Raw genomic sequence first — 54,882 nt, 5'->3', positions numbered from 1 at the left:
ATAAAAACTGCATTAACTAAAAAACAATCAGAAATTAAATAAAAAAAACAAGTTTTTAAAACTGAAAGTAAGGAGCGACATTAAAACTTAAAACGAACAGAAACTATTCCGTATATGAAAGGGGCTGTCCCCTCCTCAACGCCCCGCTCTTTACGCTAAAGTTTGACTGTCTCACAACTTTATTTTTTAAAACAATAAAAAACTTTAGCGTAAAGAGCGAGGCGTTGAGGAGAGGACAGCCCCTTTCATATACGGAATAATTTCTGTTCGTTTTAAGTTTTAATGTCACTCCTTACTTTCAGTTTAAAAACTTGTCTTTTTATTTAATCCAAAGCAAGCAAGGGTGGAACTTTCAAGGCAAAAACTTGCCCGTGGTCTGCTGAGACACCACCTGTATCTTTTCCTTAGCAATTTACAGTAGGGACTCCCACGGCCGTATCCAGTATTTTTTTTTAGGGGTGGGGGAGTACGAAAGGATTCTTTTCGGAGGGGTTTACACAAAAAAATAAAAACACGCATAATTTTTCTTTCTTATTCGTTTTTGTTATGTTTTTCGAGTCGGACAAACACTTCGGGGGGGGGGGGGGGTCAAACCCCCGACCCCCCCCCGTGATTTGGCTTTGGGGACTCCTCATTTTCATTATAGCTAATGAATGTACTTTTCTTCCAGCTGATTCAGCACAAAATACAATCCTAGCGTTTTTTGGGTAGTAACCTGATGTTTTTTTTGTTTTTTTTTAGAAAAAAATATTCACAAGAAAAATATTTATTCAATTAGAAAAATAACCTAAAAACAAAACGTAGTCAGTCTGGACTTGTCCCAGTTAAAGATAGGAAAAGTACCTCGTTTCGTGACAAGAAAGTGTTAGAGATGGACAGAACATTCTGAGAATGTGTTAAATCATGACAAATACGTAGGAAACAATGTCAGAAAAGACAAAGAAAATTTTGAAACAAATTTCAACAGTCTGGAAGCGAAGGAAGATTTATTTTGCAAGAAGTTTGAGACAGTAGGAAAGGGATAAAAAAAATAATAAGATTCTCTAGTACTGATTAAGCAGTAAATGATCTTTTGAATATGGTGGCTGGGAAATTAGAAATAAACTATTATAAATTATGAATATGACTTTGAAAATAGGAAAAAAGCTAATGATTTTAAGAAAACATCAATTAAACCTCTTTCATGGTTATAGCGATAGCTGCAAGCTTAGCCCATAGCAACAAAAATTCAAAAACGCGTTAAAAAACACCTTGAAATGAGGGAGAATCACCATTTGAACCTGACTGAGAAATGGCAACTAGTATTTCGATTACTCGTAATGATAAAATGCTGTAGTGAAACAAATTTACGGGATCTCCGAAAAATAGCCTAAAGACCCACAAAAATGGTTTCGGGTTGAAACAGAAACAGCACCAATGGAATCGCCATAGTAAAAGCCCCATCTAGAATACTTACAGTCACGACAGGCCATCTTTTTCCTGTCACCGCTACCGGAGCGCTAAAGCACCACAGAGCTGTTTAAGGGCTTTTTCAAAAGGAAAGGCTATGTCTATCGCCTTTTATAAATACTTAAAACATTTCATCAAAATAGGATGTAATTTCTGACAAAACCCGCACCCTCGCATACAAGATGGCGCAACGCACTGGAGTGTGATGTGAAGTTTGAGAATCTCAGGCGATTGTATTGGTGGCATTAACCTCGTAAAGAACTAATTTTGTTAATAGAACAACTAAGGTTTAGAATAAACAAGAAAACGTGATTAGGCTGAGTGGAGGCAATCGCAGAGGCATTAACATGATTTCTTTCTAGAAACAAATTTTTAGGCATGGCGACACTTATTAGACCAAGAGACACAGTAGATAAAGTTTTAAGAGAAGATCAAATTGTTTTTAGAGAGATTAAATAAAAAAAACAAGTTTTTTTAACTGAAAGTAAGGAACGACGTTAAAACTTAAAACGAACAGAAATTATTCCGTATATGAAAGGGGCAGTCCCCTCCTCAACGCCTCGCTCTTTACGCTAAAGTGTTTCATTGTTTAAAAAAATAGAGTTGCGAGAAATCCAAACTTTAGCGTAAAGAGCGAGGCGTTGAGGAGGGGACAGCCCCTTTCATATACGGAATAATTTCTGTTCGTTTTAAGTTTTAATGTCGTTCCTTACTTTCAGTTAAAAAAAAGCTTGTTTTTTTTATTTAATTTTGAACGTTTTTGAATTAATGCAGGTTTTGATTTTGGCTCACCGTACATGAATAATTAAAAAAAATGAATATTAATTTTACTTTTATTTGGTTAAATGGCTTTCTCGAAACCTGTTTAATTTTATTTACGAACGTTTTATTAGTAATAAATATACGTAACTTACGAATTAACTTACGTAACAAATCTATATTCTTATATTTTTAAAATAAAAACACAACACTTGGAAAAAACACTTAAATGAAACATTACATTTACTTTATACTGTTTTTTTTTTTTTTAGTTAACAAAATTTCCAGATACCTCGCTATTCTTCTGTAATTGGCCATACCTAGAAAGAATTGTTTTCTGACTTAAAATATCCAAATACTTTACCCCCTCCCCCCCCCTATAATAAAATATATAGCCAAAATTATATATTTTACATTTATTATGTAACTTGTCTTTGTATTGTATCGCGCTAAGCTGAAAAAAAAACTAACGAAGAAACCGGTTTGTTCACGAGTTTTACACAGCGTAAACTTGAGTGAGTTGACCATAATTAAGTTCCAAAACTCTTTTCCCCTACGGAAATTTAAAAAATAAAACTCAAATAAAATTCTCAAATTTGAAGAGCCTTCTTGGGAGGGGGACTATTTACCGGGGGAGTATAAGTATTTGGACAGTTTTGTTAAAATTATATATTTCCCATATATTATTTCACTTGTCTTAGGGCCGTTTTTTAGCACTAAGATCTTTCATCTTTCTGCAAATATTATCTTTTTTTTCAACTCATCTTTGTTCTAAGATCTTACAGCTCACTGATGTTAGCAAAAAGTATGAAAGACACCATCTTTCTACCATATAGAACAATGATGAGAGAACTTTGATGATATACTTATCATTGTTCTCAGACCGCTGATCAGAGCAGAATGATGAAAGATGTTTGCATAAAAACGACAAAAGATGTAAGATCTTAGTTCAAAGATTTCACTTTTAATCGTTTTCTGATCAAGGAGGCACACTTGTGCCTCTATAAAGAGGCGACCCACCACAATGTTAAGCGATTTCCGGTCCTAGCGGTCGCAGAGAGACAGCGGTAATCGCATTTTGTAGCCCAAGCTCAAACTAAGAAATGTGCAAAATTTCACCCCCTCCGACTTTATCTTCATGGGTAGAAGTGGGCCGGAAGTTTCAACCCTCCGACCACAGCCCCCCTTTAACGTTGTCCGATTGGGTTGAAATTTAGAGGTTAAGCTTTCCTAGGGTCCGGGAGCTTATCCTCGAAATTTCAGCTCAATCCAAATATAGCCACTTAAGTTCAAATTTATTTTTTTTAGCCACGCCTACAGGCCACAGTTGGCAACTGATCCGGGTGAATGAGGACTCATTCGAAGCAGAATTCGACCTGTTAGGGACTTTTGATATTTTCAGACCGAAAAAATTATCCCCCGAATTTACATTTACGAAAAACCTCGTTTTCCTATAAGAGCCCATGTTAATTTTTCCAACCACAGCCCCCTTAAACATTGTTTGATCGGACTGAAATTTAGAGGATGAGTTTTCATGGGGCCTGGGAGCTTATCCTCGAAATTTCAGCTCAATCTGATTACTCCTTCCCTGTTTTCCAAAAACCAAATATCAAGTTTTGTGGGATTTGCTTGCGTCAAAAATAGATTCCACTTACTAAAAAATAATTACAATTGTGTCTCTTTAGTACAGCGGTCGATACTCCAGACTGTCAGGCGGAAGACCCGGGTTCGTTTCCCCGACAGAAGAAATTTTTTATATACTGAATTTAAAGTTTAAAAAAGAAACTCAGTTTCTTTTTTAAATCAAGGAGGCACACTTGTGCCTCTATAAAGAGGCGACCCACCACAATGTTAAGCGATTTCCGGTCCTAGCGGTCGCAGAGAGACAGTGGTAATTGCATTTTGTAGCCCAAGCTCAAACTAAGAAACGTGCAAAATTTCACCCCCCTCCGACTTTATCTTCATGGGTAAAAGTGGGCCGGAAGTTTCGACCCTCCGACCACAGCCCCCCTTTAACGTTGTCCGATTGGGTTTAAATTTAGAGGTTAAGCTTTCCTAGGGCCCAGGAGCTTATCCTCGAAATTTCAGCTCCATCCGATCACTCCTTCCCTGTTTTCCAAAAACCAAATATAGCCACTTAAAGTTCAATTTTTTTTTTTTTTAGCCACGCCTACAGGCCACAGTTGGTAACTGATCCGAGTGAATGAGGACTCATTCGAAGCAGAATTCGACCTGTTAGGGCCTTTTGATATTTTCAGACCGAAAAAATTATCCCCCGAATTTACATTTACAAAAACCTCATTTTCCTATAAGAGCCAGCTATAAGCGGGCTCTTATCGTTTTCCTATAAGAGCCTGCGAAAACACGGGCTCGTTTTCCTATAAGAGCCCACAAGCCCGCAAGCTGTCAAATCAGCTAACAGTTAGTCAAGCAATAATAAGTAATAAACTGTACAAAAACGTGCAGAAATTATTTGAAAAAAACTACGTTTTCTAAAGAGTTAAAGAGGCTGAGTTATAAGGTCGAACCTTAAAACGTACAGGGATTAGGAGGCACAGTTGAGGGGCTGCCGCCCCCAAACCCCGCTTTCGCAGCCTTTAAATAAAAAAAAAGTTTTTTAAACTGAAAGTAAGGAGCGACATCAAATCTTAAAACGAACAGAAGTTATTCCGTATATGAAAGGGGCTGTGCCCTCCTCAACGCCTTGCTCTTTACGCTAAAGTTTGACTTTCTCACAACTCTTTTTTTTAAACAATAAAACTTTAGCGTAAAGAGCGAGGCGTTGAGGAGGGCACAGCCTCTTTCATATACGGAATAATTTCTGTTCGTTTTAAGATTTAATGTCGCTCCTTACTTTCAGTTTAAAAAACTTTTTTTTTTTATTTAAAGGCTGTGAAAGCGGGGGGTTTGGGGGGCGGCAGCCCCCCAACTGTGCCTCCTAATCCCTGTACGTTTTAAGGTTCGACCTTGTAACTCAGCCTCTTTAACTCTTTAGAAAACGTAGTTTCTTTCAAATAATAAAAGATTAAGATCTTTGCACATTGAGAGAGAAGTGACGAGTGAAAAAACGGCCCTTTTGTCTTGTCTCAAGCTAAGCTAAAAAAAAAAACTAACAAAGAAACCGGTTTGTTCTCGAGTTTTAAAAAGCTTAAAATTGAGTGAGTTACCCATAATACACAAGTACCAAAACTCCTTTCCCCTACGGAAATAAAAAAATTAAACTCAAATACGATTCTCAAATTTGGAAAGCCTTCTTTTCCACGGGGGAGTAAAGTATTTGGACCGTTTGAAGTCAGAAAATAATTCTTTCTAGGTATATAGCCACTAAATTATGTTATTTTACTATGTTCTTGGCCGTATATTTGGCTTTAAAATACAATTCTATCTATATCTATCTAATATACAAAATAATTGTAACAAAAATATTTTGCATGCAGACCAGCTAAACTTTACCCCCCCCCCCTTAATATGATAATCTATAGCCCAAATTTATTTATAACGCAAAGAAGAAAATAACGAAGAACTGGGGAGTTCTCGAATTTTAAACACCGACAGCGTCAGTAAGTGGCGCATAATACACAATTACCAAAATCCCTTCCCCGCTACGGAAATAAAAAAAAAAAATTCAAATAAAATTCTCAAGTTTGGAAAACCATAATATGAATATGATAGGCCAGAGCAGGAATATCAGACAAATTTAATGTAGTATCAACACGGTCGAAGGATGTCGCGGCTGCAGCTCAGTTCCGAGATGCCTGGCAACGGGGGCCATGTCCGGGAGGGGGGGGGGTATTTACCGCGGGGGGACACGCCGGCAACCACAACAGGACACCCATCGAGAAAGTAGTTCAGACTTAAGTCCAGCAAGCACAGGGAAAGTGGATGATTTGAATCTGATCCATAGTATGAATATGATAGGCCAGAGCAGGAATATCAGACAAATTCAATGTAGTATCAACACGGTCGAAGGATGTCACGACTGCAGCTCAGTTCCGAGATGCCTGGCAAGGCTTCGTAGACGCCCTATGCGCCATTCTTGGCTTTGGAGGATCTAAGGATAAGGTTAATCAACTATGAAACATTTCTAGTCAGGCTTGTGCCACTTCAAAATTCTGCACATAAGAGAATGAAAGTTTTGGAAAGTAAAGACAAAGAAAGATAAAATAGTAATTAAATAAATAAAAAGGCTCTTTTTATGTCCAGCAAAAGGATTTTAGATTACCATTTCAGCTTTTGGTTGGAATTCCCAGCCATTAATTCTCTTCCTTCTTGGCATAAATTCTCTTTCTTGAAGTAGTTGAAGGCCTTTGAAAAACATAATGTCTTACCTCAGGGTGCCAAACGTTTCTTTTTGGTGTAAAGCCTATCATTATTGATAATAATTTTATGGTGATTTTGGTGAATTGCTGGTGATTTTTGGTGACTTTTATGGTTTAAAGTTAGTGATTTTTATTTTGTTGTGGTGGCAACCCTTTCAGTCAAATTTAATTTATTTTTAGCTTGTTTTGAGTTATTCTAGTTCTTCTGCGTAACTTCGCAATGTCAGTGGTGCTAGTATTGTTAGTTCCTATTACACAGTGGTAAACCACGGGATTCTCGCTTCTTTTCAAATTCCTAAATTCTTTCTTGTGAAAGAAACTAAATTCTATCTGAACACGGTATAGTGAAACCACCCTGAAAAGGATTTAGTGAAGCTCTGACAAAACTCGGTAATTTTCAAAGGGAAAACAACCCAGTGACTCCAAGATTCGAACACTAATTTGTATGTCTTATTGAAAGCAAAATTCTCCATGATCTTCAAATAAACTTTCTAGAAATTAATGCCCATCTAAACAGAATACTGTTAGCAAATTCTATTTATTCTGCATACCCTACGAACAGGGACTCACTATTTATTTTTATCAAAATATTGTCCAGAAAAAAACAACAAAGAACTTCTTCGACCGGAAACCGAAAATACGATGGCCGAAGTGAAACTCGTCTCCTCTGAGAACCTGGCATGAGTGTAAACATAATAATAACTTATCATTTATTTTGTAGATATTTTACTATCATTTTGGATTAAAACTATAAAGCTTTGGTATTGTGGTTTAATTACACTAATAAGCTTATCGTGATTTGGATATGATGGAATCAATGAGTAATGATAGAGTGAAGCAGGAGTATAGTAATAGTAAGGATTACCAAATACTAGGTCAAGTAGAATAATAACGTCAAACGAAATGAGTGCGCAAAAATGTACGCTTTATTAAAAACTATAGTACTAAATTCGTCATCATGAATAAAATCCAAATGTAAAAATATAAAAGTGATAACACAAAAAAAAAAAAAATTATCACATCACTATTGGAACAGGTCGCATTTTGCAAATTCCAATCATGCAAGCCGAACAAGTTTCTTTGACGTGTGGGGCCACAGGTCGCCCTGACTTTCTTGATTTTAGCATCAAATTTGGAAGAGGTCCAGAGTACAGTTTGTGATTAATCACCATGAACAAATTGTTAATAACCTATAAATAAATGAAAAGTTATTTATGGTCAAAGGCATTTGAAAAATTTAAAGCCTTATATAACCAAAAAAGAACTCAGGAAAAAAGGAATTGTAAAAAAAGAAGAAACAGAAACTAGGTTCTTGTTTAACGCGGGTCAATGGTGTGACTGTAAGCTCAACCAGAGTCAACCCAGCTCTAAATGGGTACCCGGAGAAATCTGAGGGGAAAACACAGGAAGCGTCAGATAATTTGCTCCTAACCACGCATTGCACTCCCGGTCAAAGACATCGAATCACGAGATCGGTACCTGCGCAACGCAGACCATTGGTCTGGTCAGCATGCAAAAAAGTTTTTTTTTTAAGTTTTAATGCACCCATGCTCTGCTGGATGCTGCCCATGGAATCCAGATTGATATTGGCGAAAGAAATAGTAAGTATCAAAATGACACAAAAGATGCTCTGGAATTGCCTTTTCGGAAGTTATGCCTTCAACAGAAGAGAAATCGGCCTATGGTTCCCTAGATCCTCACGATCCCCTCCTCTTAAATTCCTAGATAGCGCTACTGATCAACCAAAAGACATGATGATTTTAAAATCGACAGAAAAATATGTCCGATAATTTTAGCAGGGATTTAGTCGAAAGAGGCAAACAAGATGAGATTAAAGGATAAAACTGTTCCCGTCTATCACTGCTTCATCACTGGATAAGTAGTCATTTATTTAGAAGACGGAGGTCCCGGGAATTGCTTCCATGAATAAGCAATAGAAGGAGGTTTGCCACCGTTGTATTATTGTACCACCTAAGCAAAAATTTGGTCAGCTGATGCCAAACGAGGTCTTTCTTCGATATCAACTTATCACCCGTTTCAGGAGCATTGAGAATAGTTACAGGTTTTACCAACGATCGTGTCCCCTCTTAAACACATCTCCATGTCTTCTTAACATTTTTTTGCAGTCAAATAAAATGCATTGGTAAAAATGTAACGTTAACTGTACGCATCAGTAATTTCAGTTAGATTTTTTTCCTCTTGCGTTAGTATGTTTATAGCTTGTAAATATCGTGGTAAAATGTGCCGTTGTAAAAATATAACGTTAACTTTACGCATCAGCAATTTCATTTAGATTTTTTTCTTCTTGTGTTATGAGGTTTTTTTCTTCTTGCGTTACGAAGACACATTTTTGTTTATACCTGCACAACATTCACAACATATTTTTCTTCTTTGACTTTCAATGGTCCAGTTATATTTTCTTATTCCTTGATTTAGATCAGTGGGTTCCATTGTAACTGAACCCCCGTGCAACTGAACCCCCGTATAACCAAACCCCCGTAAAACTGAAACCCCGTGCATCTGAACCCTCGTGCTACTGAACCCTCATGCTACTGAAACCTCGTGCAACTCAACCCCGTGCAACTCAACCCCATTTAAATAAACCCCCGTGTAACTGAACCCCCATGTAACTGTAACTGTGTGTAACCATGTGACTGTGTGTTAACAGAACACAACTGATGAGCGAAAAGTAATGAAGAGACGGGTAATACCGAACTCTCAGCTACCATTCTTGGGAGACATCTGACACTTTATAAGTGACCATGGAATTCCTGTGTTGTTTTAAAGTCACTTTTCTTTGAATAGGCAGCGTGGCGGCAGAGTGTACCTGGCGACGATAAATCACATCAGTCCTGTTTTTGTCAGGAAAAAATTACTCAGTGATAATTTATAGCTCCCGCTAGCATTATGTGCTTCTAGGTCCGGGCCTAGGGACCTATTGGTAAATCCAGGCCTGAGCGTGCACAGATTTCCTTTTGGTGAATTGACTTTCCCTTTAAGCACTCTCTGAAAGTTTCAACTTAATACACAAATCCATTTTTGAGACATGCCATTTTGAAAATCTGCATGCACATACGTGTCTTTTGATTTAGTTCAAGTTCCACCTCAAATACCTCATTCTGTCAAATTTTCAATTTGATATGCGTAGCCTTAATAGTGCTAGTTTAATAGTAGCACAGGTCGTAGTAGGAACAGTAGAAGTAATAAGTGTTGAATTAGTAGTAGTAGTAGCAGTATTAATAGCAGCAGTAGCAGGTAGATGCCCCAGAAGTTTCATTTTGATACGCTAAGCTGTTCCAAAAAATTTGCTGATACACCTGTATCAGCAATCTGTATGTTATTGCAAGTTACGAATTGTTAAAATTTAAGGTTTTTATAGAAGGGATGATCGTAAAAACTTTGAAGGAGGCTCATTCGATTGGAAATTGAAAGTTCAATTTCAATTTCGAAGAATCAAAGGTAATCACAGGACAATCAGCCTTTCCCTCTTAACCGACACCCCCCCCCCCCCCAAAAAAATCCGATCAAAAGAAAAATAAAAATTTTGTTAAAAATAGTCTGAAAATCAAAAAACCATGCCTTTGGGGTTAAAAACCCCACCAGCAGCATCTGGGGCAAGGGCTGTAAGTTAAGCTAGTTGCTCATTGCTAACAAATAAGGTTTTTGTAGAAAAAATTTTGTATGAACTTTGGGGGGGGGGCTCATTCGATTGGAAATCATAATTTCCAGTGCACTTTTTCAGATTTAAAAGTGATCGAAGGGCCACGTGTGACAGATGATGTCATGATTGATTGATTTGTCACGAAAGGGGAATTAATTTGTTGTTTCTAAGGGGAATTATTGATTCACGAAAGGGGAATTAATTTATTGTTTCCAAGGAGAATAGTGTCCTGGACGAAGTTTAATAATATCTTTGGAGTTCAACCAGAATTGTTTCCGGGGCAAAGCTTATAAATAACTGACAGGTGATGGCAAGGTTAATTGTAACTCCGGCGAATGTTTTGATCTTAGAGTTTAACGCGGGAAAAGATTTCTTAGTGATTTCAAATGTGACAGCGCAGAGATGCCAAAAACAAAGGGAACACGATGAAACTACGTTTAGAGATTATTTGGGCGAAACCGTTTTAGACATTTTAGGGAATTATTTCGGCGAAACACTTAGAGACATTTTAAAAGATGATTTTAGAAGATGTTTTAGAAGAGGTTTTGAGTTTGGCCGTTATACTACACAAGTTCTATTTAAAAAGTGCCGTGAGGTCCCCTACCCCAACCCCAAAGAGCCCCGATCCCCATACCCCGACCCAAAGGGTTCCGATCCCCCTAACCCAACCCCGAACGAAGCCCCCCGCCCACAAAGGTTCCCCCAAGCTTCCAAAGGGTCCCCCGGGCCCCTGAGCCCTCATTTTTTAATACTTTTTTAAGGCTTTACTATATCTTTTCAGAACAGTTTCCTTTCTTAATGTCCCTCCTAAACCTATTTTACAAGTTGAAGTACTTATCTTTTTCACTCACAACTATACTTTACAGCTTTTTGGTTACCTCATCACCAAGAAATAATTTTCAAAAACCATTTCAGAGCAAGTTACTTTCTTAATGTCCATCCTGAACCCATTTTCCAACATGAAGTACTTATCTTTTTCACCCACAACTATACTTTACAGCTTTTTGGATACCTCAACACCAAGAAATACTTTTCAAAGACCATTGCAGAGCAAGTTACTTTCTTAATATCCCTCCTAAACCCATTTTTCAACATGAAGTACTTATCTTTTTCATCCACAACTATTCTGTACAGCTTTTAGGATACCTCAACACCAAGAAATACTTTTCAAAGATCATTTCAGAGCAAGTTACTTTCTTAATGTCCCTCCTAAACCTATTTTACAAGTTAAAGTACTTATCTTTTTAATCCACAACTATACTATAAGGCTTTTTTGGATACCTCAATACCAAGAAATACTTTTCAAAGACCATTTCAGAGCAAGTTACTTTCTTAATGTCCCTCCTAAACCCATTTTCCAACTTGAAGTACTTATATTTTTCACCCACAAATATACTATACAGCTTTTTGGATAACTCAACAGCAATAAATACTATTCAAAGACCATTTCAGAGCACGTTAATTTCTTAATGTCTCTACTAAACCAATTTTCCAACTTGAAGTTATTATCATTTTCATCCACAACTATACCTTACAGCTTTTTGGTTACCTCAACACCAAGAAATACTTTTCAAAGACCATTTCAGAGCAAGTTACTTTCTTAATGTCCCTCCTAAACCCATTGTTCCACATGAAGTACTTATCTTTTTAACCCACAACTATACTATACAGCTTTTTGGATACCAAAACACCAAGAAAAACTTTTCAACGACCATTTCAGAGCAAGTTACTTTCTTAATGCTCCTTCTAAACCTATTTTACAAGTTGAAGTACTTACCTTTTTCACCCACAACTATACTTTACAGCATTTTGGATACCTCAAAACAAAGACATACCTTTTTAAGACCATTTCAGAGCAAGTAACATTCTTTATGTCTCTACTAAACTCATATTCAGAATTGTAGTACTTATCTAAATCAAAAACGACAAAACATTAAAGCTTTATGTAACCCAAACCAACCATAAGAACATAACAAAGAAAATAAAAGAGAACGAAAATATATTAATGTCCCAAATAAACAAATTTTACAACTTGAAGTACTTATCTTTTTCATCCACAACTATACTTTACAGCTTTTTGGTTACCTCAACACCAAGAAATACTTTTCAAAGACCATTTCAGAGCAACTTACTTTCTTAATGCCCCTCCTACACCCATCGTACAACATGAAGTACTTATCTTTTTCACCCACAACTATACTTTACAGCTTTTTGGATACCTCAACACCAAGAAATACTTTTCAAAGACCATTTCAGAGCAAGTTACTTTCTTAATGTCCCTTCAAAACCTATTTTACAAGTTGAAGTACTTATCTTTTTCACCCACAACTATACTTTACAGCTTTTTGGTTACCTCAAAACCTCGTGATTCCTTTCGAGGACCATTCCTTAGCAATTACCTTTAACACTGTCTATTTTACGACCAGTGCCCGAAATGACGTACTTATTTTTGTCACCCACTAAAAATATCTTAAGCTTTTTTGACACCTAAACACCATTTTCTACCTTTTAATGACAATTTCAGTGAAAACTATATTCTTAAAGTCACTACTAAACTCCATTTTCCAACTTGAAGTACTTATCTTTTTCATTCACAACTATACTTTACAGCTTTTTGGATACCTCAACACCAAGAAATACTTTCAAAGACCATTTCAGAGCATGTTACTTTCTTAAAGGCCCTCCACAACCAATTTGCCATCGTGAATTACTTATCTTTTTCACCACAACTATACTTTACAGCTTTTTGGATACCTCAACACCAAGAAATACTTTTCAAAGACCATTTCAGAGCAAGTTCCTTTCTTAATGTCCCTCCTAAACCCATTTTCCAACTTGAAGTACTTTCTCAAAGACAATTTCAGAGCAAGTTCCTTTCTCAATGTCCCTTCTAAACCCATTTTCCAACTTGAAGTACTTATCTTTTTCACCCACAACTATACTTTACAGCTTTTTGTATAGTTCAAAACGAATAAAAACTTTAAAAAGACAATTTCTGAGTAAGTTAATTTCTTTATGTCAATCCTAAACCCATTTTACAACTTGAAGTACTTATATCTTTCACCCACAACTCTACTTTACATCTTTTTGAATACCTCAACTCCAATAAATATTTGTCGTTGACCTGGTCCGAGAAAGCACCAGCCAGTACGTCCCTTATCCATCCATTCATCTACATAAAGAACTTCACTTGTACATTCACCCCTATACTTAACAACTAGCCGGACCACAACTCACCTGGTACATATACTCAGATCCAATATCATATCACGTACCAATCTGAATAACCATTCACAACCCTTTATAAACCATGAAGAACTTACCCTTTTAAACCACAACAATACTTTACAGCTTTTTTGATACCTTAACACCAAGAAATACATTTCAACTACCATTTCAGAGAAATTTACTTTCTTAATGTCAATCCTAATCATATTTTACAAATTTAATTCATTATCTTTTTAACCAAAAAGATAATTTACAGCTTTTTTGATATCTCAACACAAAAAAATACTTTTCAAAGACCATTTCAGAGCAAGTTACTTTCTTAATGTCTCTTCAAAACCCATTTTCCAACTCGAAGTAATTATCTTCTTCACCCACACCTATACTTTGGAACTTTTTGGATACCTCAACACAAAGAAATACTTTTCAAACACCATTTCAGAGCAAGATACTTTCTTAATTTCCCTCCTGAACCCATGTACAAACTTGAAGTACTTATCTATTTCACACACAACTATACTTTACAGCTTTTTGGATAACTCAACACCAAGAAATACTTTTCAAAGACCATTTCAGAGCAAGTTCCTTTCTTAATGTCCCTCCTAAACCAATTATACATCTACAAGTACTTACATTTTTCACCAACAACTATACTCTACAGCTTTTTTGATACTTCAGCACCAAGAAATACTTTTCAAAGACAATGTCAGAGCACGTTCCTATATTTTTGTCCCTTCAAGACCCATTTTCAAAATTTAAGTAACTATATTTATCTAAATAAACAAGCCATGACAGCATATTTTTTTAATAAAAAACAATAAATACTTTTAAAAGACAATTTCAGAGCAAGTTACTTTATTAATTTACCTACTAAACACATTTTAAAACTTGAAGTACATATCTTTTACACCCTCAACTATACTTTACAGCTTTTTGGATACCTCAACACCAAGAAATACTTTTCAAAGACCCTTTCAGAGCAAGTTACTTTTAATGTCCCTTCTAAACCCATTTTCCAACTTGAAGTACTTAGCTTTTTCATCCACAACTATACTTTACAGCTTTTTGGTTACCTCAACACCAAGAAATACTTTTCAATGACCATTTCAGAGCAAATTACTTTCTTAATGTCCCTCCTAAACCCATTTTACAAGTTGAAGTACTTATCCTTTTCACCCACAACTATACTTTACAGCTTTTTGGATACCACAACACCAAGACATACTTTTCAAAGACAATTTCAGACCTAGTTACTTTCTTAATATCTCTTCTCAACCCATTTTCCAACTTGAAGTACTTATTTTTTTCACCCACAACTATACTTTACAGCTTTTTGGTTACCTCAACACCAAGAAATACTTTTCCCGGAAGAAGAAAAGGCCCAAGACATAAAAAATTTAAAGTTTACTTCTAAATTTTTACGTAGAAGATAGGAAGTTATACCATGATTGTGATTATTTTCTATGAAGATAAAAAGTTTCACTTTAATTCTAAATTTTCTTAAATTCAGTTCCAAACTTTCTCAAAGAGTTGAAAAAATTTAAAGTTCTGTTCCAAATATTTCCCTGGAAGAAGAAAAGTTAAACTTCAATTCTGAATTTTCTCAATGAAAATGAAGTTATTCATCAATTCTATTTTCTCAAAATATTACAAAATTTTCCACTTCAATTCAGATTTTTCTCAAAGAGATGAAAAAATTTAAAATATTGTTCCAAATTTTTCTTAGAAGATAGAAAAGTTCAAGTTCTAATCTGAATTTTACCAAATAACATAATTAAATTATAATTTCTCCAGAGAAAATAAAAAGCTTCCACTTCAGTTTTAAGTTCACCAAGACATAAAAAATTTAAAGTTCTGTTATACATTTTTACATAGAAGATAGGAAAAGTTATACTATGATTATGATTATTTTCCATGAAGATAAAAAGTTTCACTTTAATTCTCAATTTTCTTATATTCAGTTCCGACTTTTCACATAGAGATGAAAAAATTTAAAGTTCTGTTCCAAATTTTTCTTAGAAGATAGAAAAGTTCAAGTTCTCTTCTGAATTTTACCAAAGAACACAATTCAATTCTAATTTCACCAGAGAAAATAAAGCTTCCACTTCAGTCTTAAGTTTACAACTCCATAAAACATTTAAAGTTCGGTTCTAAATTGTTCTATAGTAGACGGAAAAAGCTTTAACTTGATTATGGTTATTTTATATGAAGATAAAAAGTTTCAGTTTAATTCTAAATTTTGTTAAATTCAGTTCTGACCTTTCTCAGAAATGAAAAAATTTAGTTCTGTTCCAAATATTTTCCCGGAAGAAGAAAAGTTCAACTTCGATTCTGAATTTTCTTAATGAAAATGAAATAAGTTATTGATCATTTCTATTTTTCAAAAATAATATAAAAATTTTCCACTTCAGTTCAGATTTTTCTCAAAGAGATGAAAAATTTAAAATACTTCCAAATTTTTCATAGAAGATAGAAAAGTCCAAGTTCTCTTCTGAATTTTACCAACAAACACAATTTAATTCTAATTTCTCCAGAGAAAATAAAAATCTTCCACTTCAGTTTTAAGTTCACCAACACATAAAAAATTTAAAGTTCAGTTCTAAATTTTTCCGTAGAAGATAGGAAAAGTTATACCATGATTATGATTATTTTCTATGAAGATAAAAAGTTTCACCTTAATTCTAAATTTTCTTAAATTCAGTTCCGACCTTTCTCAAAGAGATGAAAAAATTTAAAGTTCTGTTCCAACTTTTCTTCTTCCGGGAAAATATTTGGAACATAACTTTAAATTTTTTCATCTCTTTGAGAAAGATCGGAACTGAATTTAAGAAAATTTAGAATTAAGGTGAAACTTTTTATCTTCATAGAAAATAACCACAATAATGGTATAACTTTTCCTATCTTCTACGGAAAAATTTAGAACTGAACTTTAATTTTTTTATGTCTTGGTGAACTTAAAACTGAAGTGGAAGCTTTTTATTTTCTCTGGTGAAATTAGAATTGAATTGTGTTCTTTGGTAAAATTCAGAAGAGAACTTGAACTTTTCTATCTTCTACGAAAAATTTGGAACAGTATTTTAAATTTTTTCATCTCTGAGAAAAATCTGAATTGAAGTGGAAACTTTTTATATTATTTGGAAAAATAGAAATGATCAATAACTTATTTCATTTTTATTAAGAAAATGAAGAATCGAAGTTGAACTTTTCTTCTTCCGGGAAAATATTTGGAACAGAACTTTAATTTTTTTCATCTCTTTGAGAAAAGCCAGAATTGAATTTAAGAAAATTTAGAATTAAAGTGAAACTTTTTTATCTTCATAGAAAATAATCACAATCATGGTATAACTTTTCCTATCTTCTACGGAAAAATTTAGAACTGAACTTTAAATTTTTTATATCTTGGTGAACTTAAAGCTGAAGTGGAAGCTTTTTATTTTCTCTGGTGAAATTAGAATTGAATTGTGTTCTTTGGTAAAATTCAGAAGATAACTTGAACTCCTCTATCTTCTAAGAAAAATTTGGAACAATATTTTAAATTTTTTCATCTCTGAGAAAAATCTGAATTGAAGTGGAAAATTTTATAACATTTTGAGAAAATAGAATTGATCAATAACTTATTTCATTTTCATTGAGAAAATTCAGAATCGAAGTTGAACTTTTCTTCTTCCGGGGAAATATTTGGAACTGAACTTTAAATTTTTTCATCTCTTTGAGAAAGGTTGGAACTGAATTTAAGAAAATTAAGAATTAAAGTGAAACTTTTTATCTTCATAGAAAATAATCACAATCATGGTATATCTTTTCCTATCTTCTACGGAAAAATTTAGAAGTGAACTTTAAATTTTTTATGTCTTGGGCCTTTTCTTCTTCCGGGAAAAGTATTTCTTGGTGTTGAGGTAACCAAAAAGCTGTAAAGTATAGTGGCTGGTGAAAAAGACAAGTACTTAAACTTGGAAAATGGGTTTAGAAGGGTCATTAAGAAAGTGACTTGCTCTTAAATGGTCTTTGAAAAGTATTTCTTGGTGTTGAGGTATCACAAATCTGTAAAGTATAGTTGTGGGTGAAAAAGATAAGTACTTCAACTTGTAAAATGGGTTTAGGAGGGACATTATGAAAGTAACTTGCTCTGAAATGGTCTTTGAAAAGTATTTATTGGTGTTGAGGTAACCAAAAAGCTGTAAAGTATAGTTGTGGGTGAAAAAGATAAGTACTTCAAGTTGGAAAACGGGTTTAGAAGGGAAATTAAGAAAATAACTTGCTTTGAAATGGTCATTGGAAAGTATTTCTTGGTGTTGAAGTATCCAAAAAGCTGTAACATATAGTTGTGAATGAAAAACATAAGTACTTCAAGTAGGAAAATGGGTATAAGAGGGACATATAAGAAAGTATCTTGCTCTTAATATGGTCTTTGAAAAGTATTTCTTGGTGTTGAGGTAACCAAAAAGCTGTAAAGTATAGTTTTAGTTGAAAAATTTAAGTACTTCATGTTTTAAAATGGGTTCAATATGGGCATACATAATGTAACTTCCTATTACATTTTCTTTGAAAAGAATTTCTTTGGGGATATTTATCAAACAATATTTAATGACATTTTTATGGTGAAAAACATAAGTACTTAAAGATAGAAAATGGGTTTAGGAGGGACATTAAGAAAGGAAATGGCTCTGAAATGGTCATTCAAAAGTAATTCTTGGTGTTGAGGTAACCAAAAAGCTGTAAAGTATAGTTGTGGGTGAAAAGTTAAGTACTTCAAGTTGTAAAATAGGTTTAGGAGGGACATTAAGAAACGAACTTGCTCTGAAATGGTCTTTGAAAAGTATTTCTTGGTGTTGAGGTATCCAAAATGCTTTAAAGTATAGTTGTGGATGAAAAAGATAAGTAATTCAAGTTGGAAAATGGGTTTCGTAGGGAAATTAAGAAAGTAACTTGCTCTGAAATGGTCTTTGAATAGTATTTGTGGGTGTTGAGTTAACCAAACGTCTGTAAATTATGGTGCTGGTGAAAAAGATAAGTTCTTCAAGTTGAAAAAAGGGTTTAGGAGAGATATTAAGAAACGAAAGGGCTCTGAAACTGGCGTTGAAAGTTTTTTCTAGGTGTGGAGGTAAACAAAAAGCTGTAAAGTATAGTTGTGGGTGAAAAAGATAAGTACTTCAAGTGGAAAAATGGGTTTAGAAGGTACATTAAGAAAGTAACTTGCTCTGGAATGGTCTTGGAAAAGTAGTTATTGGTGTTGAGGTATCCAACAAGTTGTAAAATATAGTTTTGAGAGCAAAAGATAAGTACTTCAACTTGTAAAATGGGTTTAGGATGGATATTAAGAAAGTAACTTGCTCTGAAATGGTCTTTGAAAAGTATTTCTTGGTGTTGAGGTATCCAAAAAGCTGTATAGTTGTGGGTGAAAAATATAAGTACTTCAAGTTGAAAAATGGGTTTAGATGGGACATTAAGAAAGTAACTTGCTCTGAAATGGTCTTTGAAAAGTATTTCTTGGTGTTGAGGTATCCAAAAAGCTGCAAACTATAGTTGTGGGTGAAAAAGATAAGTACTTCAAGTTGGAAAATGGGTTTAGGATAAATGGTCTTTGAAAAGTATTTCTTGGTGTTGAGGTATCCAAAAAGCTGTAAAGTATAGTTTTGGGTGAAAAAAATAAGTACTTCAAGTTGTAAAATGGGTTTAGAAGGGACATTAAGAAAGTAACTTGCTCTGAAATGGTCTTTGAATAGTATTTCTTGGTGTTGAGGTATCCAAAAAGCTGTAAAGTATAGTTGTGGTGAAAAAGATAAGTTCTTCAAGTTGAAAAAAGGGTTTAGGAGGGATATTAAGAAAGTAAATTGCTCTGAAATGGTCTTTGAAAAGTATTTCTTGGTGTTGATGTATCAAAAATGATGTAAAGTATAGTTGTGGTAAAAAATAGATTTACATAAAGTTTGAAATTTGGTTTAAGAGGGACATTAAGAAATTAGTTTGCTCTGAAATGTTCTTTGAAAAGTAATTCATTGTTTTTATTTATCCAAAAAGCTGTAAAGTATAGTTGTTGATGAAAAAGATAAGTACTTCAAGTTGTAAAAAGGGTTTAGGAGGGACATTAAGAAAGTAACTTGCTCTGAAATGGTCTTTGAAAAGTATTTCCTGGTGTTGAGGTAACCAAAAAGCTGTAAAGTATAGTTGTGAATGAAAAAGATAAGTACTTCATGTTGGAAAATGGGTTTAGGAGGGATATTAAGACAGTAACTTGCTCTGAAATGGTCTTTGAAAAGTATTTCTTGGTGTTAAGGTATCCAAAAAGCTGTAAAGTATAGTTGTGGGTGAAAAAGATAAGTACTTCATGTTGGAAAATGGGTTTAGGAGGGAAATTAAGAAAGTAATTGCTCTGAAATGGTCTTTAAAAATTATTTCTTGGTGTTGAGGTATCCAAAAAGCTGTAAAGAATAGTTGTGAGTGAAAAATATAAGCATTTCATGTTGGAAAATAGGTTTAGAAGGGACATTAAGACAGTAAATTGCTCTGAAATGGTCTTTTAAAAGTATTTCTTGGTGTTGAGGTATTCAAAAAGCTGTAAAGTATAGTTGTGGGTGAAAAAGATAAATACTTCAACTTGTAAAATAGGTTTAGAAGGGACATTAAGAAAGTAACTTGCTCTGAAATCGTCTTTGAAAGGTATTTCTTGGTGTTGAGGTAACCAAAAAGCTGTAAAGTATAGTTGTGGGTGAAAAAGATAAGAACTTCATGTTGTAAAATGGGTTTAGGAGGGACATTAAGAAAGTAACTTGCTCTGAAATGGTCTTTGAAAAGTATTTCTTGGTGTTGATGTAACCAAAAAGCTGTAATGTATAGTTGTGGATGAAAAAAATAAGTTGTTCAAGTTGAAAAATGGGCTTAGGAGAGACGTTAAGAAAGCAACGTGCCATGAAAGGTAATCTGAGTAATATTTTGTTTTTCTGAGGTATCCGAAAAGCTGTAAAGTATAGTTGAGAGTGAAAAAGATAAATACTTTCACTTGTTAAATAGTTTTAGATAGGATAGTAAAAAAGTAACTTGCTCTGAAATGATCTTTCAAAATTATTCCTTGGTGTTGATTTATCAAAAATTATGTAAAGTATAGTTTTGGATGAAAAAGATAAGTACTTCATGTTGGAAAATGGGTTTAGGAGGGACATTAAGAAAGTAACTTGCTCTGAAATGGTCTTTGAAAAGTATTTCTTGGTGTTGAGGTAACCAAAAACCTGTAAAGTATAGTTGTGGGTGAAAAAGATAAGTACTTCAAGTTGGAAAATGGGTTTAGGAGGGACATTAAGAAAGTAACTTGCTCTGAAATGGTCTTTGAAAAGTATTTCTTGGTGTTGAGGTATCCAAAAAGCTGTAAAGTATAGTTGTGGGTGAAAAAGATAAGTACTTCAACTTGTAAAATAGGTTTAGGAGGGACATTAAGAAAGGAAATTGTTCTGAAAAGATATAGTAAAGCCTTAAAAAAGTATTTAAAAATTCGGGCTCAGTGGTCTTTGGGGCGCGGGGGGCCGTTGGGGGGGCCGGGGGGACCCTTTGGGAGCGGGGGGTAACTTTGGGGGGCCGGGGGCTTGTTTGGGGGTTGGGGTAGGGGGATCGGAGCCCTTTGGGTCGGGGAATGGGGATCGGGGCGCTTTGGGGTTGGGGTATGGGACCTCACGACACTGTTTAAATAGAACTTATGTATTATAACGACCACACTCAAAACGTCTTCTAAAACATCTTCTAAAATCATATTTTAAAATGTCTAACTGTTTCGCCGAAATAATTCCCTAAAATGTCTAAAACGGTTTCGCCCAAATAATCTCTAAACGTAATTTCATCGTGTTCCCTTTGTTTTTGGCATCCCTGCGCTGTCACATTTGAAATTACTAAGAAACCTTTTCCCGCGTTAAACTCTGAGATCAAAACATTCGCCGGAGTTACAATTAACCTTGCCATCACCTGTCAGTTATTTATAAACTTTGCCCCGGAAACAATTCTGGTCGAACTCCAAAGATATTAATAAACTTCGTCCAGGAGACAATTCTCCTTGGAAACAATAAATTAATTCCCCTTTCGTGAATCAATAATTCCCCTTAGAAACAACAAATTAATTCCCCTTTCGTGACAAATCAATCAATCATGACATCATCTGTCACACGTGGTCCAGAAATAAATCGACCTTTGGAAATTTAGGTCATTGACCCCGTTCCGTTAGCGGATCAATAACCTTGTCTATGCGATTAGGTACCGTTAGACTCGATTGTAGATGGCAGCAGGGGTGCCCGTCACGATCTCCTGAGGCCTTTCTACTGTTACACGGGGGTTTAGTTAAATTGGGTTGAGTTGCACGAGGGTTCAGTTAAAGGGGGTTCAGTTGCATGAGGAGTCAGTTACACGGGGGTTCAGTTGCACGGTGGTTCGGTTAAACGGGGGTTCAGTTACACGGTGGTTCAGTTACACGCACACCAGATCAGTGACACTCTGACTTTGGGTCACCCAAGCACCCAACTACTAAGAATTTATTATGCTTATAAAACTCCAAATTTTGGTTTTCTTAAACCTAAATTTTTAGTTTTAGGGATGTTGAAAACGCTATATGTCAATTTGGAATTTCCTATCATCCCTTACAACTGTGCCGGACTATTTTTCCACAGGTTTATCCTTAAGACATTGCGCATATCTATCCCTGAGTAAAGATCTTGATGTTTTTCCTATACTAGCAGATTTACGTAACCAAACAAATCTTCAATCTGAACAACAGAAGAGCTTAATGTCAAACCTGATAACTGCTACTCTTATGAAAAAGCTTCAGCTTAACTCTCAGTGATAATAGTTTTTCCCTCTCGACAGCAAAGATCAAGAGTCTGGTGCCAATACCCCGTACAGTGTTCCAGCAATCATTGCCTATGAAGCATACCTGCAGAGTACCATGAACGACTTGTGCAGGGGCGTCGTTTTGGGGTGACAAAGGGGGCAGTTGTCCCCCCCCCCCCCAATAATGTGAAAAAAAATATTATACATCCCATGCCCTTTTATTATTCAGATATGGACTCCTCTTGCCCCCCTAATAAAAATCCTGGAGATTCGCCCCTGGACTTGTGTGACCTATTTCCGTTCGTCATGGAATTAGATAACACCGGAAAGTTTTATATACACTAAAAAATAATGAAAAGGATATGCTGGATACTGTTTATATGGGTGCAACCCAGTTTACAAATCCTTTGTTACAGTCTAACTTCGGGTACATTCAAGTTCTTCCTTAATAAACCCTCAAATTTCATTAAACCTTCATTTTTAAATCTGATTTTACTTTCAACGTTATAAACCCAAACCATTCCAGGAATAAAAAGAACCAGGAAAAAAAAAGTACATACCCTTTCGGTTTCCGAAGGATACCAGGAAGGCTCTTCTATTTTAAGTATATTTTCCAGAGTCCTGTCACTCTTAAGACACTTCGCACATTTTTGGCCCAGCGCATGGTAGAATACTCTGCAATGGTTGCCGTATTTTGGGAACCAAAATATTATGTTTCCAAACATTGATGTCCAACCATTTCTACATCTCTAATAAGAAATTTGTTAATGATATTAACAACTAATAAATGTGCAAGAATGTGAGAAACAGATAATAGGGTAATATTTAACATACTAATACAGATTTAGCAGGAATTAAAAATCTACTGATGTCATTGGCAGTACAGCGTTAATCAGTAGAACTAAAAAACTACCAGCGAGCTTCACTGTAAAAATTAGATTTCAGCCAAACGTATAAGTTTAAATTTACCCAGCCTCCAATGTTCCAAGAGTTCGAAGAATGTTTTGTTTTTAGCTAGTTCTTTATTGATTATATAACAGTTAGTCAAGGTTAGCAAAGAATACACAGGTGAGTTTTTTAAAAATGCACACAAACATACTTTTTCACCCTTTCGGAAAACGAGGTTCTTCAACTATCAGTATTAAGTTTTGAAAAAACAAAACTTAAAAATTATTACACTGTCATAAAGAAAGTAAACGATCAAAAATGCAGTTTTTAAGGCCAAACGAAAATACTGAAGAAATATACGAAGCGAACATTTCGAGAGAACAACCGCCTCTCTTCTTCAGTGCGAACAAAATAATATAATCAAGGAAAATGCCGAAGAAAAAAACAAAAAACAACGCAAGTCAACAAAAAAAACAAGTCAACAAAACCAATAAAAAAACAGCCAAAAAACTAAAAGCTAAATAAGATTAAATAAAAGACCAAAAATTATAAGAATTAAAATCAAACACCTAACAACCATAAAATGAGTCATTCGCCAATATCTGCGATTCGCACAAAATCCAATATTCCAATATGATGTAGATATTGGCGAACGACTCACTTTATGGTTGTTAGGTAGTTGATTTTATTTCTTATAATTTTTTGTCTTTTATTGAAGTTCATTTATCGTTTTAATTTTTTGGCTTATTTTTTTTTATTGTTTTTGTTTAATTGGGTTTGTTTTTTTGTTTTTTTTTTATTAGGCATTTTCCTTGATTATATTATTTTTTTAGCGCTGAAGAAGAGAGGTGGTTGTTCACTCGAAATATTCGCTTTGTGTTCCTTCAGTATTTTCGTGTGGCCTTTAAAAACCCCATTTTTGACCGTTTTCTTTCTTTATGCTATGGCAGGCCCATGTGGCTTAAGAAATTATCTTCTATTACACTGTCATCAGAATATATATAGTATACGGTGGCCGGCGTTTACCCCCCCCCCGGTAAATAACCCCCTTGGAAAATAAGGCTTTCCAAATTTTGAGAATTTTATTTGAGATGTTTTTTTTTTATTTCCGCAGGGGGAAGGAATTTTGGTACTTGTGTATTATGCGCCACTCACTCAAGTCTACGCTGTGTAAAAGAACAAACCATTTTTTTGTTAGTTTCTTCGTTACTTTAGAAACAACTTTGGGCTATGAATTTGAACATTGGGAGGGGCAAAGTATAGCGGTTCTGCATGCAAAATGTGTCAGGTACAATTGTTCTGCATATTATGAAGTAAGAATTGTTTTCTGACTCCAAACTTTCCACATACTCCACCCCCCCCACCACTTATGTACAAATATATAGCCCAAATTATGTATTTCCCATATATTATGTCGCTTGTCTCGGGCTAAGCTGAAAGAAATTAATGAAGAAGCCGGTTTGTTCAGAAGTTTTACACAACGTAAACTTGAGTGAGTGGCGCATAATACACAAGTACCAAAATTCCTTCCCCCTACGGAAATTTAAAAAAACAACTCAAATAAAATTCTAAAATTTGGAAAGCATTATTTTACACGGGGAGGGGGGGGGTATTTTCCGCAGGACGGTATTTTCCCGGGGGGGGGGGGATTTTCCGCGGGGGTAATCACCAGAGGGAGAGGGTAAACGTCTAGAACCATACTATATATAGTCACCTATATAGAAGTAATTGAACACTTTGACGTGGTCGAAAATATAGCTCACAATTTTAATTTGTGAAAAATATTACGGGCCGGGAAGGGAGTATACAACAGGGGGATTTTAATGTATTATTAATGCACTGTCATCAAAAGTCCATATATTGGTAAAATTTGGAAGTAATCGAACGTTATGAAATGGTAAAAAAATGGCTCCCAAATTTATGTAACAAACGAAAAAGTGAGTGAGTTGAAAAAAAACAAAACAAGTTAACAACATCTATTTTTATTACTGAATACCATGTAGAAACTCTTATTGTTGTTTTCTCGGGTGTTCGCCTATCAGGAATGTACAGTAAACAAAACAAAAGTATCTTCAACAGAGGCAAATCCTGACTCATTAAGCATAATTTTAATTACTAAAGATATATTATTATCATCTATTCGTCATTTAATTGGACTGTTAAAATTTATTTAATTAGGCTATTAATTATTATTTCTTAGTGATTTTATATTTAATATTCATTTAATTAGATTGTTAATAATTATTCAATTAGGCTATTCTAATTTTTTTTTTTTCTAACAAGATCAGAGTACCTACACAATTTTGTCAGCCTATTACCCCTGCCAATTTTCTTCCCTACTCCAGATTAATCTAAGATAGGATATTATCTAACCCAATTTGTACGAATGTAGATATTAAAATTCCTGCAATAAATATATTAGGTACTTATGTATTATATCTTACACACGAAAGAAGTCAAGTTTGGTTAATGCTAATGTAATAAAATAAAATAGGATGAAAATATAATAGTTTAGAAACAAACTTGGGCTATATATTTGCACATTGGGAGAAGGAGGGGTAAAGCATAGCATATATTGAATAGAGGGATCTATTGACGAGGGGGCGAACCCTCTCATATACGCAATAATTTCTGTTCTTTTTAAGTTTTAATGCTGTTCCTTACTTTCAGTTGAAAAAACTTGTTTTTTTTATATTTAATTTCTGATCGATTTTTAAATAATGCTGGGAAATGTGGCGCCCCCTTCATGAAAATTCTTTTCCCCCATGAAAAAATTCCTCTAGGGAAAGATTCTCCCCCGTTAACCCCTCCCCCCCCCCCTCCCGCCAACCCCACCAGAAAAAAAATCCCTTGAACACGTATCTATACTTACCAATACTCAATGCTATATGTAAACAATGGGCAAGGTTCATAACTTACAGCTCTTCCTCCCGGGACTGTGGGGGATTAAGCCATCCTCAAAGACATAATTATTAGATTTTTCGACTTGTTGAAAAAAAATGGCTATCTCAAAATTTTTATCGGGTGACTTTGGGAAAAAAATGAGCGTGGGAGGGGGTTTAATTGCCCTCCAATTTTTCGGCCACTTAAAAAGGGCACTAGAAATTTTAATTTTCCGTTATAATGAGCCCTCTCGCAGTATTCTAAAACCACTGGGTTGATACGGTCACCCCTGGAAAAAATATGAACCTTAGGAGTGTTTTCCCCTATTTTCAAAAATCAGACAATTTTTCTCAAGCTCGTAACTTTAAATGGGTAAGACTAAGCTTGATGAAACTTCTATAATTGAAATTAGCATAAAAATTCGATTCTTTTGATGTAGCAATTGCTATCAAAATTCCGTTTTTTAGAGTTTGGGTTACTATTTAGCCGGGTCGCTCCTTACTTACAGTTCGTTACCACGAATTTTTTGATTACAGATTTCAGATAAAGTAATTTTTTTTAATGTTTAAAAAAAGAGTTGTGAGAAAGTCAAACTTTAGCGTAAAGAGCGAGGCGTTGAGGAGGGCACAGCCCCTTTCATATACGGAATAATTTCTGTTCGTTTTAAGTTTCAATGTCGCTCCTTACTTTCAGTTTAAAATTTTTTTTTTTATTTAATGTCTGAGAACTCGGGGGGTTTGGGGGGCAGTAGCCCCCAAACTTTAACTCCAACTCCCTTTACGTTTTAGGGTTAGAATGTTTGACTAAGCCATCTTTAAATATTTAGAAAAAGTAGTTTTTTAAAAAAAATAATTTCTGCACGTTTTTGTACAGTTTATTACTTATTATTGCTTGACTAACTGTTAGATGATTGTGTATTATTCTTTTCTTTCTCGACAGGGTGTTTTAAGGGTCGACCTTATAACTCAGCCTCTTTAACTCTTTAGAAAACGTAATTTTTTTCGAATAACTTAAAAAAGAAACTGAGTTTCTTTTTAAACTTTAAATTCAGTATATAAAAAATTTCCTCTGACGGGGAATCGAACCCGGGTCTTCCGCCTGACAGTCAGGAGTATCGACCGCTGTACTAAAGAGACACAATTGTAATCGTTTTTTAGTAACTGGAATCTATTTTTGACGCAAGTAAATCCCCACAAAACTTGGTATTTGTTTTTGAAAACAGGGAAGGAGTTATCAGATTGAGCTGAAATTTCAAGGATAAGCTCCCAGGCCACAGGAAAGCTTATCCTCTAAATTTCAGCCCGATCAGACAACGTTAAAGGGGGGCTGTGGTGGGAAAAATTAACATGGGCTCTTATAGGAAAACGAGGTTTTTTGTAAATTTAAATTCGGGGGATAATTTTTTCGGTCTGAAAAAATCAAATGGCCCTAACAGGTCGAATTCTGCTTCGAATGAGTCCTCATTCACCCGGATCAGTTGCCAACTGTGGCCTGTAGGAGTGGATAACAAAAAAAAAAAAAATTTTAACATGAAGTGGCTATATTTGGTTTTCGGAAAACAGAGAAGGAGTGATCAAATTGAGCTGAAATTTCGAAGATACTCTCCCAGGCCCGAGGAAATCTTCACCTCTAAATTTCAACCCAATCGGACAACATTAAAGGGGGGCTGTAGTTAGAGGGTCAAAACTTCCAGCCCAGTTTTACCCATGAAGATAAAGTCGGATGGGGGTGAAATTTTGCAAGTTTCTTAGTTTGAGCTTGGGCTACAAAATGCGATTACCGCTGTCTCTCTGCGACCGCTAGGACCGGAAATCGCTTAACAGTGTGGTGGGTCGCCTCTTTATAAAGGCACAAGTGTGCCTCCTTGATTCTAATTGATTCTCTCGCAAATACTCACCACTCCCCACGGGAGACAGATATGGACCTAGGCTATATGCACAATTTTGTTGTTTTTTGTTGTTTTCCATTACATTTGTGGTTATTTCTTGTTAATTTAAAAAACTTTCCGAAAAAATAATTTTTCAAAGAAAATTAAAGAGCCGTTTTAAAACTAAACACGTGCAGAAATAAAGTTCTGTAATAATTAAAACTTAAAGACTTAGTAATTCCTGCTTGTTTTAAGCTTGGCCAAAGTATTAATTTTAAATTTTACTCGTTTTAAGATTCAATTATACATCTACATCTGCACCTATTTATGCTGTTCGTTTTGGATTTCAATTATTCTTTGACAATGATTCCTGGTCGTTTTAAGTTTGAAGTATTTCTGCTCATCTTAATTTTTAATATGGCTGCGTCCTTTTCTTTCAAAAACTTCTTTTTCAGAGATTTATTAAAATTAATTTCTGTTCGTTTTTGATTGCCCAAGTTTTATTAGGGGTTAATACAACGAATATTTCTCGAGTTTTTAGATTTTTTGGCTTAAGAATTAAAATGTCGGATTCTAATTTAAATTCTTAAATTGCATTGGGTGATTTCAGCGTTACCACTAATTTCAATAGATATAAATTTATGCATAAGCTTTATTCAATTTAAAATCAACGTTTGGAACGGTTCTTGAACTAAGATTTTGATTCAACTGTAATTTACAGATTATACACCCGAGACAATTCTCCTGGGGGGGGGGAATGTTCAAAGATTATATAAGAATAAAAATAGAAGGAAAGAATAAATATATAACAGACACATCACTTAGATGTCTTTATTTCTGACTCTTATAACTCTTGTATTTGACTTTCAAGTGAGCGTTTGCTGAGTGTGGTGTGGCAAAGTTGTCATTCTGAAAGTTTCATGTCATGTCTTGACAATTTCAACTAAGTACCATTAGCCGTTCATTAGATATTGCAGATAAGCCCCTTTGCCAATTGGGATGCATATAATGTCTTTTGATTAATTTCATTATCACCTCAACATTCTCAAACAGTTGCAACTTATTCCGCTTAAATGCTCCTGAAATATTTGCCGACATGCCATTTAGACAACCTGGATGCATATGGTGTCCGATTCTCTGAAAGTTTCAACTTCATGCTCTTAGCTGTTTTTGGGTTACTATATATACATCCTTTTTGATTTAATTCAATATTATTATTATTTGCAGTAGCAGTAAGTCACAATCGCAAGTAGTTGCAGTCACAGTCACTAGAAGTCACAGTATTAATTAGTCCCCATCGCAGTCAAAATTAGTGATAGTCGCAAGTAGTCGCGTTTAAAAGTCTTGAAGTAGTCGTAGTCGCAGACACAGTTGGAAGTAGTCGCAGTCACATGCATTTAAAGTCGCAGTCGTAAGTCGTCATATTTGCTGTTTTAACTAATCGTAATCATAGTTACCAATAGTTGTAGTCGCACTCGCTAGTACTAGCTGTTGAAAGTAGTCACACTAGCAGTTTTAAAATTTGTCGTAGTCTTAGTAGCAGTTGCAAGTAGTCGTAATCAAAGGCGCAGTTCCAGTTTCAGTCGCATTATTACTAGCACCTCTGAAAGTTTGAAGTTAATACCCTTAGCCGTTTCTAAAATGTCTAGATACACTCTTTTGATAACCTGGATGCACATAGTGTCTTTTGATTTAATTTGACATTACCCTCAACATTACCCACAGTTTCGCCTTAAAACCCTAAGCTTCGACCCTAAAGAAGATAAAATTCCCCCCCCTCCCAATATTAAATCCTAGATGTATACAAATGGGCAAATTGCGTAATTTACAACGCTCGCTCCAAGAGCCGTAGGGGGAGGGAGGGGGCATGTGATCCCCAGAGGTAGATTTAATTGACCTTTGCATTATTCTGAAAATAAGGATATATCTAAATTTAGGTACGTCTTTAGGGGTAATCCAAAAATGACAAGGAGATAGAGGCGGCTGGTTGCCGTCCAAATGTCCAATCTACTACTACTAACATCTCACTGCAACACCAAACCGACTGATGCCAACACAGCTATGAACGCTTCTCTATTCCAATCATTTTAAAACATCCCCTTTACTCCATCCCAAGAAGCGTAAATTTTCCTTAAATGATTCCTTTATACCTCCTCGCAACCCCATTCAAGACCATTTTTCGCACGCTTTTCGTTTGGCCCTTGATGGTTGGCCGAAAAGGACTATCTTTGGTAATCTGTTACCTCTATCCGCAGAACATGTCTCAGTCATCTCAACCTTTCTCGCATTATTGACATAGAAAGCAGAATAAAACTACATCTTCGTATGTTTATTTGAAATGAAGTCGGTCAGACGGGTACCCAAAAGAATCCGTAGACCATTCCTCTGGAAAACATCAAACAAATCGTCCTCCGTCGTTCGGAGCACCCACGTTTCAGAACCATACTTGACCACTATTATCACTTCAACTTCCAATATTATAATCTTAGTTCACTGACTTATCTTCCTAGCGTTCCAAACATTTTTCAATTGTGAAAAAACACCGTGGGCCTTGGCTATTCTATTTTCAACATCCCAACTGCATCCACCATCTTTACGAAATAATACTACCTAAGTAGGTGAAGCTATCCACTTGATTGATCTTCCCAACCATCATTTCTTCGTCTTCACTTATATCCTGTCTAAGCGACTTAGCCTTCTTAACATTAATTTTCAAACCTATTCTGGCGCCCTGAACTTTCAAAACCTCCAAAATATTATTTGATTTTGCTAACATCTTCATCTAGGACACTCAGATTATCAGACCAATCACAGTCTAGGAATGTTTTACTTGTCCATTTGATCCCATGCTCTCTCATAGCCTTGGCCGTGTTGCTTAGGATAAAGTCCATCAAAGTGATCCCTATAAATGGGGATAGAACGTAACCCCGCTTAACTCCAGATTCAACACAAAACCAGCAACTAACATCAATTTACTGATCACTTTAATGTATTTATCTGGTATACCATGCAAGGATAGGACCTTCATCAAAGCTCTTCTATCTGCTGAAATACTGAATCGTAATCAATAAATCTGAGAACTAAAGGGGTCTGATGACACAGGCACTTCTCAAATATTAATCTAAGGGTGAAAATTTGGTCGACGCGTCCTCTCCCCTTCCTAAAACACATTGTTCTTCTGTTAAAACTTCATTTACAGAATCTCTAAGTCTAAAAAGTACCATCATACTAAGTAATTTGCTTCCTACAGAAACCAAAGTCGCCTTCGCCTGAACATCGCCTGAATATACCCTGAAAGTTTCGACTTAATACCAGCAGATGTCCCTTAGATTTTACTGATGCGCCTTTTTGACAACCAGCATGCACTGTGAGGGGGAGGGGAGCTTGCCGTCCCCAGAGGTTTATCTATTTGACCTATTGACAATTTTGAACAACAGTGCCAAATAAGGTTTATTTTGAAAAAAAGTAATGCTCTATACAGCCTAGGGCTATATCTTGCCCCATAAAGGGGGGGGGGCGATTTACAAGCCTATCAATTTTTATAGTTAGAGGTTTATCTATTTGACCTATAGACAATTTTGAACAACAATGCCAAATAAGGTCTATTTTGAAAAAAAGAAAAGCTCTATACAGCCTAGGGCTATATCTTGCCCCATAAAGGGGGGGGGGGGTTATTTACAAGCCTATCAATTTTTGTAGTTCGAATTAGCGTTAAAAGATGCATAGCGTGGTATGTTTATCATCGAATGAAGTAAAAAAAAATCGAGAACTTACTTATCAGATAAGCACAAAAAAACAATTCCAAAATAACAAATGTAACGATCAGGCTCGTATACAAGAATTTCGGGAGCAAAAAAGAATAGACAAGGCATGTGAAAAAAGAACAAACTTGAATATTAACCACAAAAATGTCGATATTAGAGAAGGGCACAGTCCCAGCCTCAAGTATATACTTGTACAGAAAGAATGAAATTAACGATTGAAAACTTACTCTACATGAGAACCTCACTTTGGCCGTGTCGATGTGGGTGCATAATTGTGACTCCGGGTTCATAAATAAATTTAAAAAGCGAAGAGGTACAGGATACAGATCCTTCAATGCGAGTCCAAATTTCTTTCCCAGCAACAACCAGTAGTAAGGTATGAGATCAGATCTGCAGTAAAAGAAAAAAGGCATGACTAAACTGGAGCGAAAAGCGAATTGGACTTCTGCCAAAACCTTAAGAACAAGAATATTGCAGTGTCTCTGTTACGAAAGCACGGATTTGATGTTTTCGAGGAAACGCTGTATTGCTCCCTAATGATCTTGGCCCGAAGCCCAATAGTAGTTCTTCCCTTGCTTTTGTTTTACAACCAATCTGCGGCGTCTAATTATTACTACCCATACACGATTTTTCGAGTTATCCAAAAGTTTCATTTTTTGGGCATTTTCCGTTATATCTCTACTGCTACTAAAGATCGCTTGCTATAGAATTTCTGTTGCATAAGTATTAAGTTGAAACAAAAGATTGTCACATGTCAAAATGCACGAGAAATGTATAATTTGGGCTATAAATTTGTACAACAGGGGGAAGCACATTTCACTATTGTTTTTCAACTTAATACCCGTAAACGACTATAACGGAAGGATACCATGTTTCAATAGACTAATATAAAACAGTTCGTGGTAACGAGCTGTAAGTAAGGAACGACCCGGCTCGATGGTAACCTAAACTCTAAAAAACGGAATTTTGATACCAATAGATACGTTAAAAGAATCAGATTTTAATTCTGATTTCAAATATATACGTTTCATCAAGTTTAATCTTACCTATGAAGTTACGCGCCTGAGAAAATTGGGCTGATTTTCGTAAAAAGGGGGAAAGACCCCCTAAGAGTTATAGAACCTTAATGAAAATCAAACCATCAGATTCAGCGTATCAGAGAATCCTAATGTAGAGGTTTCAAGCTCCTATCTGCAAAAATGTGGAATTTTCCATTTTTTGCCAGAAGAAAGATCACGGATGCGTGTTTACTTGTTGTTTTCCTAGAGGTAGTCGTATTGACCCAGTGGTCCTAGAATATCATAGGAAGGCTTATTTGAACGGAAATTAAAAGTTCTAGTGCCCTTTATAAGTGACCGAAAAAAATGGAGGGCAACTAGGCCCCCTCCCACGCTCATTTTTTCTCAGTTACCCAATTAAAATTTTGAGATAGCCATTTTGATCAGCAGTCGAAAATCTAATAAATAAGTCTTTTAGGATGACTTAATCCTCCACAGTTCTCAGGGGAAGGGCTGCAAGTTATGAACTTTGCCCCTCGTTTACATATTGTATTGGTTATTGGGAAGTATACAGACATTTTCAGGAAAGATTATTTTCTGGTGGGGGAGGGCTGGAGGAGGGGGTTACTCGGGAGAATCTTTCCGTGGAGGATGTTTCTTTGGGGTAAGGGACATTTCTATGAAGGGGGGGGGGACGGATTTCCAAGCATTATTTAAAAACGATCTGAAGTTAAATTAAAAAAAAAATCGACTGAAAGTAAGAAGGAACATTAGACATTAAAACGAACAGAAATTATTACGTATATGAGGGGGTTCTCCCCCAAGTCAATACCTCACTCTTTACGCTACAGTTTTTTTTTTAGTGCTTTCAAAAGAGCTATCTATTCTAATTAAACGGCCTTTGTGATTCAGGGGTTTGTGAATTAAATTTTTTTTTTAACTTTTAACGTAAAGAGCGTGGTATTGACTAAGGGGAGAACCCCCTCATAGACGTAATCACATATATATAATAAAAAAACAAGCGATACGGCTCAATTGTAATCGAAACTTTTAAAAACGGAATTTTGATGTCAATAAATGTATCAAAAGAATGGGCTTATAATGCTGATTCTAAATATATAAATTTTATTAAGTTTGGTATTCCTCATCAAAGGCTACGAGCCTGAGAAAATTTACCTGATTTTTTAACGGGGGGGGGGGACATCCCCTACAAGTGAAATCACACCGTCAGATTCAGCATATCAGAAAACCCTATTACATAGGTTTCAAGCTCATATTTGCAAAAATATGCAACTATATCTGCAACGTATTTTTTGCCAGAAGAAAAATACACGAATATAGAAGTTCGTTACGCAAGTTAATTTGTAAATTACGTCAGAACCAAATTTAGAGACAGCCCTTTAGCAAAAGAAAAGTAAAATTTTCATGCAAATTTTGTTTACTTATTCAATGACGGTGAGCCAAAATAAAAACTGCATTAACTAAAAAACAATCAGAAATTAAATAAAAAAAAACAAGTTTTTAAAACTGAAAGTAAGGAGCGACATTAAAACTTAAAACGAACAGAAACTATTCCGTATATGAAAGGGGATGTCTCCTCCTCAACGCCTCGCTCTTTACGCTAAAGTTTGACTGTCTCACAACTTTATTTTTTAAAACAATAAAAAACTTTAGCGTAAAGAGCGAGGCGTTGAGGAGCGGACAGCCCCTTTCATATACGGAATAATTTCTGTTCGTTTTAAGTTTTAATGTCACTCCTTACTTTCAGTTTAAAAACTTGTCTTTTTATTTAATCCAAAGCAAGCAAGGGTGGAACTTTCAAGGCAAAAACTTGCCCGTGGTCTGCTGAGACACCACCTGTATCTTTTCCTTAGCAATTTACAGTAGGGACTCCCACGGCCGTATCCAGTATTTTTTTTTAGGGGGTGGGGGAGTACGAAAGGATTCTTTTCGGAGGGGTTTACACAAAAAAATAAAAACACGCATAATTTTTCTTTCTTATTCGTTTTTGTTATGTTTTTCGAGTCGGACAAACACTTCGGGGGGGGGGGGGGGGGTAAAACCCGCTACCCCCGCCCATGATTTGGCTTTGGGGACTCCTCATTTTCATTATAGCTAATGAATGTACTTTTCTTCCAGCTGATTCAGCACAAAATACAATCCTAGCGTTTTTTGGGTAGTAACCTGATGTTTTTTTTGTTTTTTTTTAGAAGAAAATATTCACAAGAAAAATATTTATTCAATTAGAAAAATAACCTAAAAACAAAACGTAGTCAGTCTGGACTTGTCCCAGTTAAAGATAGGAAAAGTACCTCGTTTCGTGACAAGAAAGTGTTAGAGATGGACAGAACATTCTGAGAATGTGTTAAATCATGACAAATACGTAGGAAACAATGTCAGAAAAGACAAAGAAAATTTTGAAACAAATTTCAACAGACTGGAAGCGAAGGAAGATTTATTTTGCAAGAAGTTTGAGACAGTAGGAAAGGGATAAAAAAAATAATAAGATTCTCTAGTACTGATTAAGCAGTAAATGATCTTTTGAATATGGTGGCTGGGAAATTAGAAATAAACTATTATAAATTATGAATATGACTTTGAAAATAGGAAAAAAGCTAATGATTTTAAGAAAACATCAATTAAACCTCTTTCATGGTTATAGCGATAGCTGCAAGCTTAGCCCATAGTAACAAAAATTCAAAAACGCGTTAAAAAACACCTTGAAATGAGGGAGAATCACCATTTGAACCTGACTGAGAAATGGCAACTAGTATTTCGATTACTCGTAATGATAAAATGCTGTAGTGAAACAAATTTACGGGATCTCCGAAAAATAGCCTAAAGACCCACAAAAATGGTTTCGGGTTGAAACAGAAACAGCACCAATGGAATCGCCATAGTAAAAGCCCCATCTAGAATACTTACAGTCACGACAGGCCATCTTTTTCCTGTCACCGCTACCGGAGCGCTAAAGCACCACAGAGCTGTTTAAGGGCTTTTTCAAAAGGAAAGGCTATGTCTATCGCCTTTTATAAATACTTAAAACATTTCATCAAAATAGGATGTAATTTCTGACAAAACCCGCACCCTCGCATACAAGATGGCGCAACGCACTGGAGTGTGATGTGAAGTTTGAGAATCTCAGGCGATTGTATTGGTGGCATTAACCTCGTAAAGAACTAATTTTGTTAATAGAACAACTAAGGTTTAGAATAAACAAGAAAACGTGATTAGGCTGAGTGGAGGCAATCGCAGAGGCATTAACATGATTTCTTTCTAGAAACAAATTTTTAGGCATGGCGACACTTATTAGACCAAGAGACACAGTAGATAAAGTTTTAAGAGAAGATCAAATTGGTTTTAGAGAGATTAAATAAAAAAAACAAGTTTTTTTAACTGAAAGTAAGGAACGACGTTAAAACTTAAAACGAACAGAAATTATTCCGTATATGAAAGGGGCAGTCCCCTCCTCAACGCCTCGCTCTTTACGCTAAAGTTTTTTATTGTTTAAAAAAATAGAGTTGTGAGAAAATAAAACTTTAGCGTAAAGAGCGAGGTGTTGAGGAGGGGACAGCCCCTTTCATATACCGAATAATTTCTGTTCGTTTTAAGTTTTAACGTCGTTCCTTACTTTCAGTTAAAAAAAAACTTGTTTTTATTTTATTTAATTTTGAAAGTTTTTGAATTAATTCAGGTTTTGATTTTGGCTCACCGTACATGAATAATTAAAAAAAAATTGAATATTAATTTTACTTTTATTTGGTTAAATGGCTTTCTCGAAACCTGTTTAATTTTATTTACGAACGTTTTATTAGTAATAAATATACGTAACTTACGAATTAACTTACGTAACAAATCTATATTCTTATATTTTTAAAATAAAAACACAACACTTGGAAAAAACACTTAAATGAAACATTACATTTACTTTATACTGTTTTTTTTTTTTTAGTTAACAAAATTTCCAGATACCTCGCTACTCTTCTGTAATTGGCCAGACCTAGAAAGAATTGTTTTCTGACTTAAAATATCCAAATACTTTACCCCCTCCCCCCCCCTCTAATAAAAGATATAGCCCAAATTATATATTTTTCAATTATTCTGTCACTTGTCTTTGTCTTGTCTCGCGCTAAGCTGAAACAAAAATAACGAAGAAACCGGTTTGTTATCGAGTTTTACACAGCGTAAACTTGAGTGAGTTGCCCATAATTAAGTTCCAAAACTCTTTTCCCCTACGGAAATTTAAAAAATAAAACTCAAATAAAATTCTCAAATTTGAAGAGCCTTCTTGGGGGGGGGGGACTATTTACCGGGGGAGTATAAGTATTTGGACAGTTTTGTTAAAATTATATATTTCCCATATATTATTTCACTTGTCTTAGGGCCGTTTTTTAGCACTAATATCTTTCATCTTTCTGCAAATATTATATTTTTTTTCAACTCATCTATGTTCTAAGATCTTAAAGCTCACTGATGTTAGCAAAAAGCATGAAAGACGCCATCTTTCTGCCATATAGAACAATGATGAGACAACTTTGATGATATACTCATCATTGTTCTCAGACTGCTGATCAGAGCAGAACGATGAAAAACGTTTGCATAAAAACGACAAAAGATGTAAGATCTTAGTTCAAAGATTTCACTCTTAAGCGTTTTCTGATCAAGGAGGCACACTTGTGCCTCTATAAAGAGGCGACCCACCACAATGTTAAGCGATTTCCGGTCCTAGCGGTCGCAGAGAGACAGCGGTAATCGCATTTTGTAGCCCAAGCTCAAACTAAGAAATGTGCAAAATTTCACCCCCCTCCGACTTTATCTTCATGGGTAGAAGTGGGCCGGAAGTTTCAACCCTCCGACCACAGCCCCCCTTTAACGTTGTCCGATTGGGCTGAAATTTAGAGGTTAAGCTTTCCTAGGGCCCGGGAGCTTATCCTCGAAATTTCAGCTCAATCCGATCACTCCTTCCCTGTTTTCCAAAAACCAAATATAGCCACTTAAGTTCAAATTTTTTTTTTTTTAGCCACGCCTACAGGCCACAGTTGGCAACTGATCCGGGTGAATGAGGACTCATTCGAAGCAGAATTCGACCTGTTAGGGACTTTTGATATTTTCAGACCGAAAAAATTATCCCCCGAATTTACATTTACGAAAAACCTCGTTTTCCTATAAGAGCCCATGTTAATTTTTCCCACCACAGCCCCCTTTAACGTTGTTTGATCGGACAGAAATTTAGAGGATAAGCTTTCCTGGGGCCTGGGAGCTTATCCTCGAAATTTCAGCTCAATCTGATCACTCCTTCCCTGTTTTCCAAAAACCAAATATCAAGTTTTGTGGGTATTTGCTTGCGTCAAAAATAGATTCCACTTACTAAAAAATAATTACAATTGTGTCTCTTTAGTACAGCGGTCGATACTCCAGACTGTCAGGCGGAAGACCCGGGTTCGTTTCCCCGACAGAGGAAATTTTTTATATACTGAATTTAAAGTTTAAAAAAGAAACTCAGTTTCTTTTTTAAATCAAGGAGGCACACTTGTGCCTCTATAAAGAGGCGACCCACCACAATGTTAAGCGATTTCCGGTCCTAGCGGTCGCAGAGAGACAGTGGTAATTGCATTTTGTAGCCTAAGCTCAAACTAAGAAACGTGCAAAATTTCACCCCCCTCCGACTTTATCTTCATGGGTAAAAGTGGGCCGGAAGTTTCGACCCTCCAACCACAGCCCCCCTTTAACTTTGTTCGATTGGGCTGAAATTTAGAGGTTAAGCTTTCCTATGGCCCGGGAGCTTATCCTCGAAATTTCAGCTCAATCCAATCACTCCTTCCTTGTTTTCCAAAAACCAAATATAGCCACTTAAAGTTCAATTTTTTTTTTCTTAGCCACCCCTACAGGCCACAGTTGGTAACTGATCTGGGTGAATGAGGACTCATTCGAAGCAGAATTCGACTTGTTAGGGCCTTTTGATATTTTCAGACCGAAAAAATTATCCCCCGAATTTACATTTACAAAAACCTCGTTTTCCTATAAGAGCCCGCTAGAAGCGGGCTCTTATCGTTTTCCTATAAGAGCCTGCGACAACGCGGGCTCGTGTTCCTAGAAGAGCCCGCAAGCCCGCAAGCCGTCAAATCAGCTAACAGTTAGTCAAGCAATAATAAGTAATAAACTGTACAAAAACGTGCAAAAATTATTTGAAAAAAACTACGTTTTCTAAAGAGTTAAAGAGGCTGAGTTACAAGGTCGAACCTTAAAACGTACAGGGATTAGGAGGCACAGTTGGGGGGCTGCCGCCCCCAAACCCCTTTTTCGCAGCCTTTAAATAAAGAAAAAAGTTTTTTAAACTGAAAGTAAGGAGCGACATTAAATCTTAAAACGAAGAGAAATTATTCCGTATATGAAAGGGGCTGTGCCCTCCTCAACGCCTTGCTCTTTACGCTAAAGTTTGACTTTCTCACAACTCCTTTTTTTAAACAATAAAACTTTAGCGTAAAGAGCGAGGCGTTGAGGAGGGCACAGCCCCTTTCATATACGGAATAATTTCTGTTCGTTTTAAGATTTAATGTCGCTCCTTACTTTCAGTTGAAAAAACTTTTTTTTATTTAAAGGCTGCGAAAGCGGGGGTTTGGGGGCGGTAGCCCCCAACTGTGCCTCCTAATCCCTGTACGTTTTAAGGTTCGACCTTGTAACTCAGCCTCTGTAACTCTTTAGAAAACGTAGTTTCTTTCAAATAATAAAAGATTAAGATCTTTGCACATTGAGAGAGAAGTGACGAGTGAAAAAACGGCCCTTTTGTCTTGTCTCAAGCTAAGCTAAAAAAAAAAACTAAAAATGAAACCGGTTTTTTCTCGAGTTTTACACAGCGTAAACTTGACTGAGTTGCCCATAATATACAAGCACCAAAACTTCTTTCCCCTACGGAAATAAAAAAATTAAACTCAAATAAGATTCTCAAATTTGGAAAGCCTTCTTTTCCACGGGGGAGTAAAGTATTTGGACCGTTTGAAGTCAGAAAATAATTCTTTCTAGGTATATAGCCAATAAATTATTTTTTTTTACTATGTTCTTGGCCGTATTTTTGGCTTTAAAATACACTTCTCTCTCTATCTATCTAATATACAAAATAATTGTACCAAAAATATTTTGCATGCAGACCCGCTAAACATTACCCCCCCCCCCTAATATGATAATCTATAGCCCAAATTTAGTTCTAACGTAAAGAATAAACTAACGAAGAACTGGTGAGTTCTCTAATTTTACACAAAGAAAGCTTCAGTAAGTGGTGCATAATACAAAAGTACCAAAATCCCTTCCCCGCTACGGAAATAAAAAAAAAAAATTCAAATAAAATTATCAAGTTTGGAAAACCAAACTATGAATAAGATAGGCCAGAGCAGGAATATCAGACAAATTTAATGTAGTATCAACACGGTCGAAGGATGTCGCGGCTGCAGCTCAGTTCCGAGATGCCTGGCAACGGGGGCATTGTCCGGGAGGGGGGGTATTTTCCGCGGGGGTCAACGCCGGCCACCACAACAGGACACCCATCTAGAAAGTAGTTCAGCCTTCAGTCCAGCAAGCACAGGGACAGTGGATGATTTGAATCTAATCCATAGTATGAATATGATAGGCCAGAGCAGGAATATCAGACAAATTTAATGTAGTATCAACACGGTCGAAGGATGTCACGTCTGCAGCTCAGTTCCGAGATGCCTGGCAAGGCTTCGTAGACGCCCTATGCGCCATTCTTGGCTTTGGAGGATCTAAGGCTAAGGTTAATCAACTATGAAACATTTCTAGTCAGGCTTGTGCCACGTCAAAATTCTGCACATAAGAGAATGAAAGTTTTGGAAAGTAAAGACAAAGAAAGATAAAATAGTAATTAAATAAATAAAAAGGCTCTTTTTATGTCCAGAAACAGGATTTTAGATCACCATTTCAGCTTTTGGTTGGAATTCCCAGCCATTAATTCTCTTCATTCTTGGTATAAATTCTCTTTCTTGAAGTAGTTGAAGGCCTTTGAAAAACATAATGTCTTACCTCAGGGTGCCAAACGTTTCTTTTTGGTGTAAAGCCTATCATTATTGATAATAATTTTATGGTGATTTTGGTGAATTGCTGGTGATTTTTGGTGACTTTTATGGTTTAAAGTTAGTGATTTTTATTTTGTTGTGGTGGCAACCCTGGTATACCCTTGTCGATAAGGACGTTAGATCATACATAAAATTTTAACCCCCAAAAAAACTTGTTTTTTCCTGCTTCTGATATATTTACTCTTATTACTGAGAGTTGACATAGAAACATTAAATTATGTAGGTTTCTTTAGAAATAAAAAAAGAAACCTGGTTTTATCCAATGTTGACTGATACTTAGCATGAGTTCGCACATTTCCAGAATAAATAAATAAATGTAAACAAATATATATAAAAGAAAAAAGAATGAACGTAAACTTACTGTAAAACTGGAAAATTCCCACTGATGGTTTTATTGTCAATGACAGATTCCAAATCTAGCTCAATAGTGGCAGTTCCTGGGGAACCAGGTTGACATTTTGAACGAATTATTGACCCTATTGCATTTCCGCTAAGGCCTTTTCCTTGCTTGGGAATGAGATCAGGGGAATAGTTTAAGGTACAATTTTCCATCCCAGATTCTAAGCTTAGGAGGGTCTTTTCCAAATCAAGCTCTAAATTACTAAAATTCCGGCTGCTATTATTGCAGAACCCATTTCCATGCTTAGGATTTGCGTAGCTGTTACTCATGTAAGGGGAATTCTGCGGGATAATCATCTGAGCCATTGGGACTGCGGGAGGTGAATGATTAACAATGTGAAAGCCCTGCCCTGTTACTAGATGCTCTTGGACGAAAATCACTTCATCAGTATAAGCGGGCGAAGCCATTTGCTGCGGAGCAGACGCACCTGAAGGCGGGAAATACAAGTTTGTGGACATATATTCTTCCTGCAAGATCTCTCCGTGCAGATTTCCATGGCTCACAGGTATATACTGTTGTTGAACATAATATAAACTTTTCTCATCAAAATGACTAGTGAAAGGAGTTACATGTTGCCCTGGGTAGGGCACAGCTAAAGGTGTGACCACAGGAGTTGGTTGAAGCTGGTTACCAAAGTCTACCGGTGAAGCTTCGTATTTGACCCAAAAGAGATGGGGGTTTTGATTTGCAGCTTCTTGTCCACAGAAAATGGGAGCAGAAGAAACTGGAAAGTAGTTAGTTGACGCAGGAGTAAATGATTGAAAGCTTTGCATGCTTCTGAAAAATAAAAAAAATATTCAGTTACTAGAATCCATCAAAACGACAGACCTGACTAAATTTATTAAATTGGATGAGTGCATTTCCCGCTAGTTTTTAAGCACAAAATTGTGCAGTCTATGGTTTATTTATAATTTAAAATGAAAAAATGTGCCGATATTTAATAGTATTTTTACTTATCCAAGTTCAGTTTGCTAATTTTATTGACATCAAGCCTTAATTAAACTGTTACAAAAACTCTGCGTCCTATCACCTCACAGTTTTAATACTTAATTACACACGTCTTCTTTGCCTACAGTTGCAGAGATTTCATTTCAATTTTGTCTGGGAAGGAGAAAGAAGGAGGGGGACTAAAGAAAACCCAATTTTTACTTCATTCCCAGGTAATGAACTACTTGGTATACATTTTAAACATTAGTAGCCTCGAGAAGACATAACAATCGTGCCCCCCAGCCCAAAAAAGGAAGTGTCACAACATTACTTTTGATGACCGAACTAGACTGCGGTCTGATTTTCAACAATTCAACTACCAAGCAAAGAATTATGCAAAATATTTGACACGCAAATTTGGGGGAAGTTTAAAGCGTAAAAATGGTAGAACTTTAGTTCGTCCACCAAGTCTAGAACTCAGCAAAACCGAAACAAGTTTTGAGCGATTGCAATTTAAACTTACTATTTTAGCTAGACATGACTTGTTTGGTTTAGACTGAAATGCATCAAACATGGGATAAATCAAATGGCAATTTGTCACATTTTATCACATAAGTCAAAAATCTAATACTGGAATTTCGTATTTTCTGATTTTCATGATATTTCTCCTAAAAACGATGGTGTCGGAGAATTACGCTACGTGCAACCAGGGCCATATCCAGAATTTTTTTTGGGGATGGGGGAGACAAAAAAATTCAAAAACGCATAAAACGTTTTTATTCGTTTTTGTTACGGTTTTTACGAGTCGGACAAAGATTTCGGCGGGGCAGGGGGGTCAAACCCCCCTAACCTCACCCCTGGATACGGTCTTACGTACAACTATACCCACAACATCCTTCTTAAGCCACAATCGTTCATTAGCAACAAAATAATTTCTCAAGGGAGGGGAGGTTAATATTTAGTAAAGGCTCTATTGCTATAAATATCAACTTATACAAATGCTAAGAAAATTCTACCTTTTATATCTTTTTTTCTTCCACTAGGCAGGTCAAACTTCTATTTTAACCCCTCCCCTGTGGAAACCCGCGGATTTTCGGTACCACTGGTTACCTTGAGATATGCAGCTAATTTCAACAAACATTCTCTGGCTAGCATTCAGTGTCTCCTGGGTCATTCCCTTACAGCCGATCTTTTTTTAAGTACGAAGCAAGTTTAAATATAAAGCTTCACTCACCTCCACTAAAGGAAACAAAACATATCTCAGGATCTTGAAAATTTTCCCAGAAATTTTGTAGTTTACTAGTTGTTCGCACTTTTGACTAATGAGGCCCCTCATAAGGTCATATCCAGGACGTGTGTTTTTTTTGGGGGGGGGGGATGGGGAGTAGAACTGCAAACGGTTTTTTTTTTGGGGGGGGGTTAAAAGGCATCAAAAACATGTTTGTATTCATTTTTGTTACGTTTTTACGAGTCGGACAAACATTGGGGGGGGGGATCAAACCCCTAACCCCCCTGGATACGGCTTTGGCCCCTCAAAAAAATTCTAGCCAACGAGCCAAATCCTAATTTACTTTATTTATGATAAATACCAAGTTACAACTTATTAGTAGTTGCTTTATACCTACAAATTAAATCCCCAAATTCTTACGAATTTTTTAACATTAAAGATAAATATCGCTTTCTATATCCTAATTTGCAAGCTGCACATGCACACATGGTTAAATAAATGTCTTTTTCAGGGGATGGTTCTGCATCCAGGTTGTTAAATGGGTCAAACAAGGTGTCGGCACACTCTATCGGCTCTGAACAAAAGACATAATTTGGGCTTATTAAACCCAAATCTCATCAAGGATCCCAAGTGGTTAGCGTTGATGAATTGAAGACATACTCAAATCAACAAAAATCTTCTAGGTTTGGAGTTTGGAAAATGATTGTATCATACCATCACAATAATGTAATTCTAATGTTTTATAATTCCTAAACTTAGATTTTTTCTTAAGAAATGTAATTTTCTGTATTTTCCTTTTTTAAACAGTAGATTGAATCAAACTACCTTCTGATTAGTTTGTATTCATAGTAAAATTCCTTAGAGCATTATTAAGGGCGTATCCAGTATTTTTGTTCGGGGGGGGGGGTAGAGGGAGGAAGGATTAAAAAAGGCATAAAAATTTCTTTTTATGTATTTTTGTCACGCTTTTAAATTTACGACAAAATTTTCGGGGGTGGGCACAAGCCCTAACGCCACGCCCCTGTATTCAGCTTTGGGTATGGTTGCCACAAAAGCTTCAACTTAGTAAACAGCGAACCACAGCTCCTTCTAAAAGAAAGTTAAAAAATATTTTGAAAAGGCATTCATAATTGTTCAATAATGAATGTTTACTGCAAAAGCGAATTGGTACTTATCGGCTATTTAATAAGCACTCGAGAATTTCGATCACGAATGATGCGAATAATATATGTATTTTATTTAAGTATTTAGTTGGTGTTTCTGTTAGGTTAGGTTAGAATAGTTTTTTTTAGGTTACGTATTTAATATATGCTATGATTTATCCCCCCATCCTTAATGTGCGAATATATAGCCCAAACTTGTTTCTGAACTATTATATTTTCATCATAATTTTGTCTTATTTAATTAGCATTAATCAAACTTCACTTTTGGAGTGTTTATTATATAACCGATAAGTACCAGCGAATCCTAAAGAGTGAGAAACCCCTTTTAAATGGCGTCAGATAGAAATGGAAAGTGTTCCATAGGAGCCATTATGGTCAAAACACTAGGAGAATTAGTTAAAAAAAAATGCATCAGACACTGCTGTGTCTCCTTTTATTTCCTTGCCGCTATTTGAGTACTGGAACGTTTACAACCCCCCCTCCACGGAAAGTTCACCCGCACACAAAATTGAGCGGCCAGAGAAAGTACGTACTAGGGGATGGGGGTTATAGTATCATTCATTGCTACAATCTTTTTTCTATGCAGTAAAATAATACATTAAGGTGCCTACCGGTAAAGACGGGGAAAAGGTGAGGGAGGGCATCATGGGCCTTACCAGGAAGTTCTTGGGCTATGAGGGGACGGGTAACAAGTGCTGCCGGGAGCTTTGTTTTCACTGATATTAAGTGGTAATTTTCCTCTTTCCCTATACAAAATGTTTAAATGTATGTACAGACATAAACAAAGTATTTAAACATCAGAGAACACTATTGTGGGGGTCGTGATGGCTTCAGCCACGTAGAAGACCAAGTTATGCAGAACTTCTATCCACATGAACGATATTACCCGTCTCGGTTCACCCAAATTTCTTTAGTAAAATCATTATAAAGAGCTTATTCAGCAAAATTATTTTTTTTTCAACTTAGAGTAAGGAGTAATATTAAAATTTAAAACAAAAAAAAAATTATTCCGCATGAGTGGGGCTACCCCTCCCCAAAACCTCACTATTTATGCTAAAGTTGGACGTTTGTCACAATTCTTTTAAAGGACTGCTGAAACCCACTGAACTAGGATCAAAATAAATTTAAGACATTGTAGTCGGTAACAATTCAATCGGTAAAAACTGGTTAAAAAACAGGCTAAATCTTAAAAAAGGGCATTGGAACCTTCAATTTTTAATTGAATGAGCTTCCTCCAAAATTTATTCGACCACCCGTCCCATAAAAACCTTGTCTCAACAAAGGGCAACTTGCATAACTTGCTTGCCCGGGGGCTGGAATGGGGGTTGTCAAACCCGGAGGCATGGTTATTTGGTCTTTGGATTATTTTGAACAAAACGGCTTCAAAATTTTGATTGGATGTGTTTGAGGAAAAAACAGTGTGGTGGGTGGCTTGTTACCCTCCAATCACTTTTGTCTCTTAAAAAGGGCACTAGAATTTTTAATTCGAAATAGAATAAGCCCCCTCCGAAGTTTATACGACCACGCCTTACTTTCTCTTTTGCGACTTAATTCTAGATTTGGAGATGTTCCGGAGGAATAGTCCAGGAGAAATTTTTAGCAGGGTTGGAATTCTCTTGGGTAATTTTCCGAGGAAGGGGAGTCCTCGTGAGAAATTCTCCACATGGGAATTATCATCAGAAGAAATTCTTCATGGTAAAATTTTCCACGGGAGAACCGTTCCATTAGGGGAAGATTTCCAGGGAAATATTTTCCACTAACGGGGGGGGGGGAATCTGGCATGACTTGAAAAATGATGATATAAAATAAAAATAAGTATTTTTTTCAAATGAAAGTATGCAAAGGAAAATTTTTCTGGCGGGATCGTTCGCAATAAATTTTCAGGAGGGGGGAGAATTTGCAGTGAGGATGAAAATGTCCGGACACACCTTCTATATGAAGTTCCCCTTGGAAAAAATAAATAAATATTAATACATTGGACTCTTATGGCTCTTTAATATAGAAGACGCTATAGCAAAACCTCTGACTTTAAACAGGTAAGTAGAACTTTCAATTTCCCTTCTAATGAACATCCAGAATTATCCAGGGGAATTAACCGGAGGGAATTTTCGGCGGGGGCGGGTCCGAGGGAGGTGTTTTCTGCTGGGGGCATCATAGAAAGCTGTTTATGGGTTCAGTTAAATTTAATTTTCATATCTCCGTGCTTTATATAAATTCGTCTTGACAACACCATCATAGTACTATATAACACCAAAAACGACACTTTTGGTGGCATGTACCAGATGTTAAAATACCTCTCTTGTATACTCCCCCTCCCACTTCTCTTTGTAAATTTTTTAAACCGTCTGCTGACTAGCTGCACAAGTAGCAGGCTACTACAACATCGCAGAGAAATGTTAAATGGCTCATTTCAAAGTTGTTGATCATATCTACAAGATTTTTGTAAAGTCGTCTTGATAACACCATCGTAAAATGTTCTCTGGAACTAAAAATGGCACTTTTTTGGTTTCACTTCTAGAGAAGAAAAGCTGGGGAGATCAAACAGGGGCACCATTTACAACCCCCCTCTCGTATACTCCCCGTCCCAGTCACCAGAGCAAGTATCATATATCGTCTGCTAACTAGCAGAATTAGCAGGCTACTACAACATCAAACAGTTCGTGGCGGCGAACTGTAAATAAGGAGCGACTCAGCACAACAGTGGTCCAAATTAAAAAAAACACTGTTTTGGTAACAATAGATACATTAAAACAATTGGCTTTCTTTTCCAATTATATCAGATGTATTAAGTCTAACATTACGCTTCAAAAGCTACGAGCCTGAAAAAATTTTGATTTTCAAAAAAAGGTGAGGGGAAATCCCTTAAAAGTCAAGGAATCTTATTGAAAATCGCACCATCAGATAACCCTAGTGTAAATTTTTTAAGTCCCTATCTGCAAAAATGTAGAATTTTGTATTTTTTTTTTGCCAGAAAAAAGATGTCTATTAGATTGTTGTGTTTATATTTTATTTTTATTTTTTTGTTCTTCCCAGGGGTGATCATAACGAATCAATAGTCCCGGATGATCGGAAGAGGTTCAGGGGTGGGGATTTTTACGCGAAAAATGCATCGTAGTGGGGGATTTCTAAAGGTGAACTTTCCAGAGGGAGATTTTGCAAAATTTATATCTAAAATTTGATTTATTTGTCTTACTTTCTCTTTTGCGACTTAATTCTACATTTGGAGATGTTCCGGAGGAATAGTCCAGGAGAAATTTTTAGCAGGGTTGGAATTCTCTTGGGTAATTTTCCGAGGAAGGGGAGTCCTCGTGAGAAATTCTCCACAGGGAATTATCATCAGACGAAATTCTTCATGGGAAAATTTTCCCCGGGAGAAACGGACCATTAGGGGAGGATTTCCAGGGAAATATTTTCCACTCCCGGGGGGGGGCACTGGCATGACTTGAAAAATGATGAGATATAAAATAAAAATAAGTATTTTTTTCAAATGAAAATATGCAAAGGAAAATTTCTCTGGCGGGATCGTTCGCAATAAATTTTCGGGGGGGGGGGGAGGGGGAGAATTTGCAGTGAGGATGGAAAGTTCCGGGGTTAATCTTCTCGGGGGAGGATTTTATACATGAGGATCTTTCCATGGAGAAATTTTTAGCGAGGAGGGGTGGCAGATATCCTAGCATTATTTGAAAAACGAACAGAAATCAAACTTAAAAAGTTTTAGAAACAACTTTTAAAACACAAGAGCCGTTTAATTAGAACCAGAACCTTTTCTAAGAGCATTAAAAAAATTTAGCGTAAACGATCGGTGAGGTAGGCAAATTTCAAAAATTCGGCAGATGGATAGAACTTAATCTCAGCCATGGAGTTACTACCATGGGAAATAATATACCAGAGTTGTACGGGGAACACAGACCTTAAAGCACTTGTCTAGCCGGAAAAATATCTGATCCTTCCCCCAAAAAAACCCTAACCAGGCTCTGAGTACTAACGATAAAACCGAATTAGCAAAGAACTGTTTCATTTAACTTGACAACACAACCAAACCTATTGCTTTTCCCCAGAGTTGACCACCCTTGTCGCTTATATTATACCCATATTTAATCTTATATTTTATCTGAAACGGCAAATTAAATGTACCCCTGAGTGCATATACCCAAAATAAATGCTGATATACCCATATCACAAAAGCATGTTATTCGCACGAATAAAGATAGATGGGAAACACATTATCTGGGGACGCAACCCTTGCCTGGGCTCCATATACTTTTAATCAGAACCTCCTCATTGGTCCAGAAACTATATCCCACTTGATGTGTTTCATTTCACACTTACGTATTTCGAAGTGTTTGCATTACTAGAAATTTTAAAGTTCACTTTATTCCTCAAAAGCCTCAACCCCAAAATAATTTCTTTCTTGTGAGTCCCTCGTGGGCCAGGGGCGTCGTTTAGGGGTGGCAAGGAGGGGGGGGTTAGTTGCTCCCCCCAATAATGTGGGGGAAAAACAAACATCCCATGCCCTTTGATTATCCAGATATGGACCCCTCTTGACCCCCCAATAAAAATGCTGGAAATTAGCCCCTGTCAATTGCTCGACAACAAATCTACTACTGACTTTCCGTTTCATACATTTTCCTGGTACTCAAAATTCACAACCTTTCGCGGGGAGGGGGGTGCCATTTGGAGTTGACTGAATTTCCTGGGAAATTGACTTGTATCCCCACCCTGCAGTCAAAAAGTTTCGAAGCAAGGATATATACGGAGTAACATATTTCAAGGAGATTAGAAGGGAGGGGGGAGACATTTTCTCAAATTAAATGAGAAAAGAGGAGATACTAGAGATAACTTAACATTGTGGCTAGGTAGGGACACCTCCCCTTGCATATCTGCCTGGTAAGGTATGACTATTCTATTATGGAATCAACAGCTGGACAAAATACGATTTTCACACTAGTGTAGAGAACGAAAAATATACAACCATTCTATAAAATAATTACCAAGGTAGTCCCAATATACCCTATTGACATTCTCGCACACGTGCGGCCGTAAAACTGTCAGAAATAGCAATCGAGTCAGATTACAAGTATTATATTGCTAGAAAACTTTAAATGTCAGCAAAACAACTTGTTTCCCTCTAGAGTAGAAAATGCATTTCTGCAAAATTCCACTCTGGTAAATTACGCAGCTTTGGTATAGTTAAATTATTCGAGTGTTATAAAACTAAGGAACAATGACACGAAAAAGACATAATTTGACGCGTTCCTGAATAATTAGAAAAATATTGAAGACATCACAATTTTTCGAGCATTAGTTCACAAGAAGCGTCTTTTTTCCTAGGAACTATCTGAATACGTCAAATCACTGGTTGTCTAAGGTATTAATCAGGGGTATGGGGGAGTAGACAAGCCAAAATGTTTTCAGCCTGCCAGTTAAAAAATTTGAGTCGCTTCGCGCCAGTATTTTACTGCATCATTTTTCAATTAGGTAGATCGACTAATGAAAATATATGATTTATCAGTCTCTTTCGTTAAAAAAACGAAAAATGAAGTAATTTTAATAGCAGTATCACCCAAATCAGACAGTAAAAATAAGCACCCAGTCTGAAAAATCCATTGTCCTCCCCCAACAAAAGTTTGTCTACGGACACTTCTGTGGGCAATACCTCCAAAATCATGGAAAAAATAGAAGCACAACGTTGGATTAGGAAAAACTAGAATCTTTCAACCTTGCCATGACAAATCATTTTATGAAGGTATAAGAATTTGTCAGGCACACGCGTAAGAGGGGTGGTACTTTGGAACTGTGGCGCTAAAAAATCTTGATATGTTTGTTTTCTTTGGTACTTATATGTTACAACGCCTACGTTAAGTTCTTCAGCCATTGACGCACTGTAGAACCAGTTTCTTCGTTAGTTTCTTTCAGCTTAACGTCAGACAAACAGAGACAAGTAACAAAATAGATGAGATATATATAATTTGGGCTATGTATTTGCACATTAGAGGGGTGTTGGGGTAAAGCATTTGGACAGTGCAAAGTTAGAAAACAATTCTTACTTCATAATATGAAGACTAACACTACGTAACACATTTTGAATGCAGACCCGCTTTACTTTACCCCGTTCCCCTAATGTGCAAACATATAGCCCAAATTTGTCTCTAAAATATTATATTTTCATTTTATTTTGTGATACTTCATTAGGATTTAGTCAGAGAAATTGGTTCTACTTAGATGAACAACGTAACATAGGCGCTATAATATAAGTGCCTTTTTTCAATAAATCCCGTAGTTGCATCTTACTTATCAGTATTGAGAACCTTTTCGGAGTTTTGCCCTCCGGAAACACCCCCTATTCCCGATAGAAATTCCTCCGTATGTATGATGCTGTTTTTTTTTTTTAATATTAGGCCATGACCTTCTTGGCGATTATGAACATTTTAAGCAAGTGAACTACATGACAAAATCTTGAATATTTAAATAGAAGAAATTTATGATTTTATTAAATATATTCCATAGCCAAACTTTTGCAATAAAGGAACGTAGAGAAACTTTTCCAACAAGGGGGGACGGGGGGGGAATATATTGATGAATGATCAACATCAAATCTGATGAAGATTTGCACCTGAGACCTGCAGATTCAGTACGGTGTGGTGCACGGTTAATCATGCGGCATGATGACACTTTGGCTCTCTTTTGGCCAGATTACAAATTTGCGCCAATTGTTGGCAGAAATTTCCTCTTTAATGCAGTGAGAGTGAGACTTCTTATCCTCCATAAAAGGGGAAATATAACTTACAATTTCCAGTCGAATAAGCCCTCCTGTGACCATGCTCGAAAAAAAAGTTTTTTTTTTACGAAATCCCTGCTCTAGACTTCCCAGGTATGTTGAAGTCAATATTGTAATTCAATCATCCAGACTCCCCCCTCTAAATTACGAAATTATTGTTTTTTAATAACTTAGCTTTTAAGAAATCTTTGAAAAGAGAAACAAAATCAAACACTTCCCATTCCAACTGCAATACAAGATGAGGGTACTGGTGCATTATATGGACACTTCTAAAAAGTCAAGTTTGGTCAATGCTAATGAAATAAAATAGCATAGCATATATTAAATACGGGTACTGGTGCGCAATACGGACACTTATATATTGTACAAGGAAACCAGCCACGAAAAACCCGTCAAACAAGCTATTCCAAGAGACCGCTATACATAAATGACTGCAAAGCCGTGGTTTCTCAATGAGTTACAATATAGGTAGGGGGAATGGAAATACCAAAACGTAGGGGGAATGGGGGAAAGGGGGGAACCTAGGTTAGGTTAGGTTACGTATTCAATATATGCTATGCTTTACCCCTACCCCCTAATGTGCAAATATATAGCCTAAATTTGTTTATAAACTTATATATTCATCCTATTTTATTTCACTAGCATTAACCAAACTTGACTTTTTAGAAGTGACCATCTAATGCACCAGTACCAATGTGAGTAATCAAAGATGATCTTAAGCGATGAAGGTACGTGCATTATAACTAAACCAGTGCTAATGACTGTACAAGAAAACCAGACACGAAAGCAGACCAACGGGTATTTGCTAGATAAATTGATAGCCAAGCGTGGTTTCTCATTGAGTTTTCAATATTTAAACGATTGTTTTTTTTGGGATTTAGGGGGAAAAAGGTACCTAGGTTAGGTTACGTATGTAATATATGCTCTGCTTACCCACCCCCCCCCCCCAACCCCCAATGTGCAAAAATATATACCAAAATTTTTTCTAATCGATTATATATTAATACTATTTTATTTTATTTAGTTATCATTATCCAAACATTACGTCCGTTTGTGTATAGCGCTGGTTTAGCTGTCATGCATAAGTACCGCGACGAATTCTGGGAAAATACCAACAATCTTCAGGCTCTATGCAATTCCCAACTTTAAACTAATTTGCGAATTCACTTGTAGGCGCATGAGTCAAGCTTGGGCACGCTGGATAATTACAAATAGTGAACACCATTATATCGTCTCTATCTCCTTTTAGTATGATATTGAATGATCAACCATTGCACATACAATATGCTGAATAAATACTAGGCTACATGGGAAAACAAATTGACAACAGACGCGTCATTCAACAAATCAGGACTACTTTATTTATTTTTAAGGCCTTTTTCGCGAGATGGAAAGGAAAGTCGGCTTCGCTTTCCGTTGTAGTTAAGACAAGAATTAGCTAGAATAGGAAGGCGAATTCGCTTGCTAGTGGAAAGTACTCCTGGCAAGTGGTTTTTGGCACTGGATTAAAATTTTTAAGATAATGACTTGAATAAAACTTCCAATTTTGACTGTTTTCTTGATTTTATTGTCAATTACTTTAAGAAAATTAATAGCATTTTGAAAAATTTCACAAAATGATGGCATCAACAAGGTAAAACAAGGACATTGTCCAATGAACAGTTGAGCCCCATTATTAACGCTGGTTTATGCATAAAAACTGATTATGAAAACGGAAGCGCGGTCAATCTTTAAATAGCTTACTTTTCAATTCGTTATTTGCGACTAGCCGCTATAATCTTAACTAGTCTGTCTTGCAAGCGAGCTTCTTTTTCCTGAACACTTTCTAATATTTTTTTATTTTTTTTTTTTTTGCAACTTCATCTTTTAGTTGCTAAGACACGGACTGTCACGAATCCTCTAATTAAAAATATTAATTAAATCTAATTAAACAATAAAACCCCTTTCATAAAAGTCGGACCAATCTACACTCATACGGTGGTATATCCATGGACACACAAAAACAAACAAATAGCGTCAAGTTAGGTGCGGAGAAAACATCGATGGCGAGAGTACGTTTATATCTATCGTAAATCATTGAGTTAAATCTAGCCTTGGCCCTCGTGTTGTCAAGTTTTGAGCACGAAAACCCCCCTTATCAACCACATTTCAAAATAATAAGACAGAGAGTCAGAGGAGGCGATAACAAGAAGGGGGTTTAAGCATATTGGGGCATGGGTATGCACAAGTTTGATCACAATGTTGTGTCGCATTGCGCTTGAAAATTTCAGAATTAACGAGAACCAAGCACAACCATGTTATTGTATTCACAGTCACTTCTCGTTTAACTACATCCCCTTCTCCACCCCCAATTGACTAGATATTGCCCATGGTAATATGATAAAAATATTTGTTGGATGTTGCTGATTTGCATCGCATTGTGTGCTTATTCCTCACCGACAGGTGACTCATAAAGCCAAACAATGTCAATTTCTTCCTAAATTAAAAAGAAAGGAAAAGAAGCATACTGTTTATAGAACCCAGATTTATATCCAGGCATTCAGGGTGGAAAGAGAGGCTGGCAGAAGTTTAGTTTGCTATGGGACGGGGGAGAGGGACAACCACCTGCTTCAGACCCAAGTTTGCCCCCTCCCAGCTGAAATTTAGTTTCTGCAAAAAATATTGTCAAAACTAAGATAAGCCTGTATAATTCATGTATCCAGAGGAACATGTCAGTTTTTTTTAGTATATCTGCCTTTATGGTAATATATGACTCATTTTTCAGTTTTCACTTTCATTTCCACAAATCCCCCTGAGTCTCTGGGGAAGGGGCCGGGGAAATTCAAGTTCAATCATTTTATTATTAAAATATACATGTATATAATTGACATAGGCCCATGGGGAGACAAGCTCGAAAAACTAGGCCTAGACAAAGATACAATAAAAAATTTTACGCTACAATACAAAGATAATTACGACGGCAAAGATACAATAATACAAAAATAATATGAAAGTAGCAGCTAGCCCAGGATCCAAATATAAATATAAATATATATATAAAAAAAAAGAGAGATCAATATTATTAAATATAAATTCATACTAAAAGATAGCCGAGAGGCCCACAAAAATCCAAACAAATAACTTAATCATATTAAAAAGACACTTAATTAAAAATAATCCTGAACTAAATGAAATTTAAGATTCCTTTTTATTAAATGGATAGAAGAAAATTTATCAATAAAATCCTTGTGAGCATCCCAGCACCGGGCTATTGACACAAACTGGGCGAATTTAGATCTCTCAGTAATATACTTGTCAATGTAGATACTCTTTTTTTGTCGCGTGTTATAACGATGTAAATCTTGTGATCGGGAGAACAAACTTTGATTGAGGTAATATGGCGGTAATTTCTTAATGTCAAAATTAAATTTGAAAATAATTGCTCCAAAAGTAAATTGTTGAGAAACTGGAAGTATATCTAAATAAGTTTATAAAGATGCTGTAGAAGACTTATTTGGAAGTGCAATAGGCGATGAAATAAAAAGTTTCAGGATTCTTACTGCTTTATTTTGTAAAATCTGTATTGGTTTAATATGGCTTTTAAATGTAGATAAATATACTAGAGAACAATAATTAATATTAGACTAAATCAGAGCAAAATAAATACTTCGTAAAGCAGAGTAGGGCAAATAATGCTTCAACCTCCGC

General features: G+C 36.0%; 1 protein-coding gene across 1 annotated transcript; it reads right to left on the bottom strand.

The window, feature by feature from the left end:
* Positions 1-7,541: 7,541 nt before the first annotated feature.
* Positions 7,542-41,872, bottom strand: LOC148942865 (uncharacterized). The gene is made up of 4 exons (XM_089102536.1): positions 41,061-41,872; positions 31,845-32,007; positions 22,776-22,964; positions 7,542-7,717 (listed from the first exon to the last, which is right to left on the bottom strand). The coding sequence occupies exons 1-4, from the start codon at positions 41,870-41,872 to the stop codon at positions 7,544-7,546; spliced, it is 1,338 nt and encodes a 445-aa protein (XP_088958662.1). The 3' UTR covers positions 7,542-7,543.
* Positions 41,873-54,882: the final 13,010 nt, after the last annotated feature.

This window comes from Artemia sp. Qi Xiang Cuo, chromosome 16, assembly GCF_049724085.1.
Source record: "Artemia sp. Qi Xiang Cuo chromosome 16, ASM4972408v1, whole genome shotgun sequence".
In the NCBI taxonomy this organism is placed as follows: Eukaryota; Metazoa; Arthropoda; class Branchiopoda; order Anostraca; family Artemiidae; genus Artemia; species Artemia sp. Qi Xiang Cuo.
This window is presented reverse-complemented; position numbering and strand designations above follow the sequence as displayed.

Coding starts and splice junctions, on each gene's coding strand:
- LOC148942865 (XM_089102536.1), bottom strand. CDS start 41,872: ATGCAAAGCTTTCAATCATTTACTCCTGCGTCAACTAACTACTTTCCA. Junction 32,008..41,060: donor GGGAATTTTCCAGTTTTACA/GTAAGTTTACGT, acceptor CTTTTACTGCAG/ATCTGATCTCATACCTTACT. Junction 22,965..31,844: donor AAGTGAGGTTCTCATGTAGA/GTAAGTTTTCAA, acceptor ATTTCTTATTAG/AGATGTAGAAATGGTTGGAC.